The sequence below is a fragment of the Apodemus sylvaticus genome, chromosome 2 (assembly GCF_947179515.1).
Source record: "Apodemus sylvaticus chromosome 2, mApoSyl1.1, whole genome shotgun sequence".
Taxonomy (NCBI): Eukaryota; Metazoa; Chordata; class Mammalia; order Rodentia; family Muridae; genus Apodemus; species Apodemus sylvaticus.
In genome coordinates, this window is record NC_067473.1 from 159,536,068 (window position 1) to 159,608,156 (window position 72,089).

Consider the following 72,089-nt stretch of genomic DNA (forward strand, 5'->3'; position numbering starts at 1 on the left):
CTAACAGAGAAGAATCACATTTTAAAACATCTGTTACTTTTATTCCACACAAATGATGAGCTCTCATTGTTAAAATTAACATTCCCAATCCTGTTACATTGTTTAAAAAATTAAAAAAAAAAAAAACTGTGATTTAAAGAAACATCTAGTAAGCATACCTAAAGTCACCACTAGTAGGCAACTATCTAAACTTTGATGGCTGGGTTCATTCTGTCTAGTTGGCTCCAAGGATTGCTGGGATGGGTGATTAAATTGCAGATGTCTTTCTTTGATGAAATGCATTGGTTTCACACCACTCTTTTGAATATTCTGACATGATTCATTTTACACAAATCACAATAAAGTCCTTTGTCTTAAAATATTCATTTAAAGACATTCTTCCTAAAATTGTCACCTGACCTCAGTAGGATCATATAGCATTTGGGAAGAAACATGCATCCTAGTAAACCAGCACTGGAGGCCAGAATTGAAAAGATTTCCACAGCTACCATGGTTTTGCCTGTGGAACTCAGGTAAGTGGGTATAAAAGAAATCCACACACTACAGAAAACCATCATGCTGAATGTGATTGTTTTAGCCTCATTGAAGGTATCAGGTAGCCTTCTAGCCAAAAAAGCAATAAGCAAGCTGAGACTGGCCAGAAAGCCCAAGTACCCCAGAACACAATAGAAAGCAAGGGTGGAACCCTCATTACACAAGAGGATGATTTGCCCATACTCTGACTGCATGTCAACATCAGGGAAGGGAGGATATGTTCCCAGCCAGACTGCACAGATGCACACTTGAATGATGGAACCACAGCAGACTATAGCATTTGAGAGTCTGGTCATCATCCACATTTGGAAGGTGCTTCCTGGTTTGATGGTTTTGAAGGCCATGACCACAATGAATGTCTTTGCCAAGATAGCAGAAACAGCAACAGAAAATACAACCCCAAAAATCATTTGTCTCAAGACACAAGTGAGTGTTCTGGGTTGCCCAATGAATGTCAATGAGCAAAAGAAACAGAACATTAAAGAAACAAGGAGGACATAACTGAGATTTCTGTTATTTGCTCTGACAATGGGTGTGTCCCGATAGCGAATGAATAATCCTAAAATCATAGCTGAAAATGCAGATAAACTAATGGCCACAGAGACCAAAACCACTCCCAGAGTATCTTCATGGGATAAAAATGCTATAATTTTAGGGAGACATTGATTCCTCTGCTCATTTGGATACTGATCTTCAGGACATTTGAAGCATTGATCCATATCTGAAAATGAGGCAGATTGTTTCATTACATTCAACCCATAAATTTCCAAATGTACCTATAAGACCTATATCTTGCACAGAGAATTCGTTGAATTCTCTAGAAAACGTCTGTGGATATATTCACTAAAACATGATAAAAACAATTAATGAATAAGTGAAGATTGATAACTTAAAGGGACAGTAAAAATCTTCAACAAAATTAAAGAACTCTTCCCTAATCTAAAAAAGAAAAACCCATGGGCAGACAATGAGCTTACAGAACTCAAAACAAACTGCACCAGAACAGAAATAACTCCCATCACATAAAATTCAAAACCCCAAATGTACAAAACAAAGAAAGAATATTAAAAGCAGTAAGAAAAAAAATGCCAAGTAGCATATTAAGGAAGAACTATCAGAATTACACCAGACATCTCACCAGAGACCATGAAAACCAGAAGATCCTGGGCAGATCTCACACAGAACTCAAATGCCAGCCCAGACTACTATACCCAGCAAAACCCTCAATCACTATAGATGGTTATTCCATGATATTCCATGATATAGATAGATATTCCATGATAAAACCAAATTTACACAATATCTTTCCACAAATCCAGCCCTTAAAAAGGATAATAGATTGAAAATGCCAATACAAGGAGGGCAACTACAGCCTAGAAAAAGCAACATAGTAATCTTCTTTCAACAAACCCTAAAGAAGATAACCACACGAACATAAAAATGACATAAAAAAAAAACAGGAGGCAACAATCACTATTACTTAATATCTATTAAAATCAATGAACTCAATTCCCCAATAAAAAGACATAGACTAAAAGACTGGATACTTAAACAGGACCCCAAATTTTGTGGCATACAGGAAACATACCATGTTGTCAAAAAACAAAAAAACAAAACAAAACAAAAAAAACCAAACAAACAAAGAAAACACTACCTCAGGGTAGAAGACTGGAAAATAATTTTCCAAGACAATGGTCCAAGGAAATAAGCTTGAGTAGCCATTCTATTACAAGATAAAATCAACTTTCAACCTAAAGTCATCATAAAAGACACAGAAGGACACTTCATACTCATCAAAGGAAAAATCTAAAAGGAAGAACTCTCAATTCTGAACATATATACTCAAAAGGGCACACTCTGTCATAAAAAAACCTTACTAAAGCCCAAAGCACACATTGTACCTCACACAATGATTGTGGGTGATTTGAACACTCCACTCTCCTCAATGGAACAATCATGGAACACAAACTAATCAGAGATACAGTGAAACAAATTGATGTGTTGGGCCAAATGGTAGCAGATATCTATAAAACATTTCAACCTAAATCATAAGACTATATCTTCTTCTCACCACCTTATGGTATCTTCTTCAAAATTGACCCCATAATTGGTCACAAAACAGACCTCAACAGATATGAGAAGATTGAAGTAATTCCATGACTCCTATCAGATAACTACAGATTAAGACTGGTCTTCAATAGCAACAAAAATAACAGAAAGCCCATATAAACATGGAAGATAACCAATGCTCTATTCAATTATACCTTGGTCAAAGAAGAAATAAGGTTAGATATTAAAGACTTTTCAGAATTTAATGAAAATGAAGGCACAACATTACCAATCTTATGGGACACAATGAAAGCAGTGCTAAGCGGAAAACCTATAACCCTGAGTGCCTCCAAAAAGAAACTGGAGAGAGTGTACACTAGCTTCTTAATGGCACACCCGAAAGCTCCGGGAAAAAAAGGAAGCTAATACACTGAAGAGGAGTAGAAGGCAGGAAATCATCAAACACAGGGCTGAAATCAACCAAGTTTAAACAAAAAGAACCATACAATGAATCAACAAAACTAGGAGCTGGCTCTTTGAAAAAAATCAACAATGATAGATAAACAGTAAGCCAGACTAATCATAGGGTATAGAGACAGTATTCAAATTAACAAAGATCTTTACCAACCTTATATCCGACAGAGGGCTAATATCCAATATATACAAAGAACTTAAGATGTTAATCCAGAGAACCAAATAACACTGGTAAAAAATGGGGTAAAGAGCTAAACAAAGAATTTTCAACTGAGGAATATTGTATGGCTGAGAAGCACCGAAATAAATGTTCAACATCCTTATTCATCAGGGAAATGAAAATCAAAACAGCACTGAGATTTCACCTCACACTGGTCAGGATGGCTAAGATCAAAAACTCAGGGGACAGCAGGTGCTGAAGAGGTTGTGGAGAAAAAGGAACACTCCTCCACTGCTTGTGGGATTGCAAGGTGGTATTACCACTCTGGAAAGTAGTTTGGTGGTTACTCAAAAACTGGGCATAATACTACTGGAGAACCCTGCTATACCACTCCTTGTCATATACTCAGAGGATTCTACACAGTGTAATAAGAACACATGCTCCACTATGTTCATAGAAGTTTTATTTATAAAAGCCAGAAGCTGGAAAGAACCAAGCTGTCCCCCAACAGAGAAATGGATACAGAAAATGTGGTATATATACACAATGGAGTGCTATTCAGCCATTAAAAACAATTATTTCATGCAATTCTTAAACAAATGGATGGAACTGGAAAATATCATCCTTAGTGATATAACCCAATCACAAAAGAACACTCATGGTATGCATTCACTGATAAATGGATATTAGCCCAGAAGCTTGGAATACCTAAGACACATTTCACATATCAAATCATGCCCAAGAAGGAGGAAGAACAAAGTATGGATTTCTGGGTACTTTACAGAAAGAAGAAAACATACCCACAGAAGGAGATACAGAGACAAAGGTTTTAGCAGAGTCTGAGGAAAAGACCATCCAGAGACTACCCCACCCAGGTATCCATCCTATATACAGTTACACAATCCAGTCACTATTGTGGCTGTCCACAAGTGCTGGCTGAATGAAGCAAGAAATAGCTATCACCTGGGAGGCTCTCCTAGTGCCTGACAAATACAGAAAGGGACACTCTCAGCCAGCCATTGAATTGAGCACAGGATCCACAATGGGGGAGCAAGAGAAAGGACCCAAGACCTGAAGGTGTTTCTAGTGCCACGGGAGGAATAACAATAGGAGTCATCCAGTACTCCCAGAGCAACCAGGGGGAAAAACGTCAACCAAAGAATACAAATGGAGTTACCCACAACTCCAGATGTAGGCAGCAGTGGATGGTCTTCTTAGATACCAAAGGGAGGAGAGGCCCTTGGTCCTGGAAAGACTTAATGCAGTAATGTAGAGGAATACCAGGACAGGGAAGCAGGGGAGGGTTGATTGGGGAAGAGGACATGGCTTATAGGATTTTCAGGTGAGGGGGGAAACATGAAAGGGGACAACATTTGAAATGAAAATAAAGAATATATCTAATGAAAATTATGCATTTTAAATTTCAATGAACCTATAGTGTTAAAGACAGATAAAATATGTTGCATTTTAAAGGATACATATGTAAACAATCTATACTGTAAACTTTTTATTCAAATGGAGATTTTAATTTGTTTGTACTTTGATGAACTTTTGTAAAAAAGGACTTAGTTGAAAAAAGTTTGTACTCTATTTGCCTAGAAACAGTGCAAAACACTAGGAAAGCCAATACTACATCAAAACAGGAGGTAAAGCTGGGTTTGTGGATAGATATTGGGTAAACTTGGTTTTGTCATGGAATATCTTAGTTTCTCCATCTACGGTGATTGAGAGTTTTGCTGGATATAGTAGTTTTGGCTGGCATTTGTGTTCTCTTAGAGTCTGCATGAGATCAGCCCAGAATCTTCTAGCCTTCATAGTCTCAGGTGAAAAGTCTGCTGTGATTCTGATAGGTCTTCCTTTATATGTTACTTGGCCTTTTTCTCTTATTGCGTTTAGTATTCTTTCTTTGTTTAGTACATTTGGTGTTTTGATTATTATGTGATGGGAAGTATTTCTGTTCTGGTCCAGTCTGTTTGGAGTTCTGTAGGCTTCTTGTATATTCATAGACATCTCTCTCTTTAGGTTAGGGAAGTTTTCTTCCATAATTTTACTGAAGATATTTCCTGGCCCTTTAAGCTGTAAATCTTCACTCTCATCTATGCCTATAATCCTTAGGTTTGGTCTTCTCATTGTGTCCTGGATTTCCTGGATATTTTGGGTTACAAGCTTTTGGCTTTTTGCATTTTCTTTAACTGTTGAGTCCATGGTTTCTATGGTATCTTCAGCGTCTGAGATTCTTTCTTCTATCTCTTGTATTCTGTTGTTGATATTTGCATCTCTGTCCCCTGATTTCTTCCCAAGGCTTTCTATCTCCAAAGTTGTCTCCCTTTGAGTTTTCTTAGTAGTTTCTACTTCTGATTTTAGATCCTGGATTGTTTTGTTTAGCTCCTTCACTCGCTTGTTTGTGCTTTCCTGTAATTCTTTAAGAGATTTTTGTGTTTCCTCTTTCATGACCGCAGCCTGTTGACCAAAGTTCTCCTGTATTTCTTTAAGTGTTCTTTGCGTTTCCTCCTTGTTGGCGTTTGTATTCTCCTGGATTTCTTTCAATGATTTTTGTGTTTCCCTTGCAAGGACTTCTAACTTTTGATCCATTTTCTCCTGAATTTCTTTAAGTATGTCCTTCATGTGTTCCTGTACCAGCATCATGACCAGTGATTTTAAATCCAAATCTTGTTTTAATGGTGTGATGGGGTATCTAGGACATGCTGGTAAAGGAGAATTGGGTTCAGATGTTGCCATATTGCCTTGATTTCTGTTAGTGACCTTCCTGCATCTGCCTTTTGCCATCTAGTTCTCACTGGTGTTAGTTGGTGTTGTCAATGCTGGACTCACCAGTGCAAGCTGCCCCTTCCCAGGTGGCCTCTGGTGCACAGCTTACCTCCTGCACTGCCTGGAGACAGGGTGTTGTTGTCCAGGTTCAACTGGAGGTCAGCATGCAGAAGAATGAGAATGGATCCATCCTTGTCTCTTTGTACTAAGCTCAAATCCAAATGGATCAAGGACCTCCACATAAAGCCAGACACTCTGAAGCTAATAGAAAAGAAACTGGGGAAGACCCTTGAGGACATCGGTACAGGGAGAAAGTTTCTGAACAGAACACCAATAGCGTATGCTCTAAGAGCAAGAATTAACAAATGGGACCTCATAAAATTGCAAAGTTTCTGTAAGGCAAAGGACACCATCAAGAGGACAAATCGGCAACCAACAAATTGGGAAAAGATCTTCACTAATCCTACATCAGATAGAGGGCTGATATCCAATATTTATAAAGAACTCAAGAAGTTAGACTCGAGAAAACCAAGCAACCCTATTAAAAAAATGGGGTACAGAGTTCAACAAAGAATTCTCACCTGAAGAACATCGGATGGCGGAGAAGCATCTTAAAAAATGCTCAACTTCATTAGTCAATAGGGAAATGCAAATCAAAACAACCCTGAGATTTCACCTTACACCAGTCAGAATGGCTAAGATTAAAAAGTCCTGAGATAGCAGGTGTTGGAGAGGGTGTGGAGAAAGAGGAACACTCCTCCACTGCTGGTGGGGCTGCAAATTGGTACAACCACTCTGGAAATCAGTCTGGTGGTTCCTCTGAAAACTGGGCACCTCACTTCCAGAAGATCCTGCTATACCACTCCTGGGCATATACCCAGAGGATTCTCCACCATGTAATAAGGATACATGCTCTACTATGTTCATAGCAGCCCTATTTATAATTGCCAGATGCTGGAAAGAACCCAGGTATCCCTCAACAGAAGAGTGGATGCAAAAAATGTGGTATATCTACACAATGGAGTACTATTCAGCCATTAGAAACAATGAATTCATGAAATTTTTAGGCAAATGGATGGAGCTAGAGAACATCATACTAAGTGAGGTAACCCAGACTCAAAAGATGAATCATGGTATGCACTCACTAATAAGTGGATATTAACCTAGAAACCTGGATTACCCAAAACATAATCTACACATCAAATGAGGTACAAGAAGAAAGGAAGTGTGGCCCCTTGTTCTGGAAAGACTCAATGAAGCAGTATTCAGCAAAACCAGAATGGGGAAGTGGGAAGAGGTGGGTGGGAGGACAGGGGGAGAGAAGGGGGCTTACGGGACTTTTTGGGAGTGGTGGGGCTAGGAAAGGGGAAATCATTTGAAATGTAAATAAAAAATATACCGAATTAAAAAAAAAAAAACAGGAGGTAAGAACAAGATGGGAAGTAGAAAAACAGCACAGTAGAATAACTTAGAAATTATAAGTGTACTTAGAGATTAAAAAGGAACTTAGAAATTGGGAAGAATTTCTTAAAGAGAGAGTATTTGGAATAGAGAATTATTTGTAGAAGAACTTGGAAATAAATGTTAAAATCACTTTTTACAGTGTCCCTTTTTCTTCCAGAGACTTTCCTTAGCAGGCTGTAAGTCTTAGCCTCCAAGTTCTGGACAGAGAAGAAGGAAAGCTACTTTACATAATCCCCAACTCTTTTATTCTGAGGTACTAAATACCAGAGCCTATAGTTTCTGGCCCCTAGAAGAACTGAGATGCAGGCCAGGTACTACTGCAAAGTAACTTAGACTTAAGTCAGGTAAATGTTTTATTATTGAAAAGCATCCATAAATTTCTCACAAGACCAAGGCTTACTCTCCATCCACCACCACTCAACGCTTTACCACCTCTGCTACCTCCAAGAGAGAACTAGACTGTCAGAGCAGGTCTCTAACAGCAACACCTAGAAACTAAAACTCTCTAACATTTTCTGACATCTATGTTTAGGAACAGTAATATTTTCTTTTGATTCTTTCATTTTGTTTTTTTATCAAAGGATGTATCATTGCTCTAGAAATAATGCTGAAGCCAATACATTTTAGGTGAATAGTTTTTCTTAGGGTGAAAAACTCTTGTTTCTGACAAGTTCCTTAATATCCTGGAGTAAAATCTGATTAGAATTTATCACTAGAAAAAATTTTATGGTGACAATGGCATGATCTGTGGATACAGTTGAATCTAGGGCTGCATATAAAGCTTTAGGTTCTATTCCCAGCACAAAAATGTGTTAAAAATATAATGATGGTAGAAATATGATTCTCAGAAATTTTAGTAAACTAGAATCTTATCACCCAATTAAAATCCTGATTTTCAGTAAATGTAAACTTGAAAATCACCCACAGCCCTCCCTGCACATCACTCACAGCCCCACACATCATTCAGAGCCCCACACATCACTCACAGCCCCACACATCATTCATCCTCAGGGATCTCTCAGTACTTGGTTAGACTGTGACCTGATGCTGGCTGACCATACCAAGGAATGCATAATAAGAGCTCCCTCAAAAATCAAAGTATTTCAAACGGAAACTTTTAGTTCATACAGGAAATACTTATTTAATTATAAGCAAATAGTTATGTAGTTTCTACAATTCCCCATAGGAAGTAAACCCTGGGTCCCAGTGTCCCAGGGTTCCAGAAAAGGACTACAGTATCTGCCATCCTTGTCACTCTGATACAGTCCTTTTAGCAGTTCCTGTCACTTGACAAGTCCGTATTTTGTCTCAACCGACTCTAGGTTTTATGACATTAGCACTTTATATGTTTTCTCAGAAGTCTAATTTCCATGTTAAAAAAATTGCTTATATTAACGCTTATTATAAGCATGACATAAGGTCATGCTCTATAACGTATCTCATACTATAGGGTATACAGGGAGCACTAGCTGTTTATACTATACACAGAGCACTAACCTTACCCATTAATACTGCTCTAGCTGTCATAGAACCAGTAGTGAAAAGCAGGGAACCAAAGAAAACAAACTTAAACTCAAAGATGTGCAGAAGACAAAGCTGGACCAGATACAGGAGAACACTCCTTTGGCCATAGTCACCCAGGAGGCTCAGCCTGGAGGATTGCTGGAACCTAGGAGTTTGAGATCAATACAAACAGCATAGCAAATAAAACAAACAGATAAATATCAGTGACAAAAATAACTGGGTTGAGATCAATGTTTTTGTTTGTTTTTGTTTTGTTTTTCTTCTTTATTTTTTATTCGATATATTTTTATTTATATTTCAAATGATTTTCCCTTTTCTGGTCCCCCACTCCCAGAAAGTACCACAAGTCCACTTCCCTTCCCCTGTACTTCCATCCATCCCATCCCACTTCCCTGTTCTGGTTTTGCCCTATACTGCTACACTGAGTTTTTCCAGAACCAGGGCACTCCCCTGTTCTTCTTGTACATCATTTGATGTGTGGACTATGTTTTGGGTATTCCAATTTTCTAGGCTAATATCCACTTATTAGTGAGTGGATACCATGATTAATCTTTTGAGACTGGGTTACCTCACTTAGTATGATGTTCTCCAACTCCATCCATTTGTCTAAGAATTTCATGAATTCATTGTTTCTAATGGCTGAATAGTACTCCATTGTGTATATATACCACATTTATTGCATCCATTCCTCCGTTGAGGGATACCTGGGTTTTTGCCAGCTTCTGGCTATTATAAATAGGGCTGCTATGAACATAGTGGAGCACATAGCCACATTACCTGCTGAGGATTCCTCTGGGAATATGCCCTGGATTGGTATAGCAGGATCCTCCAGAAGTGACTTGCCCAGTTTTCTGAGGAACCACCAGACTGATTTCCAGAGTGGCTGTACCAATTTGCAAACCCACCAGCAGTGGAGGAGTGTTCCTCTTTCTCCACATCCTTGCCAACACCTGCTTTCTCCTGAATTTTTAATCTTAGTCATTCTGACTGGTATAGGGTGAAATCTCAGGGTTGTTTTGATTTGCATTTCCCTAATGAATAATGAAGTTAAGCATTTTTTAAGATGTTTTTCAGCCATCTGAAGTTCTTCAGGTAAAAATTCTTTGTTTAGCTTTGTAACCCATTTTTTAATAGGTTTATTTGGCTTTCTGGGATCTAACTTCTTGAGTTCTTTGTATATATTGGATATTAGCGCTTTATCTGATGTAGGGTTGGTGAAGAACAACCCAATTTATTGGTTGCCAATTTGTCCTTTTGATGGTGTCTTTTGCCTTACAGAAACTTTGTAATTTTATGAGGTCCCACTCAGGGCTGGAATCAATAAAGTGAAAACCAAGAGAACCATACAAAGAATCAATGAATGCAGGAGCTGGTTCATTGAGAAAATCAACAAGATAGATAAATCGTTAGCCAGACTGACCAAAAGGCACAGAGAAAGTATGCAAATTAACAAAATTAGAAATGAAAAGGGAGACATAACAATAGAAACTGAGGATATTGAAAAAAATCATCAGATCCTACTACAAAAGCCTATACTCAACACAACTGGAGAATCTGAAGGAAATGGGCAATTTCCTAGACAGATACCAAATATACAGATTCAATGCAATAACCATGAAAATCCAAACTCAGTTCTTCATAGAGTTAGAAAGAGCAATTCTCAAATTCATCTGGAATAACAAAAAAACCAGGATAACTAAAACTATTCTCAACAACAAAAGAAATTCTGGGGGAATCAGTATCCCTGACATCAAGCAAGACTACAGAACAATAGTGTTAAAAACTGCATGGTATTGGTACAGTGACAGGCAGGTGGATCAATGGAATAGGATTGAAGGTCCAGAAATGAACCCACATACCTATGGCCACTTGATCCTTGAAAAAGGAGTTGAAAACATCCAGTGGAAACAAGATAGCCTTTTCAACAAATGGTGCTGGTTCAACTGGAGGTCAGCATGCAGAAGAATGCGAATTGATTCATCCCTATCTCCTTGTACTAAGCTCAGCTCCAAATTGATCAAGGACCTACACATAAAGCCAGACAATCTGAAGCTAATGGAAAAGAAACTGGGGAAGACCCCTGAAGACATCAGTACAGGGGGAACGTTCCTGAACAGAACACCAATGGCTTATGCTCTAAGATCAAGAATTGTTTTGTTTTTTAAGACAGGGTTTTTCTGTTCAGCCCTGGTTGTCATGGAACTCACTCTGTAGATCAAAATTGCCTTGAACTCAGATATCCACAAACTGAGAGTTGGCATTAAGAACTTTGCCACCTCCACCAAGCATTAACTTGTTTTTAAGTATTGAGAGTCAGCTACGTAAATATAATTGTGTCATCAGGTGTTGTGTTTTCACCCCTAACTAGTGGTGTATCATTTCCACATTCAGAACCATTTCTAGACATTTCCACATTGAGAACCATTTTATAAATACCTGTTTCATTTGTAATCTCTCCAGCTGCACATGAGACACAATCATAACAACAGAATGCATACAGACCGTCTTGTGTTTTCCTAAATCCAAGAGGACAACTTTGTTTGCAAAGAGAAAAAGGAATCTGTATAGGAGACATGAGAGGAGCAAAGGCAGTCAGCTCATGACATTCAGTATTAGCATCGAGATGGTAAATTTCAGCAGAACATCTGTGTACTATAAGAAAGAAGTACCAGGCTCAGTCCCAGAGAGTGTGAAGCCAAACTGCCTGTTTCTCCCAATCCCCAATTCTCTTTTTGAACTGTTGCTTTATTTTATTTCATTGTTTGATTGATTTTCTTGCTTTCATTTATTTCATTTTATTTATTTCATATATTTTGATCATGTCCTTCCCTTCTCCCATCTCTGTCCAGGTCCTCACCTTCTCTCAACCTGCCCAAATTTGAGTTCTTTCTCAAGAAAACATACTGAAGTCCCTAAAACTCAACTAAGCATCAAAACCTTGAAAATAAAATACAACAGCACAAAAAGATAAAGAAATAAAAACAAAACTGTAACCAAATAAAATATGTGTGTATTGTGGATTCCTTTCTTGTGCTGCCCAAGTACTCCTGGATATGAGACCTGTCTTGGGGTGATTGATGTACCCAGTGTTTCCAATTGGAAAAAACTTACAAGGTCTCCTGAGGACCATAATGTTGAACATTACTACATGTCACCTATTTTTATCACAACACAGAGATGTTCATTGTGAATAGTTCCAACAATGATATGAGTGTGCATATAATTTTACATTGAAATACAGAAATACCTGTCACATGATATTTAATCACACTGTGAACCCTGAGATTATATTATTTACTGAAAAATCTATTTCTAGTTGTGGTAAGGCTCAATCACAGAATATATACTTAATCCCAACTAAAGAAGGTAACATAGTTTGTAGAATAAAGCACGAACATTTGAAAGTAACTTCTAATTGAGGGGCAGGCAAAGTGAAAATCAGAGAAAGATTTGAAAGAATGAGTCAGAGATAGGAAACACACAACTCTCATTAGACAAGACAGGAAAGAAAAGCAATTTGCTTGGGTACTAGCTTCTACAATCAGGTACTGAGGTGGGACAAAGTGACAGATGAAGGGCCCTTGAGAATACTTGTATCAATTTAGGAGCTCTTTAAAATCATGATCAGCAATTAGAAAATCATCAATTCATCAAAACAGCTTTATTACATGAAAGTATATCTTCATATTGATTCTGAATGAAATGTACCCAATAAAATGAGTAAATACACAGGAAATTAAGCTACATAATACTGTGTGGAAAGAGGAGCAATATCTAATTCAAAGTATCTGGGTACACCCAGATACTCTCAGAATGCACCCATTACAACCACTCAAAACTGTGGACTGTCTCCAGAAATTTTACTCACTTGTCATAACATATCCTAGAGGGTTCTGTTAGAAACATAAAGGAATAGTGCATGAGGGTTGGTGGGGGGAATGAGCTTTACTTGCACAACTTGTACAGAGACAGGTTGTAGAGAGTACAAGCAAGACACAGGTAATGACAGAACCAGGAGAACTTAAGAAGGAGCCAAAAGATTAGAACACATTGCCAAACTTAGTATGAAACAAAGCAGAGCAAATTCAGTCAGAAACTGAAAGAAGTCAGATTGAAACAGTTAGCTTGAGGAAGCCATTGAGCCAGAATACCAGAGTTGAACCAGCCAGCCAGAACTCAGAAAGAGGTAGAGATGGGGAGGTTCTTCAGCTTTAAGTCTCAAAGGCTGTAAATGTTCTAGAACTAGAATAGACTATAGGAGTCTAGAAGCATCCTGAAGTAGAATTAGGATAGCAGGTGGAGGCAGTAAGCCTCAGAGATGACAATTAACTTCATAAAATCAAAGTTATATTTATAAGTCCTTATTTGGGGAGACTGGTTTCATCCAAATGTGTTTAATTTATTTATTTACTGAAGGCAGTTACTTCCACTAAAGCCTTGACCACTATGATCCATCCAAATAGCTGTCCAAGATGTTGTTTCTTTTTTCTTTTTTCTTTCTAGGTAAGCCATGGATGTAACTCATCATAGTAAGAATGAAACCATTTGAGGAATTAATCCAAAATGAATCAGTAATTCTTACAGTGATTTGTAGGCAGAAAGTTCTGGCATTCAGCATTATAAAGGACAAAATAAGGGTACTGTCAGCCTGATGGCACTCAACATTCCCTTAACCCTGTTCTCTGAGGAATTCCATTCTGAGCACAGCGCACAGTGCTTGTGGGACCATGGTGTGTGTTGCTTGGTTGGGCAAGGAGATTCAACTCCATAATCCTGTGGCCATCAGTCACATGTGACATGCTCCACTCCCTAGTGTTCTGGCTGGACTCCACCTCTGCAGTCACCTGGCTATAGGCAGGCTTTCCCTGCCCTTGGTTACCTGGCAATACCAGGAGTGGTATCCATTACTATAAATGGATACTTTTTGCCCCTCCTAGTTCTCTTTTATCCTTCACCTCTCTCTCTCTCTCTCTCTCTCTCTCTCTCTCTCTCTCTCTCTCTCTCTCTCTCTCTCTCTCTCTCTCTCTCTCTCTCTCTCCCCCCCTCTCATTCTCTCTTTCAAGTGGTCATGGTCATTCCTCATCTCTCTATCTTCTCTTTCTCCTTTTCTCATTTTAGTCTTTTAATAATAAAACATAAAACTATGAACTGTCTCTTTTATTAAACCTGCACTGTAAAAGCACAAAGAAAGCCTCAGAATTTCCAGTGGACTTGGGAAAGGATCCATGCCAGACTCCACACAGCCTGCTGAGCCCCCTCACAGCTAAACAGCTTTACCTATAATAGGTATTCAAGGCTGTGCCAATGGCCCTGCCCACTAGCCCTGCAGTTCACTTCCTGTGGGCCTTCAGTATGTTTTGTCTTGCTGGTGTACCTATCCCCTCAGGTTCTGCATGCCAGAGCTCTCCTATGAAGGACCTCCTGCCACCGTCACCTGCACAGTCTCCTCCTTTTTTTTTCTCCACAAGTGCTGACTTTAAAGATACTCACCTGATTGTTGTATACACCCAAATTTATGAGTTTGTCATTTAGGGAAAGATAGTGAACGCTGTTAGATTCAAACAGAAACTCGCCAACTTTCACTTGAGCTTTGGTACCACTCTGTAGAGGATGGTAATTAAAGATGTCAAGCTTGGTTGCTGAATCTTCCTGGTTCACAATGTTCTCCTCATTGATGTTTCTTCCAAGTTTGCCCTTTTGTAAGAATGGATGGAGCTTAAAGAAAAAATAACTGTCAGAAATTGCAGTATAACTCACTGGGATGCAAATAAACCAGGTTACTATAATTGCACTCTCTTTTACAAACTGTATGTTCCTGTGGCTTTAATTTTTGTTTAATTTATCAAATATTTATCATAAGGCTAATACGTGTAGGACTATATGAAGATATTAACATAGTTATATGCTTTTCACCAAATCTATCACCACTATTCAGGTTTTATTTCCAAACTTTTCTCAGTCACTCAGTGATGAGTGGCAGATTTTGAAATTTACAATTTGAAAAATTATGAAAAATAAAAATGATGTGAATGAGGTTGTTTAAAAATTTGCATAAGAGTTATTCAGAAAAGCTATAATTTTTCACCACTATACATAACTCAAGAAATATCAAATAAAATAAAATTTTCAGATTTTAAAATATGAAATTTGTAAATAAGGAAGGAGGCAAAAGAAGAACAACTGTGGTACAGAAATGGATAGGAACATGTGATGGAGACCTGCAAAGGTGGATCAGAGTCAGAGAGCATAGTATAGGGTAAGTTAAGAAAACCTGAAGATTACGAAGAAGTCATATATAGCTACAACTTTAAGCTAGTTACAAAGAAAAATGCAATTAAAAAGAATTTAAACAGAGGTATTACAGTTTATTATATATAAAATATCCTTGTGGCAGATAAGAAGCCCCCAAAAGACCCCAAGACAATGCAGGTTATGATCATTGCCTTTGGTTACACATACAAACCAGATGGTGAGACCCTACTGCTGAAGACACGACACACTTTGCTGCAGGATGTGGCAGTGTGGCCAGAACTAATATGGAAATTTTCTCCCTGTTGTCTATTCTGCTTGTCTGTCGGTCGGCACTTTTCACACTGGTAGAAGCTAAACTACAAGCTGCAGAGGAAGTAAAGTCTGCAGAGGCTTTTCCCAACTGTAGACCTTGCATTCTATAATACCCACTTTCCAGACATGATATGCATACTCGGGAAATACTGTCACAACTGTTATGGGAATAAACAACTTCTTGCTCATGGTATTTGACGATGTCCTTACAAGAGAGACTCATGCCTGTTACTACAAACATATTTTAGATCAATGTCTTGGGAGATCAGTAGTTCTATGGGTGTGCCTACTACTTCTGTTTGGCTAAGAATACATTTTATTGAATTTCCTCCTGAATATTTATATACATAGAATCCTGCTATTGTCAGATTATATCAGGGAATTTCTCTATGTCATGAATATTTATTGTTCATATTTAAATAGGACAGCCATGAAAGGATTCCCAAATCATAGAAACCATTGGGAAAGAGGGGACTAAGAGAATGAACAAATCAGATGCTGGTTAGAAGGTCCATGAAATACTTTTAGTTATGACATGGTCATGTCACTCAGAAGCTTATGGTAGCTAAGTCTGCCTGTATAGAAACAGAAGAAGATCGATCCCATAAAAATGTTTAACTTCAGATGAGGAAGGAAATTTATGGTGTCGAGCCCATCACATGAGCAATGTAAGAATTTAAAAGATTCTAAAGGAGAGGAAGTCATTGTCATTAGAAATACCAACATTTTTTAATTCCTTCTGCATCATTGGATAACTGCATATCCATGCCCATATGGAAGGCCCTGTAGGTCATAAATCTGGTGGGTCATGAAAGAAAAAACAAATCAAAAGACATTAATATAGAATAGGGAGATAGTGGGAGACTGGAGGATCTGTGAGTATGCAGAGAACTAAGAGACTTAGAGAAATGGATGTGAAGAAAAGCATTTTCTATTTGTATGCTTGTTGTACCTGTCAAATAATAAATTATTTTAATAGACTATATACAGTATACATACAAAAAACTATATCTGACCTTATAATTTAAACTAAAAACAAACAAAAAAACCTAATTCTTTGAAGAATTAAGTGGAAAATATCTCTTCCTTAGAGAGGAGGATGTTTTACTTTTAAGGTTGAATCAGCAAAATTCTCTCCTCTTAAAGTGAAGGGAAAATGAATATGATCACATTTAAAAATACTCGGGAGTAAAAATTTATACATGTTTCCGCCTTGTAGAAAAGTTAAAGGAAACTTTCACAGAAAAGGAAAATTTTGTTATCTTGAAAATGAAACCGACATATAGTCAAGAAAAGCAAAGAAGCAGAATAACACAGTTAAATTGAGCATTGTATCTTCTTTATCTTTTTGCTAGGCTATAATCTGCTCAAAAGCACAAAATGAATGCAACACCACCTGGGTATATCTTTAGATGAATGAACCACTTGACAACACTGCTACAACAGATAGAAAAGAGAGAGAATAAGAATCCCAAATATGTCAGCATTACTGATAAGCAGTACTTCCTAATGTGTCTTAAACATGTTTGAAAACCACCAGAATATTTTAAGTATAACTGATATTCTTAGAGAAAAAGTCAAATGGAACATATTCAATTGAATCTAAAGAAGTCAGATAAAAAGATGAACTAAAGGAATCAACTGCCCCATATAGAAAATTATCACATGATAGACATTATTAGAAAGATTAATAGTGACGTTAAGGTGAATACACTAAATGCATGAATTTGAAACAGCACCTCATCTCCAGGCCTTGCAAGAGGCCAGCTGTGCACCTGGAGGCCAGCTGGGAAGAAGCAGTCTTCTCTGGTGTGTCTGGCCCTGCACAGCTGAGGATCCATTCCTGAGGCCACTGGTGGGAGCCTTCTGGTCTCTGCTTCAGGATCAGAAACAGCCTGGGCCACAGGATCCAGTCCTGAGGCCTCGGGCAGGAGCCTTCAGGTCTCTGCCTTGTAATTGGGAACAGCCTGGGCCACAGAACCCTGTCACCAGGCCGTGCAAGAGGCCAGCTGTGCACCCAGAGGCTGACTAGGAGGAAGCAGCGTGCTCTGGTGAGTCCGGCACTGCAGAGCAGAGGAGCCAGTCCTGAAGCCTCTTGAAGGAAACTTCCTGTCTCCACCTCAGAATCTGGAACAGCTTTAGCCACAGCACCCCATCTCCAGGCATCGCAGTAGGCCAGCTGTGCACCCAGATGCCAGCTGGGAAGAAGAAGCTTGCACTGGTGAGTCCAGCATTGACAACAAGTCCAACTAACACCAATGAGAACTAGATGGCAAAAGGCAAATATAGGAACATTGCTAACAGAAATCAAGGCAATATGGCAGCATCTGGAACCAATTCTCCATTAACAGCATGTCTTGGATACCCCAACACACTAGAAAAACAAGATTTGAATTTAAAATCACTGGTCATGATGCTGTTACAGGATCACATGAAGGACAAAAATAAATCTCTTAAAGAAATTCAGGAAAAAATAGATCAAAGGTTAGAAGTCCCTAAAAGGGAAACACAAAAATCATTGAAAGAAATTCAGGAGAATACAGAAGCCAAAAAGGAGGAAATGCAAAAATCACTTAAAGAAATACAGGAGAACTTTGGTCAACAGGCTGAGGTCATGAAAGAGGAAACACAAAAATCTCTTAAAGAATAACAGGAAAACACAAACAAGCAAGTGAAGGAGCTGTGCAAAACCATCCAGGGTCTAAAAACAGAAGTAGAAACAACTAAGAAATCTCAAAAGGAGAAAACCTTGGATATAGAAAACCTTGGGAAGAAATCAGGGGCCAAAGACACAAATATCAACAATAGAATACAAGAGATAAAAGAAAGAATCTCGGATGCGGAAGATACCATAGAAACCATTGACTCAACAGTTAAAGAAAATGCAAAATGCAAAAATTTGGTAAGCCAAAACATCCAGGAAATCCAGGACATAATGAGAAGACAAAACCTAAAGATTATAGGCATAGAAGAGAGTAAAGATTTACAACTTAAAAGGCCAGCAAATATCTTCAACAAAATTATGGAAGAAAACTTCCCTAACCTAAAGAGAGAGATGCCCATGAATATACCAGAAGCCTACAGAACTCCAAACAGACTGGACCCAAACAGAAATACCTCCCATCACATCATAATCAAAACCCCAAATGTACTAAACAAAGAAAGAATACTAAAGACAGTTAAGAAAAAGGTCAAGTAACATATAAAGGAAGACCTATCTGAATTACAGCAGACTAATCACCAGAGACTATGAAAGCTAGAATATCCTGGGCAGATCTCATGCAGACTCTAAGAGAACACAAATGCCAGCCAAGACTACTAAACCCAGCAAAACTCTCAATCACCATAGATTGAGAAACTAAGATATTCCATGACAAAACCAAGTTTACCCAATATCTTTCCACAAACCCACCCCTACAAAGGATAATAGGAGGAAAACACCAATACAAGGAGGGAAAACTCACCCTGGAAAAACAAGATAGTAACCTTCTTTCATCAAACACAAAAGAAGATAACCAATCAAATGTAAAAAATAACATCAAAAATGACAGGTAGTAAAAATCACTATTCCTTAATGGAACATCAATGGACTCAGTTTCCCAATAAAAAGACATAGAATAACAGAATGGATATGTAAACAGGACCCTACACTTTGCTGCATACAGGAAGCACACTTCAGTGTCAAAGATAAACACTACCTTAGAGTAAAAGGTTGGAAGACAATTTTACAAGCAAATGGTCTCAGGAAACAAACCAGAGTAGACATTCTAATATCAGATAAAAGTGACTTTCCACCCTAAGTCATCAAAAGAGTCTCTGAGGGACACTTCTTGCTGGTCAAAGGAAAAATACACCAAGAAGAACTCTCAATCCTGAACATCTTTGCTCCAAATGCAATGGCACCCTCCTTCATAAAAGAAACTTTACTAACGCTCAAAGCATACATTGCACTTAACACAATAATTGTGGGTGACTTCAATACTGCCTTTTCTGATTAGGAAAACAGAAACTGGACAGGGACACAATGAAACTAATTGAAGTTTTGGACCAATTAGACTTTATATATATAAACATTTTATCCTAAAGCAAAAAAATATATACCTTTTTCTCAGCACCTCAGGGTACCTTCTCCAAAATCCATCATATAACTGGTCACAAGACAGACCTCAACAAATATAAAAAGATCAAAATAATCCCATGCCTCCTATCAGCTCACTATGGAGCAAAAGTGGTCTTCAATAGCAATAAAAACAACAGAAAGCCCACATACAGATGGAAACTGAACAATATTCTACTCAATGATACCTTGGTGAAGGAAGAAATAAAGAAAGAAATCAAAGACTTTTTAGAATTTAATGAAAATGAAGACACAACATGCCCAAAATATGGGACACAATGAAAATAGTGCAAAGAGGAAAACGCATAGCCCTGAGTGCCTCAAAAAAAAAAAAATGGAGAGAACATAGACTAGAAGCTTAAAGGCACACTGGAAAGCCCTGGAACAAAAAGAAGCTCTTTCACCCAGGAGGAGTAGAAATCAGGAAATCATGAAATTCAGGGCTGCAATCAATCAAGTAGAAACAAAGAGAGCCATACAAAGAATCAACAAAACCAAGAGCTGGTTCTTTGCGAAAATCAACAAGATAGTTAAACGCTTAGCCAGACTAACCAAAGGGCACAGAGACAGTATCCAGATCAACAAAATTAGAAATAAAAAAGGAGATAGAACAACAGAAACTGAGGAAATTCAAAAAATCATCAGATCTTACTACCAAAGCCTATACTCAACACAACTGGAGAATCTGGAGGAAATGGACAGTTTCCTAGACAGATATCAGACAACAAAATTAAATCAGGATCTAATAGATATTCTAAGCAGTCCCATAACCACTAAAGAAGTGAAAGGGATCATAGAAAGTCTCCCAAACGAAAAGAAGCATGGGACCAGATGACTTCAGTGCAGAATTCTATCAGACATTCATAGAAGACCTAACCCCAATACTCTTCAAACTATTCCACAAAATAGAAACAGAAGGAACCCTAAACAATTCGTTCTATGAAGTCAAAATTATGCTGATACCAAAACTACACAAAGATCCAACAAAGAAAGAGAACTTCAGGCCAATTTCCCTTATGAATATCGATGCAAAAATACTTAATGAAATTGTTGCAAACTGAATGCAAGAACACATCAAAACTATCATCCACCATGATCAAGTAGGCTTCATTCCAGGGATGCAGGGATGTTTCAATATATGGAAATCCTTCAATGCAATATACTACATGTACAAACTCAAAGGAAAAAACAAAATGATCATTTCATTAGATGCTGAAAAAGCATTTGACAAAATTCAGCATCCTTTCATGCTAAAAGTCTTGGAAAGAACAGGAATTCAATCCCATAACTAAACATAGTTAAAGCAATAGACAGCAAACCGGTAGCCAACATCAAACTAAATTGAGAGAAGCTTGAGTCAATCCTACTAAAATCAGGCTGTCCTCTCTCTCCATATCTTTTCAATATAGTACTTGAAATTCTAGCTAGGGCAATTAGACAACATAAGGAGGTTAAAGGGATACAAATTGGAAAGGAAGAAGTCAAACTATCACTATTTGCAGATGATATGATAGTCTACCTAAGTGACTCAAAAAACTCCACTAGAGAACTCCTAAGCAGATAAACAACTTCAGCAAAGTGGCTGGTTACAAAATCAACTCAAGCAAATCAGTAACCTTGCTATACTCAAAGGATAAGCAGACTGAGAAAGAAATTAGGGAAATGACACCCTTTACAATAGCCACAAACAGCATAACATATCTTGGGGTCAGTCTAATCAAACAAGTTAAAAACCTATATGACAAGAACTTCAGATCTCTGAACAAGGAAATAGAAGAAGAACTCAGAAAATGGAAAAATCTTCCATGCTAGTGGACTGCCAGAATTAATATAGTTAAATTGGCCATCTTGCCAAAAGCAATCTACAGGTTCAATGCAATCCCCATCAAAATCCCAACACATTTCTTCAAAGAGCTAGAAAGAGCAATTGTCAAATTCATCTGGAATAACAAAAAAACCAGGATAGCTAAAACTATTCTCAACACTAAAAGAACTTCTGGAGGAATTAGTATCCCAGACTTCAAACATAACTACAGAGCAATAATGATAAAAACTGCATGGTATTGGTACAATGTCAGGCAAGCAGAACAATGGAATAGGATTGAAGAGCCAGAAATGAACCCACACACCTATGGTCGCTTGATCTTTGACAAAGGAGCTGAAAGCATCTAGTGGAAAAAAGATAGCCTTTTCAACAAATGGTGCTGGTTCAATTAGAGGTCAGCATGCAGAAGAATGCAAAACGATCCATTCTTATCTCCTTGTATGAAGCTCAACTCCAAGCGGATCAAGGACCTCCACATAAAACATGACACACTGAAACTAAGGGAAAATAAACTGGGGAAGACCCTTGAGGACACGGGCACAGGGTAAAAGTTCCTGAACAGAACACCAATAGCTTATGCTCTAAGATCAAGAATTAACAAATGGGACCTCATAAAACTACAAAGTTTCTGTAAGGGAAAGGACACTCTCAAAAGGACAAAACATCAATCAACAGTTTGGGAAAGGGTCTTCAACAACCCTAAATCTGACAGAGGGCTAATATCTAATATATACAAAGAACTCAAAAAGGTAGAACCCAGAGAGCCAAATAACCCTATTAAAAAGTGGGGTACAGAGCTAAACAAAGAATTTTCACATGAAGAACTTCAGATGGCTGAGAAGCAACTTAACAAATGTTCAACATCATTAATTATTAGGGAAATGCAAATCAAAACAACCCTGAGATTTCACCTCACACCAGACAGAATGACTAAGGTCAAAAACTCAGGAGACAGCAGGTGTTGGTGAAGATGTGGAGAAAGAGGAACACTCCTCCACTGCTGGTAAGATTGCAAGATGGTGCAACTACTTAAGAAATCAGTCTGGCGGTTCCTCAGAAACCTTCCAGACACTCCTCAGACACTTCCAGAGAACCCTGCTATGCCACTCCTGGGCATATACGAGAGGATTCCCCAGCATGCAATAATGACACATGCTCCACTATGTTCATAGCAGCCCTATTTGTAGTAGCCAGAAGCTGGAAAGAACCCAGGTGGAAAGAACGGAGGAACGGATACAAAAAAATGTGGTAGATTTACACAATGGAGTACTATTCAGCCATTAGAAACAATGAATTCATGAAATTCTTAGACAAATGGATGGAGCTGGAGAACATCATACTAAGTGAGGTAACCCAGTCTCAAAACATAAATCATGGTATGCACTCACTGATAAGTTTATGTTAGCCTAGGAACGTTGAAAACCCAAGACATAATCCTCTTATTTAATGATATCCAAGAAGAACAGAGGAGTGGCCCCTGGTTCTGGAAAGACTCAGTGCAGCAGAATAGGGGAATACCCGAATAGGGACGTGGGACGGGGTAGAGGAGGAAACAGCGGGAGGGAAGAAGGCTTATGGGACCTTCTGGGAGTGGGGAGCCAGAAAAGGGGAAATCATTTGAAATGTAAATAAAGAATATATTGAATAAAAAAACAAAAACAAAAATAAAAAAGTTAAAATGGCCACCTTGCCGAAACCAATCTATAGATTCAACACAATCCCCATCAAAATCCCAACTCAGTTCTTCACAGAGTTAGAAAAAGCAATTCTCAAATTCATCTGGCATAACAAAAAACCCAGGATAGCTAAAACTATTCTCAAAAGTAAAAGGACTTCTGGAGGAATCTGTATCCCAGACCTCAAGAAATACTGTTAAAAACTGCATGGTATTGGCACAGTGACAGGCAAGTGGACAAATGGAATAGAATTGAAGACCCAGAAATGAATCCACACATCTATGGTCACTTGATCCATTCTTATCTCCTTGTACTAAACTCAACTCCAAGAGGATCAAGGACCTTCACATAAGGCCAGACACATTGAAACTAATAGAAAAAAACTGGGAAAGCCCTTGAGGAAATGGGCACAGGGGGAAAGTTCCTGAACAGAACTCCAATAGCTTATGCTCTAAGATCAAGAATTGACAAATGGGACCTCATAAAATTACAAAGTTTCTGTAAGGTAAAGGACACTGTCCAAAGGACAAAATGACAAACAACTGGGAAAAAATCTTCACCCACCCTACATCTGATAGAGGTGTAATATCCAATTTATTCAAAGAACTCAAGAAGTTAGACCCCAGGGAATCAAATAACCCTATTAAAAATGGGGTACAGATCTAAACAAAGAATTTTCACCTGAAGAAATCTGGATGGCTGAGAAGCACCTTAAGAAATGGCCAACATCATTAGTCATTAGGGAAATGCAAATCAAAACAACCCTGAGATTTCACGTCATGCCAGTCAGCATGGCATAGGTTAAAGACTCAGGACACAGCAGGTGTTGGCGAGGATGTGGAGAAAGAGGAATACTCCTACACTGCTGGTAGGATTATAAGCTGGTACATCCACTTTGGAAATCAGTCTGGCAGTTCCTCAGAAAACTGGACATGACAGTTCTGGAGGACCCTGCTATACCTCTCCTGGGCATATTCCAAAAGGATTCCCCAGCATGTAATAAAGACACATGCTCCATTATGTTCATAGCAGCCTTATGTATAATAGCCAGAAGCTGGAAAGAACCCAGATGTCCCTCAATGGAGGAATGGATACAGAAAATGTGGTATATTTACACAATGGAATACTACACAGCAATTAAAAACAATGAATTCATGAAATTTTTAGGCAATTGGTTGAAACTGGAAAATATCATCCTGAGTGAGGTAACCCAATCACAAAAGAATACACATGGAATGCAATCTCTGATAAGAGGATATTAAATAGTCCAGAAGCTTTGAATACACAAGGCACAATTATCATATCAAATGAGTCCCATGAAGAAGTAAGGAGAGGGCCCTGATCCTGGAAAGGCTTGATCTAGCATTGGAGGGGAGTAGGAGGACAGAGAATAAGGAGAGAGGTGATTGGAGAATGGGTGGAGAGAAGAAGGTTTAAGGGACATATGGGGAGGGGAGAACTGGGAAAGGGGAAATCATTTGAAATGTAAACAAAAAATATAGAAAATAAAAATATATAATAAAAAAAATCCTACAACAAATAAAAAATAAAGCAGAAACAAATTAGAGTAAAATACTACACTCAACCAGACAAACAAAAAGCTATCAAGACTTGACTGCATGCTAGAAATGAAATCCACAGGAAGAGTCAGTGTCCCTGACACAAAACATGCAGGAAATATGGGGCTAACAGAACGGATCTGAAAACAAGATCCAACCTTTCAAAGCAAATATGAAACACATCACAAAATCAGCATAGTAGTTACATCAGATTAAAGGGTTGGGGAAAAGATTTTAAGCAAATGGACCTAAAAGTCAATGTACGATAGATATTTTACCATCTGATGAAAGAAATTTAAAAGACTTTAAAAGAAAATTGCTCAAAAGAGATGGGAAAGAACATTTGTACTCTTCAAAGGACAAATCAACCAATATGACATCCCAATTCTCAACAACTATACCACAAACATCTAAACCCAAGTCTGTTAAAGGAACACCAGGAAATCTCAAATCACACATCAATCTCACATATTGGTAGTGGGACACTATAATACCCCACCCACTATCGCCAATGCATGAGTCAACCTGATAAAAGCTCAATAAATCCTGTAGCTAAGAGCTGTTATTATTAAATTGGACCTTACATAGTAAGTTAGCCGAAGAAGATCAAAGGATGCAGACAAGAAAATAAAAATTCAAGACATCAAGATAATGTGATAGTATATATAAGCAAACCCCAAAATTCTACAGGGAACTTGTATGGCAGAGATCACTTTCAGCAGTGTACCTGGATACAAGATTAACTCAAAAAATAATTAGTAGCCTTCCTATATACAAATGACAGACTGAGAAATATATCAGGGAAACAACACTCTCCACAATAACCACAAAATATAAAGTACTCTGGGGTAGCCAAATCAAGGAAGCAAAAGACTAGTATGAAAAAAGTTTGAGTCTTGGAAGGAAAACAAGGAACATATCAGAAGAAAAAATGAACTCCCGCCCTCATGGATCAGGAGAATAACATAATAAACAGTAAAAGAACTTCCAGAGGTAACACCATCCCTAATTTTAAAGTGTATCACTGTGCTATAGTAATGAAATACCACAAAGTAGTCTCATAAAAACAGACATAGTGCGCAATAGAATGGAATCGTAAACCCAGAAATAAATCCACACATGTATGGACACCTTATTTTTTATAAAGGATCCATAAACACACAATAGAAAAAAGATAGAATATTCAAAAATGCTGCTGATCTAACTGGTTATCTTCCTGTTGAAGAATACTCCTAAATCCATATTAGCCCTGTATAAAAATCAAGGTGAACTGATGATCACAACATTAAAACACACTTGATGGAACACTGAACTTTATGGAAGATAAATAGGGATTAGCATTGAAAATATTTATATATTCTTATAATATTAATGGCAATTGTGTTCCCTAAAAAAACCTCTTTAAATGAGAAAATTTACATGCACATAGCTACTGGAAACCACCTTTTGATAGAAGAAAAAGTATTGAAAATGATAACTCTGGATTATCAGAGTGAGGTGGATTAGTCAAATGGACGTTAGCAAGTGCCCCAACCATTGAGCTGTTTAAAGCATATTAAACTATAAAGACTGAGTGTGTGTTTTTTCATTTGAGAACCCAGACCTTTAGGGAAGATAGTGTGGAATGTGCTGCCAAAATGTATTTAATTCTACACATCCTAGCACAGGAGAAACTTTCTAAACAGAACACAGATAGAAGAACCTCATGACAGCAAAAAGTTTCTGAGAGGCAAAGGGCATTAATAGGAAAAATGGCAGTCAACAGAATGGAAAAGGATGTTTTTTACCAACTCTAAATCTGACAGAAATAATACACAAAATATATAAAGAACTGAAAACACAAGGCATCAACAAACCACAAATCTAATTTTTACAATTAGGTATGGAGTTAAAGAGAGAATTCTTAATAGAGAAATCTCAAACGATGAGAATCATATAAAAATAATATTCAACATCCTTATCCATTAGGGAAATTCAAATCAAAACTATTTTGAGCTTCTCTTGTACACATGTCACTATGGCTAAATCAATGTTAAAAGTTACAGCTCATAATGGCAAGGAAAGGGAGCAAGGGGAACACAATTACATGGACGAAGGGAGTGCAAATTTTTACAGTGACTATAGAAATAATTATGAAGGGTCCTCAGAAAAACCTATCTACCACATGACCCATCTATACCGCTCTTGATCATATAACCAAAGGACACTACATCTTACCACAAGGACACATGCTCAATTAGTTCATAGTGTCATTGTTTAAAATATCAGGAAACTAGAAGCAAAGTAGATGTTTCTCAATGGAAGAATGGATAAAGATAATGTGGTACATTTACGTAATTGAATACTACTGTGGAGAGTGTAAGTAACAAGGTGAGTTCTTGGGGTTGGGAGTAGAGTGGTCAAATGAATATCCCTGGGAATGCAAAAGATTTGTTGGGTAGACTAGAGGGTATGTGGAGATAGGAACAAGAATGGAAAAAAATATGAAGGACAGAACACAGGGAGAGGGTATGGTCAGAGAGACACAGAAAGAGATGGAATACTAGGGCATTTGGAGTAGATGTCATACCTAGTGAATTGGAACTTCCTGAAACCTATGAAAGTCACCTTAGTGAGAACTTAGTAATGGAGGATATAGAACCTGAACTGGCCATCTTCTATAAGCAGGCAAGGCTTCCATTGGTACATATCAGACACCAACCCATTCATCAAAACTTGGACTCACACTCTGTACTGACTATAAGATGTACTGGGACAATGGTGGCTCAGAATGTGTGGGACTGATCAACCAATGAATGACTGGTTTAATTTAAGGCTCAGGACATGAGAGAAAAGACACAGCCTGGATTACAAGGAATATGAGTTTGTGTGGTGAGGAGAACTAAGGTAGAACCAAGTAGAATAGACCACAACAACAGCAACAAGTCAAAGAAGTATGCTGGAGAACAGCCATGGATGATAATGTGTATTCTCATAAAAGCTGTCTTCTTCTAGGGTTTGTTTATCAAAACAAAACAAACATTTAGCATCAAATGTACCTAAAATCCTTAAAACATGCCACATTTATACTTGTACAAGTCTCCTCTGTTGTGTATTATCATTACTTCACAGAACATTAAAAGGAGTAATAAAAGATGTGAAAATGAAATAATTTAAATATTATTGTTTTAATTTGCTTAAACTCGGAATGTCATTTTCTCAACAGCATGCACATATTGTTTTCTGATAGAAATGTTAGCTCAACTTTAAACACTATGACATGTTTTTCTAACTATTTTTTATGCTAATTTATGATCCTGAATAAACATGAATACTTTGAGAAGGAGATAGTAACATAAAGAAGCATGCTAGCATAAGAAATGTTTTTCTAACATTAACCATGCCAGATCATGAATCAAAATGCAGAAAGTAAAAGGCAGGGCCCAATACTCTAGGAAAGCATAAACATAGCTATTGTTACCTTCCATGGGAGAGGAGCCTGGAGTCCACCTTTATCAAATGAGTCTCCATTTGCTCTGAGTGACAGCTCCTCATGGAGTGCCTGGGCAATGGCATACACAGCTGCATGGACTTTGTAACTCAAGGGTGAGGTATTCATATCCCAAACATTCAGAGATCGTGTGCTCAGGCTTCCATTTTGCTCACATTGACTTAGTTTCTTGACTCCATGCTCATAGAAATGTGAACATTCAAATAAATTTGACCACACACTCTGGATAAAGATATCATGAGGGTATTTTCTAGGGTGAACACTTCTTTGAAAATCCTTGAATTCCAGAATTTCATCCTTGTGAACTGAAAATGATAATGCTCCAACAAAAGATGAATAAATTAGATTTTGTTTAAAGGGTAATGTACAAGTATACCAATTAGAAGTTGTGATCCAGATATTACGAAAAATAGCACCAGAATTGATGAGAGAGACAAGTGTCAGAAAATCATGAGTGTCACCAAATGCAATGACAACACGAGTCAATGTGAGACATGCCATTAATTGGTACCAGCCTTTGTCACCAAAAGAAGGAAATACTGGACCCTTTTCTGCAAATGCAACACAAATTCCATGGTTCATCATCTCCTCTGTGATTTCCTTAATGAAGAGTTCTCCCCTCACATCAGCTGGAACCACCAGACCAACCCAGACCCAAGTGAAGTAGAGCAGCAGTTGAATAATTCCCTGGTACAGAGCTGCAGTGTGCACAGGAAACTGATAAGGAGAATGGAGCTGGACCCTGGTCCCAAGACTTGTGTCAAAAGGAGCATAGCTGATCTGAACAGAAAGTTACTATATAAGTAGTGAAAATTAGATTTATTTTCAAATGATTTGGTTTACTTTTTCTGTTTATGCACTCTAGGAGAAATTGAACAGTTAAATAACTTTACTAAGTAATGCCAATTTGTTACCTATGTCATTTACTCTTCACTGCATATACAAAATGTACCTTTTCATTTGTCCTTTTATAGAACATATGAAAAAAAGGCCACAGAGTGTCTATCTCCTGATCTCCACTCAGGTAATACCAGTCAATCACAACCATTTGCAAATATGTCACTTCAAAACTTTATTCTTCCTGATAATAGAAGTGGAGAAACATTAACACTAAAAGCCTGTTTACTTAATGTCACAAATCCAAAACAAAAACAAAACAAAACAAAACAAACAAACAAAAACCAGAATCTATGGAGTATCATAAAAGAGAATGTGGAGTGACAGCACCTCACAGAGTCTGGAGGAAAGTGAAGAGGACTGGATGAGATTGCCTCAAAGTACTGGTCAAAATGGAAGGTCACAATGGCAAGAAACTGAATAGTTATGTAAGAAGAGGTTTGGCTCAGGTAGTTTATGGAGGGAAGATTTAGTTTACTGTTTTGGTGTCTAGAAGCTAAACTCAACATCAAATTATAACTGTTGAGTCCAGTAGGTCAAAGCTATGACTAAGGAGACTGAAGAACAATGTATAATGCTATACATGCATGAAGATGTTATGACAAATACATTATATTGTATGATATTATACACACACACACACAGAGAGAGAGAGAGAGAGAGAGAGAGAGAGAGAGAGAGAGAGAGAGAGAATCATGACACTGAAAAGTGGATCGGCTTGCTGGGTTTGAAGTACTTGCTTTACAAGCAGAAGGGCCTGCAGTAGAATCTTCAGAATCCCCATAACAAGTCAGACATGGCTGTGTGTGCTTATACCCTAAAATAGCAGGGTGGAGCCAGGTAAATCCCTAGAGCTTTCTGGCCAATCAGCTCAAAATCTCAAGCTTCTGATTCAGTACTCTGATTTCAAACAACAGTGGAGAAAGTGATGAAGAAAGAATATCAGTTGTCTTGATATGCCTACCTACACAATACTGACATACATCATATATGAGACACATAGCACACAAACACACATACAATCATGCACACCCACATGAACATGCACACACACACACATGCACACATACACACAAACACACACACATACACACATACATGCAAAAACAAGCAAACACTCATGTACACATAGACAAAAACACAGGCAAAATCACTGAAAAAGAGAGACAGGGACAGAAAGGAGGAGAGGGAGACTCAGAGACAGAACAAACAACTATGGTACCTCCATCAGGTCATGATTCCTCAGTATTAGAAATCAAAGAAGATAAGAAAAATGGCATGAGTTACATATGCTGCATCAAGTAAACAATATTCACCAAAAATCATAAACAATGCTCACATAAGCAGGTACATGCAAAAAGAGAATCAATTCTGAATATAAATAGAACTTAGCAAACAGGCATTAGGTGGAGAAATTTTAAAATGTGGAGGAAAAAACTGAAAGTAAAAACAGATAACTAAATAAACCTGCTGAGAATTACTATCTGGGTAAGTCAAATGAAAACCCACCACAGAACAATCTTTGTAAATTTTTTTCAACTCAAGAATGTGCTCTGAAAATGTGAAAATTAATCAAGAAAGAAAGATGTAAGACTCAGCATACAGAGGACCTAACACACAGAACTAGTTGAGAACAGACATAGAACACTTAGGCTGGAGAAGACAAGAAATTGAAAGAAGGGATTATCTGTCACAGTAAATTGTAAAGTTGGAATGATTTATATATACTAGTGATTCATTTACATACACTAGAGATGGGGTACTTATTCTACACAGAAAAATGCTAACAAAAATGTCAACATGATAAAACCAAAGAAACATGAATAGAATATGGTCTACAATACAGCACTGCCAGCTCCACAGTTCATGCTTAAGAAGTGTGAGGGGATTACTAAAAGAAATGATAAAAATGTCTCAGGACATTGTGAGGATATTGAACTTGTATTAGGCCATGTGTGTAAGTTTCAGTAGCCACAGGCACCCAGTTAGCCCTAGGTGAAAGAGAAAAATTTAAATTTCAACTATTTAAAAGGAGGATAGTATGAATTTTGCAAGAAGAATTATAGAACCACAAAATATCACCCTGTTGAGGTAACCCAGACACAAGAGGACATGCTCAGAAGGTATATACTCAGTGATAAGTAGATATTAGCCAAAAAGTACAGAATTCCTTTGAATTAGAATCAGCTAAAGAGACAGGGCCCCAAGTAGAGGGATGGTATCACTGAACTACCCTCAAGCTAGTACAGCTGTCCTCTGATAGGTTCTGCCAGCACCTAGAGAAGACAGAGGCAGAAAAATCACTGTGAACCATTGGATTGAACCTGGGGACCCCAGTGGAAGAGTTAGGGGATGGACTGAAAGAGCTGAAAGGGATGGCAACACCTATGAAGAACAATATCAACTAACTGGACACGTCAGAGATCCCCTGGACAGAGCTACATGCATAGGTGGTTCCATGGCTCCTACTACATATGTATCAGAGGAATGCCTTATCTGGCACCAAAGACAGGGCAGGCATTTGGTCCTATGGAGGCTTGTTGTAAGGGAGGATGCTAGAGGAGTGAGGCCAAAGTGGGTGGGTGGTTGCAGAATTACCCTCTTAGAGTCAAAGGGGAAGGGGGAGAGGATGGATGGTTTGGGGAGGTTAGACTGAGAAAGGAGAAAACATTTAAAATGTAAATAAATAAAAAGACAAATATTTAAAAAAAACTCATAGAATCTTGTAGAATAAAAATCTAGTCAAGCATGATGGAGTATGATTAAAATCCCAGCCCTGGGCAAGCAAAGGCATGAGGATCTCCCTAATACTATCTTGGGCTGCAAAGGAAGTTCAAGACTGGGCAAATTTGCATAGTGAGAATGTGTCTAAAAGTAAACAAATAGGTAAAAATTGATAATAAAAATGAAACAGCATGGCAGCCTCATTCATTTTACTAAGATTTAAGTTACTTCACTGAGGATAGAAGGAAACACTGGATCACTGTTATTTGCAAACTTTCTAAGCAAACCTTTCCAAGTTTGTAACTAATTAAGATGCAGTTGTCTTATAAATGCTACCTCTCTAGCATTGTTTATAAGAAATAATTACTGATCAACAGAAAGATTTTTAAACAAAGACAAAAGTAAACACTTTCCTATCAACAGGAGAAAATTACAAAGAGTCCAAATGTCCAGCCCGAGTAAGGCTGACCCATGCTTCTTAGTATAAATGAATATTATATGGCAATCTGAGCTGATACCACAGTAAAATAATCAGACATATGTTCATAGTAGTTACTGTGTACATATATGCATAGAATTATTATAGACTTCATGCTTTGTGATGCTCTAAAACTGGGTACAAAAGAAAGACAGTATTAAAAATGGTAAATAGCAAAAGAAATTTTCTTGGAGTGGAAAGAATACAGGTTGTCATTACTTTTACTTATTTTTTTTTTCAGTTTTAAAGGTTTGAAATTAAATTGATTTTACTAACATTATTTCATGTTAAGAAATATTTATATGTCAGAATTAAAATTGATAACAAAACAGTAAATTATTAAGTAAATAATTAAGTAAATTATTATTCCATACCTCATCAAATAAGAAATAACTGGATTAATTAGTATTTATTATTACCTTACTATCTTTAACCTAGGAAGCAAGATGCTTTGTGTACCTGTGGGACATTGTAGAGACTTAGAACTCGGGAGATCTGAGCTGATATTCCTGTTGAAATGCCTCCTATTACTGCAACCAACTTATCAGTCTTCCCAGGCCTGCAGCTGTAGTTAGGAATTGGGGGGCTCTCTCCTGAAAGCAAAGCCATAGAACTTTCCATGGCCTTTGTTTCAGAAAAGTCAACATTAAAGAGATAGAATCCCAGGGACATATTGAATAGAATAGTTGGGTCCTTGTTGATTTTTTCTATAGCAAAAACCATTGCCAACATGTGCTGATAATTTTTGGTGAGATTCCTGGGAGGAAAAATTGGAAAGATCATTTTTTCTTTTCTGTCAGTTTCATTAGGAGGTTTGTCTAGTAGCTTGCATAGACTCTAGATAATGCCCTATACTCCTGCAGTACTGGCATGTCTAAATGAAATGAATACATTAAAATTGGAGAGAGACTGAGAGAAAGAAAGACAGACAGACACAGAGAACCCATAAAGTTGAAGGCAGGAGACATTGCAAGAGAAACAGCAGAGTACAGTCAGATCAATGTGTCTTATTTATATGTATGAAATCCTGAAACTCTATTTTTTTAAAGAGAAAAGTCAAACAAACACTTACACAATAACAACTTCTGGTATAGCCATTGTATCATTAAAGCCAAATTTAATTATTTTGTCTCTAGCAGTCACTCTGAGGGAAAAGAGTCCTCCAATAACAAAATGCCCATCTTGATAGTAGCCAGGAGAAGCAGGTATACTTAAGGAGAAACAAGAAATTTGTTCCTGGACTTCAATGAGGACAATCAGGAGAGAGAAAGCAATGAGTAATTCCATAACATTGATAAATAATTGATAAAACCCAGATATCTGTTCAGTTGATAATCTTTGACTATTCATCCCTGGGAGCACATCAACAAACTGGTAAAAGATGTCTGGTTGATCCATGTGGATCAAGGTTATGAAGCATTGTTTTGTCCTGGTCCAGGCCCACCAGTATCCAAACACTCCCTCAGTTCCCTGGAGTACAATCTGCTTTATACCTTTTTAGCCCTAGATTATGTCCCCTTCACAGAGTCACTGTGAGTCTCCAAGGGCTCAGGAACCTCTCACTTGGCACCTGGGAATCCTATTTCTCAGCAGGAAAACTCACAATTAAGAAAAAGTGTGAAGTCAACTAAAACACCTGTGGGGTGTGTACAATCACTGAGCTGAGACTAACCAGTGGAAAAAAAATCCAGTCATGAAGAGTCATCTGAAGGAGGAATCAAAGGGCTCAGTGTTTGTTAGGCAAGAACTAGACTGAATTATTTAACGTCAATATCATTTTAGAGTATTTCTGTAAGAAAAAGAAATAGTGTTACATTAGAATATATTATTTCTGTTTATTATATTGGGTCAAATATCAACTCCTATATTTATTGGATATTTTATGTATTTGTAAATACATAAATTCAAATGTTATCCCCTGTCCCGGATTCCTCTCTAGATCTGTCCTATCCTATCCCCCTCACCTCATACTTCTATGAGTGTGCTACCCCACCCACCCACCTACCCCCACCTCACTGACCTGTCATTCTTCTACACTGTGCAACCAAGCATTCATTGGACCAAAGGCCTTTTCCCCCATTGATGCCAGACAATACCATCATCTGCTACATATGCAGCTGGAGCAATGAGTCCCTCCACATGTATTCTTTGCTGGATGGTTTTGTCCCTGAGAGCTCTGGTACGTCTGCTTGGTTTTTATTATTGTTCTTCCTAAGGGGTTGGGAACACCTTCAGCTCCTTCAGTCCTTTCTCTAACTCCTCCATTAGGGACCCCATGATCAGTTCAATGGATGGCTGTGAGTATCCACCTCTGTACATGCCAGGCTCTGGCAGAGACTATCAGGAAACAGCTATATCAGGATCCTGTCAGCATGAACTGAATGGCATCCACATAGTGTGTGCATTTGGTGACCGATTGTTAATTCTTGTTTTGATGTATGTGGTGATAGTGTGTAGGTTTCTGTATGGGGTGTGTGTTTGTGTCTGTGATGTGTGTGTTTCTGTGTGTGTGTGTGTGTGCACTTTCATGATTTTTTGGCTTTGCTAGCATGCAATGTTTTCTTTCCTGCATTTCTGTGCATGTAGTTAATGTCCTTGGATTAGAATTTTTGTTCTTGTATCCCGTGTAAGGTTGGATTTGTGGATGGATGTTTAGTTTTAGATTTCTCATGAAATATTTTCTTTGCTCCATCTATGGTGATTGACAGTTATGCTGGGTATAGGAGTCTTAACTACCGTCTGTGGTCTCTTAGAGTCTCAATGACATTTGTCCAAGCCATTCTGTCTCTTAGAGTCTCTGTAAAGATGAAAAGTATAATTCTAATAGGTTGGAATTTACAAGTTACATGATCAATTTTCTTTGTAGCTTTAATATTGTTTCTTCTGTATAATTAACATTTTCATTATTAAGTGATAGAGAGATTTTAATTTCTGGCTCAAACTATTTGGTGTTCTGTAAACTTATTTTAACTTTTTAGACAACTCTTTCTTTAGGTAAGCTGAATTTTCTTCCATGATTTTATTGTAAATATTTTCTGAACATTTTATCTGTGAATCTTTCCATGTTCTGTTCCTATTATTCTTAGGTTTTGTCTTTTCATTCTGTCCCAGATTTCCTGGAAGTTTTGTGTCAGAAATATTTTATGTTCAACATTTCCTTTGAAAAACGTACCAATTATTTTTATCATATCTTCCATACTTCAGATTCTCGCTTTGGTTTGTTGAGTTCTATTGGTGATTAATGCATCTGTAATTCCTGTGTGCTTATAATATTTTCCATTTCAATGATTCTTCCACTGTGTGAGGTTTTTTAAATTGTCTTTATATCCATTTTCAGGTTTTGAAGAGTCTTAATTTCCTTCACCTATTAGTATTTTATGGATATATTAAATGTATTTAACAATTTTCTGTTTAAGGGGAATAAAAAAGACCATATGTTAGGAGGGCAGAGAGAGAGAGAGAGAGAGAGAGAGAGAGAGAGAGAGAGAGAGAGAGAGAGAGAGAGAGAAGAGAAAGTAAAAATGATGGGAGTGGTATCTCTGAGACAAGCAAGAAATCAAGAGCAGTAGAAAATCCCAGGATTCAATGAGGGTGACCCTGACTAAGTCTCCTAGCAAGGGAGATATGAAGCCTAAACTGGACATCTCCTGTAACCATACAAGCCTTCCATAGGAGGGATTAGAACACCAACACAGTCACATGCATTTCAAACTACAATTTATCCTGCCTAAAAGATGAGCTGGGATAATGGTGGCAGAGAAATTATATAGATAGATAAAAATTAGATAGATAGATAGATAGGTAGATAGATAGATAGATAGATAGATAGATAGATAGATAGATAGATAGATGTACATCTAAGTTGTTATGGGAGAGGTTTTACCTTGCAACTAAAGGAAACACATGCAGAGATCCACATACAATGCCTATAAGGAGCTTGGTGAATCCTGCAGAAGATGTGAAGGAAAGGTGGCAAGTTAGAGGGAACAAATATACCATAATAAAAAACTCAAAAAATAAACTAAAATAGGCTCACAAAGACTGATCAAATAACTAAGCAACCTGCATAGAACTGACCTAGGCTCTCTGCATATGTACCATTTGTGTAGCTTCATCATCCATGGACTGCTAACATTGGGAGCAGAAGATGTCTCAGACTCTGTTCCCTACAAATAGGACCCTTTCCCCATACTGAATTGTCTTGTGTAGTCATAGAAAAAAAAGGAGGTATCTATTCTTACTGTACTTCATATGACATGGCTTGTTAATAACCGTGGAGGGCCTGCCATTTTCTAATAAAAAATAAAGGAGGAGAGGTGTGAGGTAGTGGTTTGAGTAAATTGGGAGGAGAAAAGAAATGAGAAATTGATGTAGAATATTTAATAAATTGATTAAACACAAAATCTACACTTTTTTATTCCTTTTAGTGCCTTTATAACAAAAATTTTGGCATATTTATTTTGAAACAATTTTGAGAAAACTTGTTTTCCTTACTTCTCTCTCAAATATGCTTATAACTGACAAGGTACTGATATGGATTCTGACTTAAGACCTAAATGGGTTATCAGATTTTAGAGGCTTTCTTTCTTTGTTTATTTGTTTATTTGTTAGTTTTTGTGGGTCTTTTTCATATGAGATAAAACCATCTGCAAATAAAGATAGTTTATTTTTTCTTCCTAATGCTAGGGCTTTCCCTTTTTCTTCAGCTCTATAACTCTCATTGAAAAGCATTGCAAACTGCCACTAGATGATGAAAGACAGCCCAAAAAGCCCTATCCAGATGCAAAAAATCCAATGCAAAAGCACCAGTAAGGTGAGAATGTTTTAGACAAAATTTTAGACCAGGAATTCTAAGGAATAATTATAAGTGTGCCCAAAGAAATTAATAAGGGCAACAATAGGAAGCTGAAATAAATAATTAAATGAGTACAGAACATGAAATGGAATACAATAAAGATAACTAGATGGAAAGGACATGGAATGTACCAGAATCTATAAGATACAATGAACATAATTTTGAAGAAGGTATAGTGACTGGGAATTGACCAGAGACCATCTCAGGCAAAGACTCAGGTGAATATTTCCACAATTCAAAGAGAATTTAGTGCTGATGCAGGATAGATGAGTCACGTGAGGGCAACGCCACAGTATGAGGCAGAAGCCATGGCCTCAAGTAAGGAAAGGGTGCTGACCTGAGGTAAATGGAAGAGGTGTCAGAGTTGGGGGATTCAGTAACACATGGCAGTAGTTACAAACCTAGGGAGGAGAAGCAAACTAAGCCAGAGTAAGGCATCTAGGTATGATGAGTTCGAAATTGATTGAGAAGGCAATGGACCCAGAGGATAATGAGTAGTTCAAGTGTGAGTACTTCAGAGGTATGGGAAGGTCTACAATTCACACTTGAGTGCAGAAGCAGGGAGGAAAGTGAGGCTTACTCGGAGAAGTACATATAGGGCTGTGGAGTTCTATAACATAAACATAAATTGTGGACACAAGGAGAAAAGAGAAATTGACCCAGGTATAGGCACACAGATACATGGTGATTCACAAATCAGAGCAGAAGCTGTGGACAATGGGGAAGATGAGAGCTGAAACAGCGGAGATACACAAACATGAAGACACCCATAATTAGTGCCACAAACTATAAACCAGGGGTGAGGGTAGAACTGACACAAGACAGTAGCTGACTTCAGAGAGAAATTAGGGATAAAGTTTGGATCCTTAAATACAATTCCCAGGGAGGAAAAGGAAATCTCAGTTTTAACTGAACTCTCTGAACTTCCTGAACATTGTAAATGCCTGACTGAAAAATAAAAATGTGGTTTAAAGAATCACCAACAAAAATATACTAGAGAAACTGCTCCCAATGAGAATGATTTGAAAGAATATAAGCTAATATTTACAAGAATGATTAAAACTATGGGAGCATGTGGGACAATAAATCATGCCAGAAGTTTGGTAAGGTAAAGAGATTGGGACTGGGAGACTCAGTGGGCACACACCTGAGACTTAGGTGACTCCCAGCCTCTGCCAGACTCCTGGCTTGTAACATGTGACATGGTTCTCACATAGAAAAAAGTGACCTATGGTCAGATAGGCTCAAGATAGTGCTCTCCATGCTAATGAGGTACCTAGAGGCACAGAGGGCTTAGCCAATAAGTTTCCACTACCAGATATTCCTCCCTGCAACAAGTATTTAATCTCAGGCCCAACTTGAATAGTCAGATATGGTTTTATAAATGCATTTTCCACATGAAAATAAACTGATTAGAATCAGGAATTGTCTCTTTTCACCAACATCTGCTGTGGGAGACATGAAGACCTTTGCCTACAGATCAGCAGCCTAATCTCCATTAGAAGGCCTCTCTGCACTTCTAGCCACAAATAGCCACCAAGCCTGCCTCTGCAAAGGTAAAAACAAAACCTTCTACTAGGAATGAGAGCTCCCTTTTCCCCCCGACAATGGACTAGACATTTTCCCCAGCTCTCAGTCCCCGGTCCCACACACCACGCCATTGCACTCCCATTTTTATACTAATATAGAAAGAGGATAGCTTTGTAACACAATTAAACCATCCGATGTGTATATTTTAGGTGCAAAGAAGGAGAACAATGCCAAAACAAAAGCGTAGCAATAATTATCAATAATGTAATAGTTGAAAATTCCCCAAATCTATAGCAGGAGATGTTCACTTACGTAGAAGAGGTTTACAGAATACAGACAGAACCAGAAAAGAAGCTTCACATGACATACTATAGCTAAAATACTTGAAATATAAAATAAAGGGCATTAAAAAGCTGTAACAGTTACAAGTAAAGTCACTTATAAAGACATGTCCATCTGAAAAACAACAGAGTATACATTAAGTATACTTAAAGCAGAAGGGTCTGGAAGATGAATTCCAAATTCTGAAAGATCACAACTGCCAACCTAAGTATTTTACATAGTAAAGCTATGCCTTATATTTGAAGGAAATATGCAAACATTCCATGATAAAAATACCCAAAAATGTATGTTACCTAAATATCTCTATACAGGATTCTAGAAGTAAAGCTTAAATCTGAAGAGAATGATTAGCATGCATAATAGACCTCCAAAGATAAATGAAAACTATCAGGAGAGTTACCAAGAAAAGGTCCAAGAATACAATATAAAATCAAAAAATGACAGGAACATAAACTACTATTGACTACTATCACTAAAAGTTAAACAGTCTCAAATGTCCAACTAAAAAAAAAATGAAGACTCGCAGGATGACTTAGAAAACAGAATTTATTGGGATTGCTTCAAGTTTCTTTCCATTTAGTTTGATGCTGGCTACCGGTTTGCTGTATGTTGCTTTTACTATGCTTAGGTATGGAGCTTGAATTCCTCTTCTTTCGAAGACTTTAAGCATGAAAGGATGCTGAATTTTGTCAAATGCTTTTTCAGCATCCAATGAAATGACCATGTGGTTTTTTTTCTTTGAGTTTGTTTATGTAGTGGATTGCATTGATGGATTTCCACATATTGAACCAACCCTGCATCCCTGGGACAAAGCCTACTTGATCATGGTGGATGATCGTTTTGATGTGTTCTTGGATTTGGATGTCAAGAATTTTGAGTATTTTTGCATTGATGTTCATAAGGGAAATTGGTCTGAAGTTCTCTTTCTTTGTTGGATCTTTGTGTGGTTTTGGTATCAGTGTAAATGTGGCTTTGTAGAAGGAATTGGGTAGTGTTCCTTCTGTTTCTATTTTGTGGAATAGTTTGAAGAGTATTGGTGTTAGGTCTTCTTTGAAGGTCTGATAGAATTCTGCACTGAAACCATCTGGTCCTGTGCTTTTTTTGGTTGGAAGACTTTCTATGACCCCTTCTATTTCTTTAGGGGTTATGAGACTGTTTAGATGATGTATTTGGTCCTGATTTAATTTTGGTATTTGGTATCTAGCTAGGAAATTGTCCATTTTCTCCAGATTCTCCAGTTGTGTTGAGTATAGGCTTTTGTAGTAGGATCTGATGCTTTATTGAATTTCCTCAGTTTCGGTTGTTATATCCACCTTTTCATTTCTAATTTTGTTAATTTGGATACTTAATCTGTGCCCTTTGGTCAGTCTGGCTAAGGGTTTATCTATCTTGTTGATTTTCTCAAAGAACCAGCTCCTGGATTTGTTGATTCTTTGTATGGTTCTCTTTGATTCCACTGGATTGATTTCAGTCCTAAGTTTGATGATTTCCTGCTGCTAGTGTATATTCTCTCCAGTTTCTTTTTAGCAGCACTCAGGACTATGAGTATTTCTCTTTGCACTGCTTTCATTATGTCACTTAAGTTTGGGTATGTTGTTCATTTATATTCATTAAATTCTAAAGAGTATTTCATTTCTTTCCTTATTTCTTCTTTGACCAATTGATCATTGAGTAGAGCATTGTTCAGCTTCCATGTATATGGGCTTTCTGTTATTTTTGTTGCTATTGTAGCCCAGCCTTAATCTGAAGTTATCTGGTAGAAGCTATGGAACTATTTCAATCTTCTTATATCTGTTGAGGTCTGTAATGTGCCCAATTATATGGTCAGTTTTGGAGAAGTTACCATGAGGTCCTGAGAAAAAGGCATATAATTTCGATTTACATTGAAATGTTTTGTAAATATATGTTAAATCCATTTGGTCCATAACTTCTATTAGTTTCACTGTGTCTGCGTTCATTTTGCACTCCCCTGATATGACTATTGATGAAAGTTGAGTGTTGAAAGACCTTACAGTTATTATGTGAAGTGGAATATGCTTTGAGCTTTATTAAAGTTTTTTTTAATGAATGTGGGAGCCCTTGTATATGGAGCATAGCTGTTCAGAATTGAGAGTTATTCTTCGTAGATTTCTCATTTGATTAGTATGAAGGTTACTTCCTTGACTTTTTTGATGACATTAGATTGAAAGTCGATTTTATCCAATATTAGAATGACTACTCCAAATTGTTGCTTGTGACCATTTGCTTGGAAAATTGTTTTCCAGCCCTTTACTCTGAGGTAGTGTGTCCTGACCCGCAGGACAGTCAACAGGGTTCCTGGAACTACCTAAGAAGTAGGCAAGGGGGCAAGAGACAGGAGACAACGGACAGCAAATCTGATTCTGATCAAGTTGTCAAATTTTTGTTTCACACAAGTCAATAAAAAGGGACGCTTATAAGGTTTGGGAGGGGTGAAGGGGTAACAAGCTCAAGGGGTTGGAATCATGTCTAAGAAACAATTTCTCATAATTTCTGGGTAAAGCTTGTAAATGCTGCTGGAATTTTGACATGAAAAAGGGAGTCACGAGGATGTAAAGTGGAGGGGTTGCTATAGTAATCAATCCACAGATGAACTTCAAAAGGAGGGGGTTTTGAGATCTATGTAAGAATGGTTCCTGGCATAGAGATATAAGTGAGAATGACTCCTGGTATTGAGAACTCCTGGCACTGAGATCTAGGTGGAGACGGCTCCTGGTATGGAGATTTCTTGGCATTGAGTTGTAAGTAAGGATGGCTCCTGGCATCTCTTCCTTCTCTGTATAGTAGAGAGCAGAGGTCAGATAGCCATTGATGGAAAGAAGATGAGGTACAAAGATAATGGGACAGTGCCTGTCTTAGGAATCAACCCGGTCATCCATAGTCACATTCATGTTTGGACATCTCTGCCAGCCTTCAGAAATTTCTTTCTTTGGTGGGAGTGGACCTGGGAAGGTGCCTATCATTGGCTAACTGCCCAGCAAGTTAATTGTTATTGATGGCTTTAGCTGTGGGGCTCCTTCTGGAGTCCCGACTAGAATGACTGTGACAAAAATGCACTCTCTGTTAAGGCACCAGACTGTGCTGTTTGGGCTGTTTTTTCCTGGGGGTTAGGAAGCCATCTCTCAATACTCCATAGCCAAACAATGGTAATGTACCTAAATAGGCTTGGCTGCCAAGTCATCTGCCTGCTTCTTAATTAGGGCACTGGGGCATTTAAAAGCCTATGGTCCAAAAGAACATAACAACAACAGACCTACAAGGGTCCTAGGATACTGGGTAAAAGTGTAATGAGCCATGGAGAGGAGGAAAACCAATTTTCATACCAATTTTCTTTCTGTTCTCTTTCCCTGTTAAGTTTTTCTAGACCTTGTCTGACTCTTTTCATGCTATCTTTTACAACTCCTGTCTTGCTGGCATAAAAACAGCACTCTTTTTTTAAAGCTGCACAAAGTCTACCCTGTTGGATGAACAGGAGATCAAGTCCTTGCCTATTTTGGACGACAACCTCAGCTAGGGAGTCAATGGAGTCTGAGAGATAAATTATCCCCTACTGAAGGTGCTGGATGTCTTGATCGATGGTGGCACTTAGTTCTGTGCACCTAGAGTTGGAAAGAACAAGGGAAGAAATGCCTATCCCCTCTCAAACAGCTCCAAGGCCAAGTAGGACAGAGATAATAACAGCAGAGATAGGTTCTCTGTGAGGGCGGCTCAAAGAAGTGGAGTCTCCAGTGGATGTGGATTGATCCCACAAGTGAAAACATTATTCAGAGAGATAATAAACTAAACGAGGAATCAGCTTTATAAGGATGCAAAACTCAGGGCTCTCCCCATTCTTTCCATTTTGAAAACTGAGGTGGAGAGGCAAGGTGTAAGGCCATCAAGGCATGCCCACAAGGTTCCCTCTGGGGGGAGAATAGAATAAATGCCAGGAGGGGAATAATAGGTTTCATTACACAAGTGAGTATAAACTGAGGGGACATTTGTTCCACTAGAGATCACTCAAAGTGCCAGGCCAGATATTTAGATTAATGAAAGACCTGACCAAGTGCCCTTTTGCCAGTGGCAGCACAGTGGATCATCAGCATGGGGGGGGGGGAGGGAATGACCAAGAATGGCAATCGTTCATAAAAGCATGGTTGGGAATGATAGCACAACCAGCAATCTTCAACAAGGTCAGGTGAAGTTTCATTTAAGGTGAGAAAAGTCTGATTAAGTAAAGAAAGTATAAGATTTTTAGTGGAAGCTGGCTATACAGGCTGACTGCTTAGCTGGTAGCTGGAAGGGAAATACAAAAGGTAGCAAGGTGCCTTTAAGAGAAAAGGAGCACAGGTGGTGCCCTGGTCAATTCCTTTAGGAGGAACAGGACGAGGTACCTATACAGAATTAGGTCCCATTGGGATTGACTGGGCATGATATAAAGGCTCTTTAATGAATTTAATAGAGAAAATAATACCTGCATCAAAGCCAAGTACATAGAGGCAAAGATCCCACTCATAGCATATTTGCCAATGTAGATTGGGAGATTTTGCATAGATGGTAAACTTAATTTGTAAAGGTGTGCACCCTCCCTTTGTAGAGGGATTGGAGGCTTTGCAGTACTCATCATCTGTTAGAAAACTAGCTGGGTATATAACATTGTGTTTTATTTAGATGTGATCCCACAAGGAGAAGTCCAGAGGCTCTCCCACGGGTCCCAAACAACCAAAGTAAATCCTGTGGATGTCTTAAAGAAAACAAAAGGCAGACCACATTCTATCTGGTCTACACTTGAAATCTGTACAATTTAAATGTATGGCCTTTTGACACCCTGAGGGGGGCAATCAGCAGTAGCCAATATCTCCCCTTTAATCTGTTTATAATTTGTCCAATTTTTAACTGAATTAAATTGCCATGCAAAGAGGGATGTTGAGTCTGTAGAGATCCGTGGTGTCAGCCTTAGAAGGAGGCATCCAAAGGTGTGAGGACTGTGCACATTTTCAATAATTATAATCAGCATCATTCTTTGACTCAGCATTAGCATACTCTGGCAGCTAGAATGTTCCTTTGGCACCCTGCAGAAAAAACACAATATGCCCTCTTCTCCACACCCAGAGAGTTCCCTGGCATTAAAATTTCAAATTTATTTTTGTGATATAAAGATGTGATTTTCCCCTCTTTTATTTATAAAAATATTGTTGTAAAGTTTTATGGGCATGTTCCACAATATCGTTTTGAGAATTATATGGAATCTCAGTAATATGACTAATATCAAATTGTTAATAAAACATCTCAAATGACTGACTATAATAATGACAATAATAATCAGTTATAATATTTGTTTTAATCTGATTTGGAACATTCAGTAATGAAAAATAACATATGTAATGACTTTTTATTTTATTTTTTGTTTCTTATGTTAAAACAGTTATAACTAGAAAGATTGAAAAGCTGTTAATAATTATATGCATATTTTAATTAACCTTTTAAAATTTTATTTGTATAAATAATTGTAAAATTTAAGAATTAGTAGAATTTAGAAAAGGAAAATTTTTAATCCCCCAATCTAACTCTTTTGTGGACAAGGTAAAACATAAATTCCCATTTCTTTATTTCTGAATAACTTTGTATCTTATGAAACTAAATGCATTTGTGCATGCCTTTCTCTTAAATCTATTCCCCTTTTTATACATGAATTCAATTTGTCCTCAGATAATCGATTACTTCCTACATGGAAGTAATTAAATGAAAATTAGTACATCAAGGAGAAAAACACCAAACCTTCAATCAAATCAAGGCATTTTAAAATACATCAGTAGGAAAACAATGTAATCTGTTACAGCAAACAGGGAAATCCTGGGACAGGTTTCAAGTGTTTTATGATGACACTCTTAGCTTCACAGGACAGCAATATGTCCTCACAGATTCATGGGATTTATATCTAGTGGTGAAAATACAGTTTCCCTCACTGAAAACTTGAAGCATTAGATATAAAGGATTGGGAAACAAAAACTCTAAAGGATATTGCCTGGGTCCAGAAATATGAACACACACCTTGAACAGCAGCCTATATCTAGGAATTCAACTTAGTTTCTCCTGTAGCAATGTGCAAGTGTCAGGTCTTATGTTGTGGTCTCTGATCCATTTGGAATTGATTTTTGCAGATTGAAAGCTTATTTCTTCTACACATGGATATTCTGTTTTCTTCAAACCAGTTGATAGACAACTGCATTTTTGCCAGTAAGTACTGTTTATATATCTGGCAGATATATACTTATAGTTCTCTCTGCCCATATTTGGATCTTCTATTATGTTCCATTGATTTCCACACCTATTTTTATGCCAGGGTCATACTGCTTTTGGGACTACAGCTCTATAATATATCTTTTATATTAGAAAAATTCTTTATTTATATTTCAGATGTTGTTCCCCTTCACTGTTCACCCTCTCCCAAAATATTATCTAACACATCCCCTCTCCCCTGAACAGCAATCATCCCAGACGTGCTTCTCTATTCTGGTATTCTCCTATACTCTGGCATCTAGCATTCTCAGGAACAAGGGCCTCTCCTCCCTTTGATGTTCAACAAAGCTGTACTTTGCTGCATATACATCTGGATCAATAGGCCCCACTATATGTACTATTTTGTTGGTAGTTTAGTCCCTGGGAGCTCTGGAGGGTACAGGGTGTTTCAAATAGTTGCTCCTCCTATGGCGCTGCAAACTCCTCTCAGCTCCTTGGGTCCTTTCTCTAGCTCTTCAATTGAGGATCCTCTGCTCAGTTCAATGGTTGACTGAGAGTGTCCCCCTCTGTATTTGTCGTGCACTGGCAGAGCCTCCCAAATGATATGTATTTCAGCCTCCTGTCAGCACGCACTTGTTGGCATACACAATGGTATCTGGGCATTGTAACTGTATATGAAATGGATCCCTGGGAAGAGCAGTCTCTGGATGGTCTTTTGCTCAGGCTCTCCTCCATACTTTGTCTCTGTATCTCCTCTTGAGGGTATTCTATTCCCACTTCTAGGAGGATCAGAGTATCCATACTTTCTTCTTCCTTCTTCTTGAGCTTCATTTTGGTCAGTGAATTATATCACGGGTATTCCAGGCTTCTTGAAAAATATCCACTTATCCATGAGTGCATATCAGGTGTGTTCTTTTGTGGCTGGGTTATCTCACTCAGGATGATATTTTCTAGTCCCATACATTTGCTTAAGAATTTCATGAATTTGTTGTTTTTAATAGCTCAGCAGTATTCCATTATGTATATGTATCAAAATTTCTGTATTCATTCATATGTCGAGTAACATCTGGGTTCTTTGCAGCTTCTGGCTATTATAAATAAGGCTGCTATGAGCATAGGTGAGCATGTGTCCTTATTACATGGAGAAAATTATCAATATAAGCCCAGGACTAGTATTGCTGGGTCCTCTGATAGCATTATCCCCAATTTTCTGAGAATCTGACAAACCGATTTCCAGAATGGCGAAGGTCTGACAGAATTCTGCACTATAACCATCTGGTTCTGTGATTTTTTTTATTCGATATATTTTTTATTTACATTTCAAATGATTTCCCCTTTTCTAGCCCCCCCACTCCCAAAAGTCCCGTAAGCCCCCTTCTCTCCCCCTGCCCTCCCACCCACCCCTTCCCACTTCCCTGTTATGGTTTTGCCGAATACTGCTTCACTGAGTCATTCCAGAACAAGGGGCCACTCCTCCTTTGGTTTCTTTTTCAGTGAATGCTTCTATTTCTTTAGGAGTTATGAGAGAGTTTAGATGGTCTATGTGATCATGATTTAACTTTAGTGTTTGGTATCTCTCTAAAAAATTACCCATTTAATACAGATTTTGTTGTTGTGTTGAGTATAGACTTTTGTAGCAGGATCTGCTGATTTTTTTGAATTTCCTCAGTTTCTGTTGTTAATTTCACTTTTAATTTCTGATTTTGTTAATTTGGATACTGTCTCTATGCCCTCTGGTTAGTATGGCTAAGGGTTTAACTATCTTGTTGATTTTCTCAGAGAACAAGTTCCTGGTTCTGTAGATTCTTTCCATAGTTCTTTTGGTTTCCACTTGATTGATTTCTGCCCTGAGTTTGATGATTTCCTACCTTCTACTCCTCCTGGGTGAATTAGCTTCTTTTTGTTCCAGAGATTTCAGGTGTGCAGTTAAGCTGCTAGTGTATGCTCTCTCCAGTTTCATTTTGGAGGCACTCAGGGCTATGAGATTTCCTCTTTGCACCACTTTAATTGTGTCCCTTAAATTTGGGTATGTTGTTCATTTATTTTCATTAAATTCTAAAAAGTATTTGATTTCTTTCCTTATTTCCTCTTTGACGAATTTATCATTGAGTAGAGCATTGTTCAGCTTCCATGTATATGGGCTTTCTGTTATTTTTGTTGCTATTGAAGTCCAGCCTTAATCTCTAGTTATCTGATAGAAGCCATGGAATTATCTCAATGTTCTCATATCTGTTGAGGTCTGTAATGTGCCTAATTATATGATCAGTTTTGGAGAAGTTACCATGAGGTGCTGAGAAAAAGCATATAATTTTGGCTTATATCGAAATGTTCAGTAAATATCTGTTAAATCCATTTTGTCCATAACTTCTATTAGTTTCACTGTGTCTCTGTTCAGCTTGTATTCCCCTAATCTAACTATTGATGAAAGTTGAGTGTTGAAAGACCCCACAATTATTGTGTGAAGTGCAATATGCTTTGAGCTTTAGTAAAGTTTCTTTAATGAATGTGGTGGCCCTTGCATTTGGAGTATACTTGTTCAGAATTGAGAGTTATTCTTCGAAGTTTTCTCCTTTGATTAGTATGAAGTTTCCTTCCTTGTCTTTTTTGATGATATTAGATTGAAAGTCGATTTTATCCAATATTAGAATGGCTACTCCAACTTTTTGCTTGTGACCATTTGCTTGGAAAATTGTTTTCCAGCCCTTTACTCTGAGGTAGTGTGTCCTGACCAGCAGGACAGTCAACAGGGTTCCTGGAACTACCTAAGAAGAAGGCGAGGTGGCAAGAGACAGGAGACAATGGACAGCAAGTCTGTTTCTGATCAAGTTGTCAAATTTTTATTTTACACAAGTCAATATAAAGGGAAGCTTATAAGGATTGGGAAGGGAAAGGGGGAAACAAACTCAAGGGGTTGGCATCATGTCTAAGAAACTATTTCTCATAATTTCTGGGTAAACCTTGTTATTGCTGCAGGAATTTTGACATGATATAAGTGAGTCATGAGGATGTAAAGTGGAGGGGTTGCTATAGTAATCAATCCACAGATGAACTTCAAAAGGAGGGGGTTTTGAGATCTATGTAAGAATGGTTCCTGGCATAGAGATATAAGTGAGAATGACTCCTGGTATCGAGATCTCCTGGCACTGAGATCTAGGTGGAGATGGCTCCTGGTACGGAGAGTTCTTGGCACTGAGTCGTAAGTGAGGATGATTCCTGGCATCTCTCCCTTCTCTGTATAGTAGAGAGCAGAGGTCAGACAGCCATTGATGAAAGCAGAGGATGTACCAAGATAATGGGACAGCGCCTGTGTTAGGAATCGACCTAGTCATCCATAGTCACATTCCCATTTGGACATCTCTGCCAGCCTTCAGAAACTCCTGTCTTAAGTGGGAGTGCCCCTGGGAAGTTGCCCGTCATTGGCTAAATGCCCAGCAAATTAATTGTTATTGATGCCTTCAGCTTGTGGGGCTACTTCTGGAGTACCGGCTGGAATGGCTGTGACAAGAGTGCTCTCTCTGTTAAGGCACTAGACTGTGCTGTTTGGGCTGTTTTGCCCTGGGGGTTTAGGTAGCCATCTCTCAATCCTCCATAGCCAAAGGATGGTAATGTACCTGAATAGGCTTCGCTGCCAAGTCATCTGATTGCTTCTTAATTAGGGCATTGGGGCATTTAAAAGCCTATGGTCCAAAGGAATATAACAATAACAGACCTACAAAGGGTCCTAGAATAGTGGGCAAAAGTGTAGTGAGCGATGGAGGGGTAGAAAAGTAATTTTTATACCAACTTTCTTTCTCTTCTCTTTCTCTCTTAAGTTTTTCTAGTCCTTGTCTGACTCTTTTCATGCTATCTTTTACAACTCCTGTCTTGCTAGCATAAAAACAGCACTCTTCTTTTAAAGCTGCACAAAGTCTACCTTGTTGGAAGAACAGGAGATCACGCCATTGCCTATTTTGGACGACAACCTCAGCTAGGAAGTCAATGGAGTGTGAGAAATCAGTTAGCCCCTGCTGAAGGTGCTGGACGTCTTGATTGATGGTGGCACTTAGCTCTGTGTACCTAGAGTTGGAAAGAACAAGGGAAGAAATGCCTGTTCCCGCTCTAACAGCTCCAAGGTCAAGTAGGACAGAGATAGTAACAGCAGAGATAGGTTCTCTGCAAGGGCGGCTCAAAGAAGTGGAATCCCCAGTGGATATGGATTGATCCCACGAGAAAAAAATTATTCAGAGTGATAATAAACCAAAGAAGGAGTCATCTTTATAAAGATACAAAACTCAGGGCTCTACCCATTCTTTTTTTTTTTTTAATATTTTTATTTTCTATATTCTTTGTTTACATTCCAAATGATTTCCCCTTTCCCGGATCCCCCCTCCCCATATGTCCCATAAACCTTCTTTTCTCCATCCCTTCTCCAATCACCTCCTTCCTTTTTCTCTGTCCTTATATTCCCTTCCAATGCTAGATCAATCCTTTCCAGGATCAGGACCCTCTCCATACTTCTTCATGGGAGTCATTTGTTACGCAATTTGTGCCTTGGGTATTCAGGGCTTCTGGGTTAATTAATATCCACTTATCAGAGATTGCATTCCATGTGTATTCTTTTTTTTTTATTCGATATAATTTATTTACATTTCAAATGATTTCCCCTTTTCTAGCCCCCCCCACTCCCCGAAAGTCCCGTAAGCCCCCTTCGCTTCCCCTGTCCTCCCTCCCACCCCTTCCCAGTTCCCCGTTCTGGTTTTGCCAAATACTGTTTCACTGAGTCTTTCCAGAACCAGGGACCACTCCTGCTTTCTTCTTGTATCTCATTTGATGTGTGGATTATGTTTTGGGTATTCCAGTTTTCTAGGTTAATAACCACTTATTAGTGAGTGCATACCATGATTCACCTTTTGAGTCTGGGTTACCTCACTTAGTATGATGTTCTCTAGCTCCATCCATTTGCCTAAGAATTTCATGAATTCATTGTTTCTAATGGCTGAATAGTACTCCATTGTGTAGATATACCACATTTTTTGTATCCACTCTTCTGTTGAGGGATACCTGGGTTCTTTCCAGCATCTGGCAATTATAAATAGGGCTGCTATGAACATAGTAGAGCATGTATCCTTATTACATGGTGGGGAATCCTCTGGGTATATGCCCAGGAGTGGTATAGCAGGATCTTCTGGAAGGGAGGTGCCCAGTTTTCGGAGGAACCGCCAGACTGATTTCCAGAGTGGTTGTACCAATTTGCAACCCCACCAGCAGTGGAGGAGTGTTCCTCTTTCTCCACACCCTCTCCAACACCTGCTGTCTCCTGAATTTTTAATCTTAGCCATTCTGACTGGTGTAAGATGAAATCTTAGGGTTGTTTTGATTTGCATTTCCCTAATGACTAATGAAGTTGAGCATTTTTTAAGATGCTTCTCCGCCATCCGAAGTTCTTCAGGTGAGAATTCTTTGTTTAACTCTGTACCCCATTTTTTAATAGGGTTGTTCGGTTTTCTGGAGTCTAACTTCTTGAGTTCTTTATATATATTGGATATTAGCCCTCTATCTGATGTAGGATTGGTGAAGATCTTTTCCCAATTTGTTGGTTGCCGATCTGTCCTCTTGATGGTGTCCTTTGCCTTACAGAAACTCTGTAACCTTATGAGGTCCCATTTGTCAATTCTTGCTCTTAGAGCATAAGCTATTGGTGTTCTGTTCAGAAACTTTCTCCCTGTACCGATGTCCTCAAGGGTCTTCCCCAGTTTCTTTTCTATTAGCTTCAGAGTGTCTGGCTTTATGTGGAGGTCCTTGATCCATTTGGATTTGAGCTTAGTACAAGGAGACAAGGATGGATCAATTCGCATTCTTCTGCATGCTGACCTCCAGTTGAACCAGCACCATTTGTTGAAAAGGCTATCTTTTTTCCATTGGATGTTTTCAGCCTCTTTGTCGAGGATCAAGTGGCCATAGGTGTGTGGGTTCATTTCTGGATCTTCAATCCTGTTCCATTGATCCTCCTGCCTGTCACTGTACCAATACCATGCAGTTTTTAACACTATTGCTCTGTAGTATTGCTTGAGGTCAGGGATACTGATTCCCCCAGATTTTCTTTTGTTGCTGAGAATAGTTTTAGCTATCCTGGGTTTTTTGTTGTTCCAGATGAATTTGATAATTGCTCTTTCTAACTCTGTGAAGAATTGAGTTGGGATTTTGATGGGTATTGCATTGAATCTGTATAGTGCTTTAGGCAAAATGGCCATTTTAACTATATTGATTCTACCGATCCATGAGCATGGGAGGTTTTCCCATTTTTTGAGGTCTTCTTCCATTTCCTTCTTCAGAGTCTTGAAGTTCTTGTCATACAGATCTTTCGCATGTTTGGTAAGAGTCACCCCAAGATACTTTATACTGTTTGTGGCTATTGTGAAGGGGGTCATTTCTGGATGCTGAAAAAGCATTTGACAAAATTCAGCATCCTTTCATGCTTAAAGTCTTGGAGAGAACAGGAATTCAAGGCCCATACCTAAACATAGTAAAAGCAATATACAGCAAACCGGTAGCCAGCATCAAACTAAATGGAGAGAAACTTGAAGCAATCCCACTGAAATCAGGGACCAGACAAGGCTGCCCCCTTTCTCCTTATCTTTTCAATATTGTACTTGAGGTACTAGCTCGGGCAATTCGACAACATAAGGAGGTCAAAGGGATACAAATTGGAAAGGAGGAAGTCAAACTATCATTATTTGCAGACGACATGATCGTCTACCTAAGTGACCCAAAGAACTCCACTAGAGAGCTCCTACAGCTGATAAACAACTTCAGCAAAGTGGCAGGTTACAAAATCAACTCAAGCAAATCAGTGGCCTTCCTATACTCAAAGGATAAGCAGACTGAGAAAGAAATTAGGGAAATGACCCCATTCTTTCGATTTTAAAAAACTGAAGCAGAGAGCCAAGGTATAAGGCCATCAAGGCAGGCAAACCAGGTTCCCTCTGGGGGGACAATAAAATAATTTCCAGGAGGGGGAAAATAGGTTTCATTACACATGTGAGCATAAACTAAGGGGGCATTTGTTACACTAGAGATCACACAAAGTCCCAGGCCAGATATTTGGGTTAATGAAAGTCCTGGCCAAGCGCCCTTTTGCCAACAGCTGCACTGTGGATCATGAGCATGGAGGGTGGATCACCAAGAATTGCAATTTGTTCATAAAAGGGTGGTTGGGAATGGTAGCACAGCCAGAAATCTTCAACAAGTTCAGGGAAAGTTTCATTTAAGGTGAGAAAAGTCTGATTAACTAAAGAAAGTACAAGATTTTTACTGGGAGCTGGCTGTACATGTTGTGTAGTGGCTGATGGCTTTACTGGTGGCTGGAGGGGAAATACACAAGGTAGCAAGGTGCCTTTAAAAGAAGGAGCACAGGTGGTGCCCTGGTCAATTCCTTTAGGAGGAACAGGATGAGGTACCTACACAGAATTAGGTCCCATTGGGACTGGCTGGGCATTATATAAAGGCTCTTTAAGGAGCTTAATAGAGAAAATAATACCTGCATCAAAGCCAAGTACATAGAGGCAAAGATCCCACTCATAGCATATTTGCCAATGTAGATTAGGTTATTTTGCATAGATGGTAAACTTAATTTGTAAAGGTGTGCACTATCTCTTTGTAGAGGGATTAGAGGCTTTGCAGGACTCATCATCTGTTAGAAAACAAGCTGGGGTGTAACATTGTGTGTTACTAGGATATAATCCCACAAGGAAAAGTTCAGAGGCTCTCCCAAGGGTCCCAAACATCCAAAGTAAATCCTGTGGATGTCTTAAAGAAAACAAATGGCAGGCCACATTCTATCTGATCTACACTTGAAATCTGTAAAATTTAAATATATGGCCTTTTGACACCCTGAAGGGGGGCAATCAGCAGTAGCCAATATCTCACCTTTAATCTGTTTATAATTTGTCCAATTTCTAGCTAAATCAAATTGCCATGCAAAGAGGGATGTTGAGTCTATAGATGTCCATGTTGTCAGCATTAGTAGGAGGCATCCAAAGTTATTGAGGATTGTGGCCATTTTCAATAATTATAATCAGCATCATTCTTTGTCTCAACATTAGCATACTCTGGCAGCTAGCATGTACCTTCAGCATCCTGTAGAAAAAAAACACAAACATTCCCTCTTCTCCACACTCAGAGAGTTCCCTGGCATTAAAATTTTTTAATTTTTTTGTGATATAGAGATGCAATTTTCCCCTCTTTATTTATAAAAATATTGTTGTAAATTTTTATGGGCCTGTTTCACAATATCTTGTCTTTGAGAATTATGAGGAATCTCAGTAATATGGCTAATATCAAATTGTTAATAAAACATCTCAAATGACTGACTATAATAATGACTATAATAATAAGTTATAATATTTGTCTTAATATGATTTGGAACATTCAGTAATGAAAAACAATATATGAAATGACTAATTTTATTTTAATTTTTTGTTTCTTATGTTAAAAGTTATAACTAGAAAGCTTGAAAACCTGTTAATGTATATTTTGAATTAACCTTATTAAATTTTGTCATATAAACAGTTGTAAAATTTAAGAATTAGAATTTATAAAAAAATTTAAGCAATTGTAAGCTATAAGATATATATATTTGAAACGTTTTATTTTTAACATTTTAAAAAGAGCATCTACAGCACCCAATTCAATTATCTGTGCTGAAGCAATGGGACACTCAAAAGAATAAACATGTGATCTAATTATATGAGCTTTACTCCGACAGTAAATGCATTTTTATAGGATGCATGTATAAATCAATAAAAAATATAAAAACCTGTATGGAGGCAAATTTTTAACAATTTATCTTTTAGAAAATAATTATTAATCTTGTCAAAAAAGGCTTGTCATGTAGTAAATTAACCATTAACAATAACTAATTTAACTGCCACTTGAAACAAGGAACAAACATTTTATCAGGCTCTTAAAACATTCCTTTTAAAAATATTTTTATGATTTTATTTTGCAACACTTTATTATTACACCAAATAATTATTGGAGATGTTAAAACTTTATTTGTAGAGGTTTTACATTAATGTTTGCTTTGTCAAAGAATGGAAGTCTATCATAAACTGTTGACAAATACTTATGGTAGCTTTCTCCAAGTTATGTCTCTCAATATTTATTTTACATCTATCTTGAGAACATCAGAGGCTTAAATCCTCTAATGGCAAGCTTAAAGCAGTGTCTTAGCTAAAAAATTTATCTTAACACTTTTGAAAATCATTTTCTTAAAAATTTTAAAAGTCCATTGTTAAGAGAAAACCATTTCTTGAGGAAGAACTTTCTAATGAAATTATTTTATTGAATTTTAAAGTTAGCTTATGCTCTTTTAAAGTTAGAAGTAAATGCTTTTATAATTATCAGGATCCACAAAGCAAAAAACCCTTTAAATCTATAATAGCTTTGTATTTAGTAGGAAAGCCAAATTTTAATGCCTTCATAACTTCTACATAGCCTTATTAACCTCTCACAGATTTAAGTTTGAACTGTATTTTAAACCACATCTGTATGAATCTGTTAAAAATGTTCTCTTGGCCAGAAACTCTCTAGGTGAGGCCTGCAAGAAGAAAGCTGTATCTCTCAAGTCTCTGCTGAGGCAACTCTGAGCTTTGCATTAACTCAGATGTAAGTCTTCTGATCTGAGTCTGTTATCTCTAAGGCCGGACCTACACCCACTGGTCCTGCAAGGAGTAGCCTGTAACCAGACCCCATTGTAAGAAGGTCAAATAACAAAAGGAACCTGTAATATTAAAGCATAACTACAGTTTTTGAAAGCAAAAGCCAGTTTTAAACAATCTTTTCTTCTAAAATTAATGGCAAACACATAACTTTCACATTGCAAAGTTTGTCCCGCATCTGGTACGTTTGAATGCATGACAGTGTAACTTACTGAAAAGAAATTACTTTAAATTTATTTTTTATAACTCTAATTTTTGGGATAAGAAAAACATAAAACATTATGCCAATTTAGAAGTATCTTAGATGTCTGTTTTTCTTGGGTTGTGTCATGTCACGTGCTACTTATGATAGCTCCAACTCTGAATTATCAGTTTGAAACTTACCTTTTGTTACCAACATTATATTTTTTTAAATCATGTCCAATAACTTGTATGCCAATACTCTATAGTCAAGACATGTAAAACATTTATACCTTTAAGACCAATTAGAAATAAAGATGAAGCGATCACATGAATCTCATGAATTTAAAACAAATACATTTTCCCCCAGTGGAAGAAAGTATTTTGAACCCAATCTTCACAGTTGTAGAAAAAAATTTAGGACAAATATCTCTTAGTCCATTTACCTCAGAATTGCTGGCCCTTTAAGAAGCAGTTTTTTTCCCCCAGCTGTGTTTGACTCCTAGTTAAGAATGTGAGGCACCTTAAATCAGCCCTCTCTGTGTAAACTGCGACTGGCAGGACTGCCAGCAGATAACAATTTTTTTTACCATTTTTTTCCTTTCAACATTAAACATAAAAACAACAATCATTCAGCCAATGAAAACAATAGGCAAACATAAATTGACACACATATGGACAAGATTTGGTGCATCAAAGGCAGACAACAGACAGAGAGGGAATGTGATGTCTCAAAGAGAACCAAATATCTTAACCAGAACTAAGGATATCTCCAGTAAGATACAGAGAGGAAACAAGAAGTCTCCCATCTTCCTCTCCTCCCCGGGAAAGTTTTGAAATAGCTTTTAACAATTTTTTCTTTTTTTGAAACCAAGTCCTGCACATGAAAAAACTGCTTTTCTGAAATCTGTTTTTTCTCTTGTTTAATGTTTAACTCCTTATCTTCTTTTTCTTCTGGGAATTCTGCCAGAGAAGGGAGGGGAGGCACAGTGGCATCCACTGGTAGTTACTGATAGTTACACCCCAGCAACCTGCTTTTTGAACCACTGTTGGGTTCATAAAAAGAGAAATGTTCAGCGAATGTGAGGAAGGGGTTGCCTAGGTAGACACACGCAGACATGGTATAGAATAAATCTGGATAAATTCCTCAGGTGTGATCCAGCCCTTGGTGGAAGATTTTAAGTGCCAAAGTGAAGGGAGCAGTCCGCCCATAGGCTGTGACTGTGGACTTTACTTTTTCTAAAATTTTAAAGTCAAGGGGCTTGTTTTGGCTCTGGCTTTTTCTAGGTATTTGTCTTTGAAATAAATCCTGAAATTAGAGTGTCAATTTGTCCCTCTAAGTCTCATAGCTCCTTTAAGAGGGCTACTTGCTCCCTGCAGCAATCATTTGGCAAAGAGAAGAAATTTTTTCAGTGGCTCTCCTGCTGGCAGCTTTCTCCTCCAAGTTGGCTTCCTCCCCAGGAGATAGTGTCAGCACCTGATTATGACTAGATTTCAGAGTTTGTAAAGAAGGATTGACTTTGGTCTTTTTGAGAAATTAGGGAAACGAGCAGACATAGACAGAGACCATTTTAAATGTCCCGCCTCCATAACTATCAGAGGCAGGATGGATAAGAGAGCATCTAGACAGTGTCCAAAAAAGCACTTTTTCAGAGACCTAGATCCTGGAAGTGGGAAAAATTCTGAATAATGTCATTAATCAGAGACCAGTAGTTAAAGACAGTAATTGGAACTTCCCCCTCACCTCCATGGACCAAAAGTTGCATAGTAATCTCTAAAAAGATTACTTAATCTAGACCATGTTTTCTTATTTATGGTTCCTTCCTCTGGGAACCAGGACAATTTATCCAACATAATACTTAAGACCCTAAGTACTTCTCAAAGAAGTATATAAGATCTTCTTTTCTTAACCCAGTCCCTTGTGTCTTGAGCCTTAAAACAGGCTGAATAAATTCTTGTCCCATGGGGTCTCACCTTCCAAGAGACATTGTTGCCATGGAGATTTTCCCCTGGCCAAGCACATGAGCAGGTCAACCATGCTTTGACCAAATCTGCTCCAGGAACTATATGCGAAGGGCCCTCCTTTCCTATGGCATCCTCCTTCTTAATCGCTCCATAGGTACCTCACTGTTGGGCAGAAGAGTGTACTGACCCGCAGGACAGTCAACAGGGTTCCTAGAAGTACCTAAGAAGGCAAGAGGGCAAGAGACACGAGACAACGGACAGCAAGTCTGATTCCGATCAATCTGTCAAATTTTTATTTTACACAAGTCAATATAAAGAGAAGCTTACAAGGTTTGGGAAAAGGTAAAGGGGGAACAAGCTCAAGGGGTTGGCATCATGTCTAAGGAACAGTTTCTCATAATTTCTGGGTAAAGCTAGTTATTGCTGCTGGAATTTTGGCATGATAAAAGGGAGTCATGAGGAGGTGAAGTGGAAAGGAGTTACTATGGTAATCTATCCACAGATAAACTTCAAAAGGACAGGTTTTTGAGATCTACATAAAAATGGTTCCTGGCAAGAAGATATAAGTGAGAATGACTCCTCGTATCAAGATCTCCTGGCATTGAGATCTAGGTGAGGATGGCTACTGGTATGGAGAGTTCTTGGCATTGAGAGCTAAGTGAGGATGCCTCCTGGCAGTAGTGTTTGTCTTTAACACTGAGGGGCTTTTTCTGTAGGCAGAAAAATGGTGGAATCTCTTTATGTATCCAGTCTATGTTAGTCTATGACTTTTGTGTTAGTCTATGACTTTTTATTGGGGGACTGATTCTGTTGATGTTAAGAGACATTAAGGAATAGTGATTTTTGCCTCTTGTTCGTTTAGAGCACTGTTATTTGGTTTTGTTTTTCTTTAGTACCCTGGGCCATCTAGTCTCAGAAATTTGGTCACACAAGCAGTGTTAGGTATGGATTTCATCTTGAAGTGGAGACCTTAAATCAAATCTTTATTAGTTAGTCACACCAATAAGTTTTGTTCCAATATTGCCCTTACATATCTTACATGTAAGACACCACTGTAGAGTAAATGAGTTTGTGGCAAGTTTGATTTCCCTTTTGAGAATTTGCCAAATAAGTTACTGCTTCCTGTAACCTGATTATCTTCTCTGTGTTCAATGAGTTGTGTGAGTGTGGTCTGCTGTCAATGTTTGTGGAGAGCAACCTACTGTCTCGGCAATAACAAAGGTTGTTTGGGAATTTGAGCTGCACCCTACACTGTAAACATGAAATGTTCTGTAACAAACACTCCAGAAAATATTCCTTAACTGCTTTGTAAAATACTAACTGCCTGGTCTTGCTTCTGTAAGCGGACTTACATGAAAGGATCTCCAACGTTGTGGTATTGCCCAATATAAAGGAATAGAAAATGGCTCAAGGTTGGTCTCATGAATCGTTCCTTGAGAGAGACAGCTCTGATGTGTTCACAAATAAAGATTCTTTTTATTATCTATTTTATTTATCTACATTGCAAATATTGTCCCCATTCATAGTTTCTCCCATTCATGAGCCCTACCACCTGATTCCTTGTACTTTTTGCCTCAAAGAGGTTGTTTCTTCACCCACAATCCTACCTCATCCCTCTACCATTCATTTCTCTGGAGGCCTCAAGCCTCTACAGGACTAGGTGTATCCCGCCCCAGTGAGGCCTTACAATTCAGTCCTCTGTTACATATGCTTCTGGAACAACAGACCTGACCAGGTAAAGCTTGGTTGGTGGCTTAGTCCCTGCCAGCTCTCAGCGGTCCAATTAGTTGACACTGTTGTTCTTGGTACACAATTGCAATCCCATTCAACCCCTTCAGTCCCTCCCCTAACTCATCTATTGGAATGATTGGGTTCAGTCCAATGGTTGGGTGTATGTATCTGTTTGTGTCTTAGGCTGCTGCTGTTAGAGCCCCTCACAGGACAGAAATGCCAGGTTCAGACTACAAGCACATTTTCGGCCTCTGCAATAGTGTCTGGATTTGGGGTCTGTGCTGGAATGGAAGCCAGGGTAGAGTTGTGTCTGGTTGGTCTTTCCTCGGTCTCTCCTCCATTTTTTGTCCCTGCATTTCACTTAGAAAAAGAACAATTTGGGGTTAAAAATCTTGAAGATGGGAGGGTAGCCCATCCATCAACTGGTAGCCATGTCTATCTATTGGAAGTGGTCTCTACAGGTACTCTTTCTGCTGTTGGGCATTTTGGCTAAGGAAATCTCTTTCGGGTCCTGGGAGCCTCCCTCATCTCTGGTGTCTGGTCTATTCTAGTGTTTTCTCTCATTCCTCAGTCCATAATCCTACATATTTCTATTCAATCTCTTGGTGGTCTGGGATTCCCTAATGTCCCCCAACACAGACCATACCTGATCTGTCCTGTTCTGTTGCTTCTTCCTCTCCCTCCCACGAAGGTCCTTCCCTCCCTCTTCCTCTTGTGATTATTTGGTTCCCCCTTGAAAATGGCATTGAAGCATCCAGACTTGTGACTTCCTTCCTGTCAAGTTTCATGTGGTCTTTGATTTGTATCATGGGTATGCTGTACTTTTTGCCTAATACCCACTTATCAGAAAGTACATGCCATGTATGTTCTATAAGCTATGGGTTACCTTACTCAGGTCTATTTTTTATAGTTCCACCTATCGGCCTGAAAATTTTGTGATGTTCTAGTTTGTTAATAGCCAATTTGTATTTCATTGTGTCAATGTACCATATTTTCTGTATCCTATCTTCTTTTGAGGAACATCTGGGTTGTATCTAGCTTCTGCCTATTATAAATATTACTAAAAATATAGAGGACCATGTGTCCTTGTCATATGTTATAGCACCTTTTGGGTATATGCTCAGGTGTTACATTCCTAGGTCTTCAGGTTGAATTATTTTGAACTTTCTGAGAAACTGTCAGATTGATTTACAAAATAGTTCTACCAGTTTTGAAACCTACCAGAAAAGGAAGAGTGTTTCTCTTGATCCACATACTCACTAGCATGAGTTTTTGATCTTAGAAATTATGATTGGTGTAAAATTGGATCTCAGCCTTGTTTTGATTTGAATTTACCCGATGACTAAAGGATGTTGAACATTGCTTTAGATGCTACACAGCCATTCACAATTCATCAGTAGAGATTTTTCTGTTTAGCTCTGTACCCCATTGTAAATTGGGTTATTTGGTTTTCTGAAGTCTAACATCTTGAGTTCTTGTATATTTTGGATATTACCCCTCTATCAGATGTAGGGTTAGTAAAGATCTTTGCCAATCTGTAGTTAGCCTTTTGGTCCTATTGACAGTGTCCTTTGCCTTAGAGATGCTTTTCAGATTCAAGAGGTCCACCTTTGTCATTTGTTGATCTTAGAGTCTGTGCCATTGGTGTTCTGTTCAGGAAAATTTCCCCTGTGGCTGTGTTTTTGAGGCTCTTACCCATTTTTTTCTATTAGTTTCAGTATATTTGTTTTTATGTGGAGGCCCTTGATCCACTTGGACTTGAGCTTTCAACAAGGTTATAAAACTGGATCAATTTCCATTCTTTTTACATGAATACTGCCAGTTACACCAGCACTGTACACAGAAGAGGGGAATGGTAGGAGTAGAAGAGGGGAAGGGTAGCAGTTGAAAAGGGAGGGAGGGAATAAATAAGGGTGGGAAGGAGAGAGAGTGGGAGGGAAGAAGGAGGAATGAAGAGAGAGAAACAGACAATTTTCTTAGACACTAATGACCCACAATATATGAAGTCATGTCTCCTAGAGGATAGCCTTGCTAGACTCTTCCTTGCATGCAGAAAAGTGTATCATTAACAATGTCAGGGATTAGTCTTTGCCCATGTGTTGGGTGTAAAGATTCAATGATTAATGTTTGGTCATTCCCTCAGTCTTTGCTTCATTCCCCATGCCTGCATTTAATGAAGATAGGCTAAATTAAAGGTTGAAAATTTTGTGGATGGTTGGTATCTTAATTGTTTCATTGGAAATCCTGCCTGGCTACAATAGGTAGCCTCTTCAGTTTCCATATCCTCAGTGTTGTTAATCAAAGCCAACTTCACTACCATTGATTCTTGGGCACCTTTCTTATACCAGTTCTATGTCTCCACCAGGAAATTCCCACCACCACCTCATCCATATCAGTCACATATTTTCACACAGTTTTGTGGCCATCTAACCTTCTCTCCTGTCATTCTCCATACCTGTTCCTGAACTTCCTCATTGTCCAGCACATCCTGCTCCTTCCCATACTCCTTGATGATCTGTCTCTCATGACTATATTACTCACATTTCTAAATGAGACTCATGCATCTTTTCTTGTACTTTCCTATCATTTTAGCTTCTTCGGGTCTATGAAATATTTTTAGTTGGAACACCAGGCCAGCACAATTCCCATTCTTTAATAAAAGGGAGAAGCAAAGAAGAGTAAAAAGAGAGCAAGACCCTGTGTTTTATCTGGGCTGTGACATAGATGCCAGGTATAGGTGCAGACTACCATGCACACATGATGGGGGTGAATAGTGCCCAGGAAATGTGTGGCAGTTGCCATGGTAACAGACACAAGCTGGCCATTGTCAATTGATTCTGAGGCTAACTGTAAACAACTTCTGATGCCAACAAGTATAGCATGGTACCTACATTTTATAGCTAATATCTACTTATAACTGAATACACACTGTGCATATCTCATCCCATGGGTATTTGTTCCCCCTCTAAGAAGGACCAAAGTATCCATAATTTGTTCTTCCTTCTTCTTGAGCCTCACTTGGTCTGTCATTTGTATCTTGGAAATTGTGAACTTCTGGGTTAATGTCCACTTATAAGTGAGTGTATACCATGTGTGCTATTTTTTGATTGGGTTACCTCACTCAGAATGATATTTCTATTTCCATTGATTTGCCTAAGAATTTCATGGATTCAATGTTTTTAATAAGTGAGTAGTATTTCATTGTGAGTTCATTGTTTTTAATAGCTGAGTGGTTTTCCATTGTGTAAATGTACTACAGTTTCTGTATCTATTTGTCTGTTGAGGGACATCTGTATTCTTTCCCGCTTCTGGTTATTATAAATAAAGCTGCTATGAACATAGAAATTGCTGAAGAGCTTTGAACACAGGGGAAAATTTTTTGAACAGAATACCAATAGCTTGTGCTCTAAAATCAAGAACTAACAAATGGGACCTCAAAAAATCACAAAGCTTCTGTAAGGCAAATAACACTGTCAATAGGGCAAAACAGCAACCAACATATCAGGAAAATATCTGTACCAATGCTAACTCAGATCAAGGCCTAATATTCAGTATATATAAAGAATCCAAGAAGTTAGACTCCAGAGAACAAACTTACCCTATTAAAAATGGGGTAAGAAGCATAACAAAGAATTCTCAACTGAGAAATTAGGAATGGCTAAAAAGTACCTAATGAAATGTTTAACATCATCTGGGAAATGCAAGTCAAAACAACCCTGATATTCTAACTCACACCAGTCAGAATGACTAAGATCAAAAACTCAGGTGAAAGCAAGTGCTGCTAAGGATGTGGACAAAGAGGAACACTCCTCCATTGCTGGTGGGATTGCAAGCTGGAAAAATTGCTCTGGAAATCAGTTTGGTATTTGCCCCCAAAATTAAACAAAGTACAACCCAAACACCCAGCTATACCACTTCTGGGCATATACCCATAATACACTGCAACGTGTAATAAGGACACATGTTCCACTATGTTCAAAGAAACCTTCTTTATAATAGTCATTTGGTGATCTTAGAGCAAGAGCCATTAGTGTTCTACTCAGAAAATTGTCTACTGTACCATTGCTTTAAGGGTATGTCATTTCTATCGAATTTCATTTACCCAGTTTTATGTGAAGATCCTTCATTCACTTGGACTTGAGTTTTCTGAAGCATGATAAACTTGGATCTATTTTCATCCTCAACATGGAAACATTAAATTAGAGCATTTGTTGAAGATGCTTTTCTTTCCATTGTATGGTTTTGACTTTTTTTTTTATCAAAACGCATGTGTCCATATTTGTGTGGGTTTATTTCTTTTTTTATTTTTATTTATTTTTTATTATATTTTTTTCTTTTCTATATTCTATATTCCAAATGATTTTCGCTTTCCTGGTTCCCCCTTCCCAATAAGTTCCCTAAACCCTCTTCCTTTCCCCCATTCTCCCATGAGCCCCTTCCCACTTCTCTGTCCTGGTACTCCCTACAATGCTGGAACAAGCCTTTTCATGATATGGGACTTCTCCTTCCTTCTTCTTGGGCATCATTTGATATGTAAATTGTGTATTGGATATTCAGAGTTTCTAAGCTAATATCCACTTATGCGTGACTGTATTCCATGTGTGTTCTTTTCTGATTGGGTTACCTCACTTAAGATGATTTTTTCCAGATCCAACCATTTGCCTAAGAATTTCATGAATTCATTGTTTTTTTTAATTGCTGAGTAGTAATCCATTGTGTAAATATACCACATTTTCTGAATCCATACCTCCATTGAGAGACATCTGGGTTCTTTCCAGCTTCTGGCTAATATAATCAGGGCTGCTATGAACATAGTGGAACATGTGTACTTATTGCATGCCAGGGAATCCACTGGGTATATGCCCAGGAGTGGTATTGCAGAGTCCTCTGGAGGTGTTATGCCAAGTTGTCTGAGGAACAGCCAGACTGATTTCCAGAGTGGTTGTACCAAATTTCAATGCCACCAGCAGTGGAGGAGTGTTCCTCTTTCTCCACATCCTGGCCAACACCTACTGTCTCCTGAATTTTTAATCTTAGCCATTCTAACTTGTGTAAGGTGAAATCTCTGGGTTGTTTTGATTTGCATTTCCCTAATGACTAATGATGTTGAACATTTTTTAAGGTACTTCTCATCCATTTGAAGTTCTTCATGCGAAAATTCTTTGTTTAGTTCTGTACCCCATTTTTAATAGGGTTATTTGGATGTCTGGTGTCTAACTTCTTCAGTTCTTTGTATATATTGGATATTAGCCCTCTGTCAGATGTTGGGTTGGTGAAGAACCTTTCCCAATTTGTTGGTTGCCGTTTTGTCTACTTGACAGTGTTAATCGCCTTACAGAAACTTTGTAATTTTATGAGGTCCCATTTGTCAATTCTTAATCTTAGAGCATAACTCTTGCTGTTCTATTCAGGAACTTTTCCCCTGTGCCCATGTCCCCGAGAGTCTTCCCCAGTTTCTTTTCTATTAGTTTCAGTGTATCTTATTTTATGTGGAGGTCCTTGATCCACTTGGAGTTGAGCTTAGTACAAGGAGATAAGAATGGATCAATTCACATTCTTCTGCAAGATGATGTCCAATTGAGCCAGCACCATCTGTTGAAAAGGCTATCTTTTTTCCACTGGAAAGTTTCAGGTCCTTTGTCAAAGATCAAGTGACCATAGGTGTGTGGGTTCATTTCTGGGTCTTCAATCCTATGACAACGATCTACCTGCCTGTCATTGTACCAATACCATGCAGTTTTTAACACTATTGCTCTATAGTACTGCTTGAGGTCCTGTATCCTGATTCCCTGGGAAGTGCTTTTACTGTTGAGAATAGTCTTTGCTATCCTGGGTTTTTGGTTATTCCAGATGAATTTGGGAATTGCTCTTTATAACTCGATGATGAAATTAGTTGAGATTTTGATGGGGATTTCATTGAATCTGTAGATCTGTAGATTGGCCAAAAAAATATGGCCATTTTTAATATATTAATCCTGCCAATCTCCTGCCAGGAGAATGGAAGATTTGTCCATTTTCTAGGTCTTCAATTTCCTTCTTCACAGACATGAAGTTCATCTCATACAGGTCTTTCACTTGCTTTGTTAGAGTCACCCCGAAATACTTTATATTGTTTGTGGCTATTGTGAAGGTTGTCATTTCCCTAATTTCTTTCTTAGCCTGCTTATCCTTTGAATATAGGAAGGCTACTGATTTGCTTGAGTTGATTTTATAACCAGCCACTTTGCTGAACTTATCAGCTATAGTTCTCTGGTGGAGTTTTTTGGGTTGCGTAAGTATACTATCATCATCTGCAAATAGTGATGGTTTGACTTCTTCCTTTCAAATTTGTATCCCTTTAACCTCCTTATGTTGTCTAATTGCTCTAACTAGAACTTCAAATACTCTATTAAAAAGATATGGAGAGAGGGGGCAGCCTTGTCTAGTCCCTGATTCTAGAGGGATTGCTGCAAGTGTCTCTCCATTTAGCTTGATGTTGGCTACCTGTTTGCTGTATATTGCTTTTACTATGTTTAGATATGGGCCTTGAAATCCTGACCTTTCCAAGACTTTTAGCATGAAAGGATGCTGAATTTTGTCAAATGCTTTTTCAGCATCTAAAGAAATGACCATGTATTTTTATCTTTGAGTTTGTTTATGTAGTGGATCACATTGATTGATTTCTGTATATTGAACCATTCCTGCACCCCTGGGATGAAGCCTACTTGATAATAGTGAATAATAGTTTTGATGTGTTCTTGGATTTGATTGGCAAGAATTTTATTGAGTATTTTTGCATTGATATTCAAAAGGGATATTGGCCTGTAGTCTTCCTTCTTTGTTGGATCTTTTTGTGGTTTTGAGATGAACTTAATTGTGGCTTCGTAGTACAAGTTGGGTAGGGTTATTTATGTTTCTATTTTGTGGAATAATGTGAAGAGTATTGGTGTTATATCTTCTTTGAAGGTCTGATAGAATTCTGCACTAAAACCATCAGATCCTGTGCTTTTTTTCATTGGAAGACTTTCTATGACCCCTTTTATTTCTTTAGGGGTTATGGAACTGTTTTTTTTTTAATATTTTTATTTTCTATATTCTTTGTTTACATTCCAAATGATTTCCCCTCTCCCGGATCCCCCCTCCCTATATGTCCCATAAACCTTCTTCTCTCCGTACCTTCTCCAATCACCTCCATCTTTTTTCTCTGTCCTTATATTCCCTTCCCATGCTAGATCAATCCTTTCCAGGATCAGGACCCTCTCCATACTTCTTCATGGGAGTCATTTGTTATGCAATTTGTGCCTTGGGTATTCTTCTTTTTTCATATTTTTATTTTCTATATTCTTTGTTTACATTCCAAATGATTTCCCCTTTCCCGATCCCCCCTCCCCATATGTCCTATAAACCTTCTTCTCTCCATCCCTTCTCCAATCACCTCCCTACTTTTTCTCTGTCCTTATATTCCCTTCCCATGCTAGATCAATCCTTTCCAGTATCAGGACCCTCTCCATACTTCTACATGGGAATCATTTGTTATGCAATTTGTGCCTTGGGTATTCAGGGCTTCTGGGCTAATTAATATCCAATTATCAGAGATTGCATTCCATGTGTATTCTTTTGTGATTGGGTTACCTCACTTAGGATGATATTTTCCAGATCAAACCATTTGCCTAAAAATTTTGTGAATTCGTTGTTTCTAATTGTTGAGTAGTATTCCATTGTGTAAATATACCACATTTTCTGTATCCATTCCTCCTTTGATGGGCATCTGGGTTCTTTCCAGCTTCTGGCTATTATAAATAAGGCTGCTATGAACATAATGGAGCATGTGTCTTTATTGCATGCTAGGGAATCCTTTGGGTATATGCCTAGGAGAGGTATAGCAGGGTCCTCTAGAAGTCTCATGTCCAGTTTTCTGAGGAACCGCCAGACTGATTTCCACAGTGGTTGTACCATCTTACAGCCCCACCAGCAGTGTAGGAGTGTTCCTATTTCTCCACATCCTCATCAACACCCGCTGTCTCCTGAGTTTTTGACCTTAGCCTTTCTGACTGGTGTAAGCTGAAATCTCAGGGTTGTTTTGATCTGCATTTCCCTAATGACTAATGATGCTGAGCACTTCTTAAGGTGCCTCTCGGCCATCCGAATTTCTTCAGGTGAAAATTCTTTGTTAAGATGTCCTGGATACCACATCACACCAGTAAAACAAGATTTGGATTTAAAATCACTGGTCATGATGCTGGTACAGGAACACATGAAGGACATACTTAAAATAATTCAGGAGAAAATGGATAAAAATTTAGAAGCCCTTGCAAGGGAAACACAAAAATCATTGAAGGAAATCAAGGAGAATACAAAAGCCAATAATGAGGAAACGCAAAAAACACTTAAAGAAATACAGGAGAACTTTGGTCAACAGGCTGAGGTCATGAAAGAGGAAACACAAAAATCTCTTAAAGAATTACAGGAAAGCACAAACAAGCAAGTGAAGGAGCTAAGCAAAACCGTCCAGGATCTAAAATCAGAAGTAGAAACAAGTAAGAAAACTCAAATGGAGACAACTTTGGAGATAGAAAGACTTGGGAAGAAATCAGGGGACAGAGATGCAAGTATCAACAACATAATACAAGAGATAGAAGAAAGAATCTCAGATGCTGAAGATACCATAGAAACCATGGACTCAACAGTTAAAGAAAATGCAAAATGCAAAAAGCTTGTAACCCAAAATATGCAGGAAATCCAGGACACAATGAGAAGACCAAACCTAAGGATTATAGGCATAGATGAGAGTGAAGATTTACAACTTAAAGGGCCAGCAAATATCTTCAATAAAATTATGGAAGAAAACTTCCCTAACCTAAAGAGAGAGATGCCCATGAATATACAAGAAGTCTACAGAACTCCAAACAGACTGGACCAGAACAGAAATACTTCCCATCACATAATAATCAAAACACCAAATGTACTAAACAAAGAAAGAATATTAAAGGCACTAAGAGAAAAAGGCCAAGTAACGTATAAAGGAAGACCTATCAGAATCACAGCAGACTTTTCACCTGAGGCTATGAAGGCTAGAAGATCCTGGGAAGATCTCATGCAGACTCTAAGAGAACACAAATGCCAGCCAAAACTACTATATCCAGCAAAACTCTCAATCACCATAGATGGAGAAACTAAGATATTCCATGACAAAACCAAGTTTACCCAATATCTATCCACAAACCCAGCCCTACAAAGAATAATAGGAGGAAAACACCAATACAAGGAGGGAAACTTCACCCTGGAAAAAGCAAGATAGTAACCTTTCCTCAAACCCAAAAGAAGTTAACCAATCAAATTTAAAGAATAAGGTCAAAAATGACAGGAAGTAACAATCAGTATTCCTTAATATCTCTTAACATCAATGGACTCAATGCCCCAATAAAAAGGCATAGACTAACCGACTGGATACGTAAACAGGACCCTGCATTTTGCTGCTTAAAGGAAACACACCTCAGGGTCAAAGACAAACACTACCTTAGAGTAAAAGGGAGGAAGACAATTTTACAAGCAAATGGTCTCAGGAAACAAGCTGGAGTAGCCATTTTAATATCAGATAAAATTGACTTTCAACCCAAAGTCATCAAAAGAGACTCTGAGGGACACATCTTGCTGGTCAAAGGAAAAATACAAGAAGAACTCTCAATCCTGAACATCTATGCTCCAAATGCAATGGTACCCTCTTTCGTAAAAGAAACTTTATTAAAGCTCAAAGCACACATTTCACCTAACACAATAATTGTGGGTGACTTCAACACTGTACTTTCCTCAATGGACTGATCAGGAAAACAGAAACTAAACAGGGACACAATGAAACTAATTGAAGCTATGGAACTGTTTTTAGTTGAACTATTTTATCCTGACTTAATTTTGGTATTTAGTATCTGTCTAGGAAATTAAGTATTTCCTCCAGATTTACCAGTTGTGTTGAGTATATACTTTTGAGGTAGGATCTGATGATTTTTTGAATTTCCTCAATTTCTGTTGTTATTATCTCCCTTTTCATTTCTAATTTTGTTAATTCGGATGCTGTCTTTGTGCCCTTTGGTTAGTCTGGCTAAGGGTTTATCTATCTTGTTGATTTTCCCAATGAACCAGCTTCTGGTTTTGTTGATTCTTTGGATGGTTCTTTTTGCTTCCACTTGATTGATTTCAGCCCTGAGTTTGAGGATTTCCTGTCTTCTACTCCTCTTGGGTGAACTAGCTTCTTTTTGTTCCAGGGCTTTCAGGTGTGTTGTTAAGCTGCTAGTGTATGCTCTCTCCAGTTTCTTTTTGCAGGCACTCAGAGCTCTAAGTTTTCCTCTTAGCACTGCTTTCATTGTGTCCCATAAATTTGTGTATGTTGTACCTCCATTTTCATTAAATTCTAAAAAGTTTTTGATTTCTTTCTTTATTTCTTCTTTGGTCAAGGTATCATTGAGTAGAGTGTTGGTCAGCCTCCATGGGTATGTGGGCTTTCTGATGTTTTTGTTGCTATTGAAGACTACTCTTATTCCATAGTGATCTGATAGGAGACATGGGATAATTTTGATCTTTTTATTTGTTGAGGTATGTCTTGTGACCAATTATATGGTCGATTTTGGAGAAGGTACCATGGGGTGCTGAGAAAAAGGTATATTCTTTTGCTTTAGGTTGAAATTATGCGTGTGTGTGTGTGTGTGTGTGTGTGTGTGTGTGTGTGTGTGTGTTAAATCCAATTGGTCCAATGCTTCAATTAGTTTCACTGTATCCCTGTTTAGTTTCTCTTTTCTTGATCTGTCCTTTGGGGAGAGTGGAGCATTGAAGTCACCCACAATTATTGTGGTAGAAGCAATGTGTGCTTTGAGCTTTAGTAAAGTTCCTTTGACAAATGAGGGTATCTTTGCATTTGGAGCATAGATGTTCAGAATGGAGAGTTCTCCTTGGTGGATTTTTCCTTTGACCGGTAGGAAATGTCTTTCCCTGTCTCTTTTGATGACTTTAGGTTGAAAGTCAATTTTATCTAATATTAGAATGGCTACTCCGACTTGTTTGCTGAGACCATTGGCTTGTAAAATTTTTTCCAGCCTTTTACTCTGAGGTAGTGTTTGTCTTTGGCCCTGAGGTGTGTTTCATGTAAGCAGCAAAATGTAGGGTCCTGTTTATGTGTCCAGTCTGTTAGTCTATGTCTTTTTATTGGGGAATTGAGTTTATTGATGTTAAGAGATATTAAAGAATAGTGGTTATTACTTCCTGTTTTTTTATGTTCTTTTTATATTTGAGTGGTCATCTTCTTTTGGCTTGATGAAAGAAGTTTACTATCTTGCTTTTTCCAGAGTGTAGTTTTCCTCCTTGTATTGCTGTTTTCCACCTTTTATCCTTTGGAGGGCTGGGTTTTTGGAAAGATGCTGTGTAAATTTGGTTTTATCATGGAATATCTTGTTTTCTCTATCTATGGCGATTGAGAGTTTTTCTGGGTATAGTAATCTTGGCTGGCATTTGTGTTCTCTTAGAGTCTGCATGAGATCTGCCCAGGATCTAGCTTTCATGGTCTCTGGTGAGAATTCTGGTATAATTCCAATCAATCTTACTTTATATGTTACTTGGCCTTTTTTTCTTACTTCTCTTCATATTCTTTCTCTGTTTAGTATATTTGGGGTTTTGATTATTATGTGACAGGAGGCATTTCTGTTCTGGTCCATTCTGTTTGGAGTTCTGTAGGCTTCTTGTATGTTCATGGGCAACTCTCTCTTTAGGTTAGGGAAGTTTTCTTCCATAATTTTGTTGAGGATAGTTGCTGGCCCTATTATTTGTAAATCTTCACTCTCATCTATACCTATAATCCTTAGGTTTGGCCTTCTCATTGTGTCCTGGATTTTCTGGATATTTGGGGTTACGAGCTTTTTGCTTTTTGTATTTTCTTTCACTGTTGACTCAATGGTTTCTATAGTATCTTCTGAATCTGAGATTTTTCCATCTCTTGTATTCTGCTGTTAATATTTGCATCTATGGCCCCTGATTTCTTCCCAAGATTGTCTATCTCCAAAGTTGTCTCCCTTTGTGATTTCTTAGTTGTTTCTACTTCTTTTTTTAGATCCTGCATGGTTTTGCTCAGTTCCTTCACTTGTTTGTGTTTTCCTGTAATTCTTTAATATATTTTAGTGTTTCCCTTTTCATGACTTCTGCCTGTTGACTCAATTTCTCCTGAATTTCTTTAAGTGATTTTTGCATTTCCTCTATTTTGGCTTCTGGCTGTTGACCCGTATTCTTCTGAATTTCCTTAAGTGATTTTTCTGTTTCCATTGTAAGGGCTTCTAACTTATTCATGTTCCCCTGTATTTCTTTAAGAGATTTAATTATGTTCTCCTTGTGTTCCTCTAACATCATCATAATGAGTGATTTTAAATCCAAATCTTGTTTTTCTGGTGTGTTGGGGTATCTAGGACTTGCTGTTGTTGAAGAATTGGGTTCAGATGCTACCATATTGCCTTGATATCTGTTAATAATATTCCTGAATTTGCCTTTTGCCATCTGGTTATCTGGTTATCTCTGGTGTTAGTCCTATTGTCCCTGTCTGGTGTTTGAACCTCCTGTGGGCCTGGTTATGCTGCCTGCACCAAGATGGTAGCTGGAGACCTCAGAATGCAGGGCTCCGTCTAACGACAGGAGTCCCTGCAGGTCAGGTGCTTCCCTGGCTGAGCTCCCGGAGCCAAGATGGTGGCTAGTGTCCTTGGACCATGGGGATCCATCTAACCACAGGACTTCCTGCAGGTCAGATGCTCCCTGCAGGATATGTGCCCAGGCAGCTGTAGAGCTGCCCTGCTCCCTGGTGGGGAAGCAACCCAAGCAGGATGTATCCTGGGCAATCCTTCACTCCAGTGCCTTCTGCATACCAGGTTGAGCTCTCTGTGCCAAGATGGTAGCTGGCAACTTCAGACCAGGAGGGCTCCTTCTAACCTCAGGACTCCCTGCAGGCCAGGCACTTCCCTAGCTGAGCTCCTGTAGCCAAGATGGTGGCAGGCGACCTGTGGGTTTATTTCTTGAACTTTCATTCAATTCTATTGATCAAGGTGTATTTTCCTTACCAATACCACTGTGGTTCTGTAGTACAACTTGAGATGACAGTTTGTAATTTCTCCTGAAATTCTTTTCTTCCTCAGGATTGCTTCAGATTTAGTGAGTTTTTGTTTGTTTTTTTCTTTCTTTCTTTGTATTGCTTTTGCATAAGAAATTGAGAATTCCTCCTTAAAGTTCTATAAAAAAATTGTATT

General features: G+C 38.1%; 1 protein-coding gene across 1 annotated transcript; it reads right to left on the minus strand.

Annotated features, from left to right (window-relative positions):
* Positions 1 to 362: 362 nt before the first annotated feature.
* Positions 363 to 33,591, minus strand: LOC127677653 (vomeronasal type-2 receptor 26-like). The gene is made up of 6 exons (XM_052172687.1): positions 33,377 to 33,591; positions 32,764 to 33,061; positions 28,176 to 28,985; positions 14,465 to 14,689; positions 11,411 to 11,534; positions 363 to 1,255 (listed from the first exon to the last, which is right to left on the minus strand). Exons 1-6 carry the CDS (start codon positions 33,589 to 33,591, stop codon positions 363 to 365), a joined length of 2,565 nt encoding a protein of 854 aa, XP_052028647.1.
* Between the last annotated feature and the right edge of the window lie 38,498 nt (positions 33,592 to 72,089).

Bases quoted from the DNA above. Each gene is read 5' to 3' on its own strand.
- LOC127677653 (XM_052172687.1), bottom strand. From the start codon at position 33,591: ATGGAATTACTCATTGCTTTCTCTCTCCTGATTGTCCTCATTGAAGTC. The intron at 28,986-32,763 runs GTACACAAAGCA...CTTTCTGTTCAG, and splicing joins GTCTCTACAATGTCCCACAG to ATCAGCTATGCTCCTTTTGA. The intron at 14,690-28,175 runs GTAACAATAGCT...TTTTTCTTTAAG, and splicing joins AGGCTCCTCTCCCATGGAAG to CTCCATCCATTCTTACAAAA.